Genomic DNA, 71849 nt, shown 5'->3' with positions numbered 1-71849 from the left:
AAATCTTGCGAACATGGACAGCTGTTCCATGTCGGTTCGGTCACAAGATGAGTCGATGGCTATATATGCCGGCTTCGGCTTTCCTTATATCGGTGGGTAGACTGAAAAAGCAATCCTCCGCTAAAACCTTCACTCTTCTGGTTGCTGTGCTTGCCGACAGCGGCACCTGCTTTAATAGCTCCACAACTTTTGTTTTGATATTTTCCTCTTGATTTAAGACTTTACCAGCCATGTGAATTGCACATTGTTTAATCAACTCTGCATCAGCAAAGGGCTTCTTAGCTTTAGCAAGCGTCCAGGAAACATGCAATGAAGCAGCTGCTGCGCTCTCTTGTGCCGATGCCATTTTGCATATGGTTGAAACTGACCGCTTGTATGATGTCAATAATCCAATGTGGCAATCCAGTGTTTCCCACAGAAATTTTGGAGACTATGGGGGGGGGGTATGAAGCGATTGTTGACGGGGGGGGGGTGGTATGGAGCGATTGTTGACGGGGGGGGGTGTATGTAGCGTTTTGTTTTTTTTTGGCTCTAGGGGGCCCCCTAGTGGCCCGGGGCCCCAAGCAATTGCGGGGCCCTAGGCAATTGCCTGGTATGCCTAATGGGATGCAGCGCCTCTGCTCTCATGCAATCCCAATGAGAGCGACACGAACTTCGTCTGAGCAAAAAAAAAAATATATATATATATATATATGTATATATATATAATAATAATAATTCATGTGCACGCAGAGACTATGGCGGCCGAAATTAGACTATGGCGGGGCGCCATAGTCTCGTCAATGTGTGGGAAACACTGCAATCTTTTGTTTGCGTTGCTCAGATGTTTCTGGGAAACTTCCATTAAAGCTGACAGCATGCAAACAGTTAAAGTGCTGCTTCAGGTTGTCCGATTTAATGACAGCCACGATCTTCATGCATATTAAGCATGTCGGCTTTGCGTTGGCATGGTCCGATAAAATAAAATACTTATCAGTCCATTCAGTTTTAAAATGGCGGTGCTCCTGGTCGAACTTCCTTTTCTTGGCAAATTACATGTTGTTTCTTTCATTAATTTTCAAGTTGTAAGTCCCTGGGATGACAGACGGATAGCGGGAAAGTGACAGCAGCGGTGGCTACTCTCTGGTGGTGACGCTAGTGAAGTTGAAAACGCACAAAGCACGTCATTACGTATGCACGCAGTAACGTCAACGGTCAAGTGGACAGTGTGGACTGAGGGAAAAGTATAGCAGACCGCGCAAATAATTCTTTGTTTTATATATTTTTTTTTTTATAACATGTGAATGCGATTTCCTCCCCAAAACGCTCGTCTAAACGCGGAATAAAAAGTGAAGACGCGACGCCACTTTTGCGTCTTCTGTTCAGACCGTCGTCATGTAAACGTAGCCTTAGTGAGGGAAGTTCTCATATTCTGTTACGGTTTATATCGATTGGCAAGGAAGTGTTCGGTGCACCAGTTCAAATAGCCCATAATAATATGATTATAATTGTCAATAATTCACCACACATTTTACTTAAAGATTGTTTTAATACCATCATGTTATTAACAGAGTGAATAGGATTTGTTTTCCTTGCTGTTTTTTGTAGACATTGAGAGATTTGATGGAAAATACTTCCACAGTTGGGAATATTCGATGCAATGCTGACGGTCTGCAAGGGAAAAGAGTAGTCGTGATATGGATTGGGAATTATGGCGGCGATATTGTAGTCGACATAAGTAGAGTTGCAGAAAAGTTAAATAAATGAAAAATGTATTTCTTAAAATTGGTATAAAATCACAACAATGTAGCAGCAGAAATAGAGGAGTTAAATGAAAGTTTATCAAGGGAATGCATATAAAGTATTGAATAGAGGAAATGTGTTTTTTCGGATTAACAGGTGTACCTCGGCTCCAGAAATGGGGCATGGCTGGTCGGGCGTTTGAGACCAAACTGATCCGGGCGTTTAACCAGAGCCTTTATGGCCTCAAGCCTCGACACGGTTAAACAGACGCTAACAGCTTCCACAGGTCCATCTCTAACTTCATTCCCTAGGCATTCTGATCTCAAGAGGGAATGCCTGGAACTTCAAATGTTGGTTATTTGTTTGAGAGAGAGAGGGGGCAGGTCTTTTTAGCATGCTTCGGAAGGAGTCATTTCTGTTTCAGTTACAAGGGTTTAGCTGCACAAGGCGAGAAAGTGACAGAGGGATAGTCTTTTCCATCGCATGTTTCTTATTTCTTTGTCAAAGGTTGTTTTTTTCCATATTTATTCCCTCCTCTCTTTATTCTATTCTTGTTGCGGTTCTTCTTGTCATGTTCATAAAATTCTCACTCAGAGAACCGTTATCGGGCTTACACAGCTCGGGGGGAGATGGAGAAAGCACATTATGTTGCAGTACTCTGGGATAACGCTACAATTCTTGATCCTCTCTAAGCCCAGCTTGTACCTTCCCAATCATTAATTGTAATAGTTAAATTGTTCAGTTGTGAGCCCAATTCTCTTGAGAGAGCTGTGGTCAGGGATCTCTTTGCATACATTAGTTGATGATCTACTAGATATTGTTGTTGATTAACTGTACTCCAAATAACGCTTGACTTGAGATTATACACATGAACAGAGGTGTTTTTTCAATTGTTAATTATTATTACTATCCAATGAAAGCATCCACTGTTCTGTTGGCATGTTTTTTGCACAGATCCTGCTAGTGAGTGATGAGCACCCAGGTCGGCTCATCTCAGGTCAGGTTCAGATGAGGCCAAAGATGAAGGAGTTCTGTGGTTCCAGTGTGGTCTTTGTGGATGGAAGCATTCTAGACAAGGTGTGCTTTAATTATCTTATAAGATGTTTGTAGCTAGGTATTTTTGTTTTGTTTTGTCTTGCACCGTGAAGGTGGCTCCAGAAATGGCTGCCATTTCTCCTTTTCCATACCAAACTTTGTTAAAGCACATGTTACATCCCGGTAGATGTTGTTGTGTTCGCCAAGGGTTACCACTGCAGCTTCCCCTTCCTGCCCCCAGACCTGCTGGCTACGAGCGGCCATAGGCTCCTTCTCTACCGCCACGTCTTCCCTCGTGCGCTGACCAAGACCAGCCATGGTGGGCTTCATCCACGCTCTGGGAGCCATCAACCCCCTGGCTGAGATGCAGGCTCCCTGGGCCACACGTGTATTGAAACTTAAACATAGGAAAATCACGTATATTTTGGATGAGTTAAGGTAACACTTCTGGCAAGCGTTTCTATATAGATAGATACACCTCCTGCCATGACTCTTATTAATTATTAATATCTGAGCATGTCTTTGAGAAAAAAAATAAAAAATGGCGGCTACCGAAGGACACTTGACACATCCTGTGTGGAATAAGAATATCGTTGCGTTTGAGTGGTTTCCACTGTAGGTGGAGAACAGGGCGACTTGAGACGCTGAGACGAATAGAGCGTGTGTCCCCTTTGAAGACACGGGTGGCCCACCGAGCCTGGATCTCAGAGATGGGCATGATGGCTCCCAGCGGCTGCCCGAGTCCAATGACGGCCAGCGTGTTCCTCTCCAAATCCGGAGGGAACACGTACTTATAAAGTGAGGCCTTGTTCCCAGAGACTGGCAGCACATTGGAGGCGAGAAAAGGAAATGAAAAGCTGTACCCAGTGGCAATTCCTGCGACACAATGGGATCACACTGAAAATATGATCAAGAATACGGAATTGGGAAATAGCACTGTGCGTGTGTGTGAGGGACTGTGTGTGATTGTAATTACACCTACCACAAGGTCAATATTCTCTACTACACTGCCATCATCAAACTCCTCACTGGATCCTTGGAATCTGCGGATGTTGTGTTTGACCTTTACTGTTCCGGACAGGATGCGGTTGGGAAGATCATCACTTACGGTGGGATGTTGACTAAACTATGCCGATGACACTGTTCTTTAGACTTTGGCTTCGTGGGTGAGGACAGCTGTAGATGATCTACAGAATGCCTTCAGTTTATTACTACCTTCCTTAGTTAAAAATACAAAAAAGACAAAATACATGATTTTTACGTGTTACCGCTCATCACTAGCTAATATTGAAATCTCAACTGCTGATGGCACCCTGTTAGAAAGGGTACAAATGTTTCGGGATTTGGCTTGATGAGAAATTAAACTATCAAGCACACATCGATAATCTTCTAAAAAAGCTTAGACCAAAGTTAGGTTTCTACTTCAGACCAAAAAAGTGTTTCCTTATGCTGCCAGGTTAAGCCCAAAAGTACCTTTTTACCTATGTTAGACTATGGTGACATCTGATATGCAAGCTCCCATTTATTTTTTAAATAGTTGGATGTAGTGTATCATGCAGCATTAAGTTTTGTGATAGATACAAAAGCAAGAACACACCACTGCAAATTATATGAAATAGTCAAATGGACTTTACTGTCACTCAGGAGGAAAAGCCATGTTCTAATTTTTATTGCAAAAGCATTGGTTGGTAAACTTCCACCCTACATTTGTGGTCTCTAAACACGCTACACCAGTGCTAACAGCCCTAGGTCGGTAAACAAATTGGTCCTAAACATCCCAGCTATGCATGCAGAATTAGGTAAGACTTCCTTCAGCTCTTATGCGCCATACGCCTGAGATGATTTTCAGAACATAATAAATCTGAAGCCTTTGGCCTCCATAGATATTTTTTAAAATCTCTTAAAAACAACTTTAATAGAACAGTGTCACTGTTTCTAGCTTTTTCTCTGTCTCATTAACACTTTTAAATGTATTCTTGCTTGTGGTATATGTCTTCTCTGTGCCTAAACTGTACTTGTCTCCTTGTATTCTTGCTTGTTCTTTTTGTTTGCTTATGCTTTGCTTGTCGGTCTGTCTGTGGTCTATGTCATCTCCATACTGTAACTGTACTTGTCAGCTATCTTGGCCAGGACTCCTTGGAAGACGAGATATTATGTCTCAATGGGACCTTCCTGGATAAATAAAGGTCAAATAAAAAATGCCACATGCTCACAGACTTGGAGACTGAGGTGTGCAGGTCCCGGTTGTGTGAATGTATGTAGAGGCTTCCCAGTCCATGAGCATGCGCAGTGCGTGTAAATACCGGATCGAAACTTGAGGATTTGATCGTTTGTGGGGACAATTTGAGGAAATCTACCTAGCCAGGGCTGTTCATATGCGCTAAATTGTGTTGGACAAAACCAAGATCCAGCTATGGGAGATGCTAAACACACGTTGGAATAAAAAGGATTTCAATGGCTCACCAACTTCCCAATCTTGGAGCAATGCGTGGACTGCAAGAGAGGGTGGGTCATGGCTGATTCACCTGTCAACATAGACAATGTCAGCCATGAACCTGGGGTCTTAGCAAACCAGTCAAATCCTTCAAGTACGACCTCGGATACATGAAGCAAACAGTGGACACAAGACTGTTAAAACATGACTCGGGGCAGACGACATCATGTACTGACTACCTGTGTTTTGGTTTAAGATTGTACAGCCTGTGGTTGAACCGTTGATTGAGACTTCTCTCTATCATGCTGCAGACGAGATTAAATGGGAGGAGCGATCTAAAACATGTCAAGGCCTTACTGACAGTCATATCCCCGGGCCAGCCATTGTCTCCAACTCGGTTTCGGATCCAAGCAACCCTCCGTGTCCTCTGGACACGGAGGGTTGATGGTCAATCGGAAAAGTAAATTATTAAATCGAAACGGAAGGACGCATGGCTAACATTGCAAAGGTTAAGAGATGCATGAAACATTCAAATGGGTGACTATGAGGAAGAATAAAAGATTCCAATGTGATTCAGCGAAAATAGGTAACACATTTAGACATTCCATTCTAGTTTTTAGTTAGCATTTATGGGTCTATAAAAGAGTCATGAACCTGCTTGGTGACCCTGCTGAGTTCCACAGCGATGTCTCCTCCTGAGTTTCCTATTCCAATCACCACCATCTTCTTGTTCCTCCACTGCTTAGGGGTCTTTTAGTTGTGACTATGGAAGTACACTCCCTTAAGCGCGTCGATTCCTCTGAGAATAAGGTTTCATACTTGTCTTTGAAATCAAAGACAAAACTGACTTTGTTTTCCATAATCTAGGCCTACTCGTTGGCAACATTCCTAACCCCTCCATTACCTTATGCATGTGAAAAAACTAAATTCACTTTATTTGATACGCTTTGGATAAAGGTGTCTGCTGAATGACTATATATATTAAAGATTATACGTGCAATATCCTGGTCAAAATTCAATGCTCCAACTGCCTCACTGTTCCACCCATATGGCCTCCTCAAGCTTCCTGAAATCAACACCTATCACAATGCATGCACAATGTACCAGGTGGTAAATAATATTAACACCCGCCTATGTGAGCTTGTACCTATCTCTCGTCCACTGCACACACACTATACCAGGAAAAAACATTTGATTACTGGCAAAGTATGAAAACTGAAGAGCACTAGCCCGAGTATTGTTTCCAGGGGACCACAGATATGGAATAAGCTTGAAGGCTTCATAAAAATGTCCCAGTCCTTCTTGGCTTTCAAAATAAATCTAAAACAGAAGCTGTCATATGAAGCCGTCACCTACATATGACGGTGGTGGAATGTATTGTTATAACCTAGTGTTGTCAGTGTGTCTGCGAGATGTATGTGTCGTGTTCTCTGTGGAAGTGTGTGCCTGGGATGAGGATATGGATGTGAGTGTGTGTGTGTGTGTGTGTGTGTGGGAGTGTGTGTGTGTGTGTGTGTGTGAGTGTGTGTGTTTGTGTGGGGGGGGTGGGGTCACGGGTCCCCGCTACAAGCATTTCTTGCTTCTTAGGGATCGCCTTTTCATGCCGCCATCTTTGTTGTTGTTAATGCGTGTTGGATGTATGTATTATGTTTTTGCTCTTGTATTGTCCGGCACCTTAGCATGAATAAACTAAAAAGCATAATAGGTCCCCTTTAACACAAATGACGTTGATGGTTATTAGGCACTGTGCTGACTTTTTATCACTAAAAGTGTTTTGGTGATAAAGGGATTTTTAGACGGGTTCAGCTGCTGCTCAATGAGTCTCACATTTCTCTGCTTGCAATCATTGCGATTCACCATTGATTGATCCATTTATTCAAAAGATCCAAAGAAAAAGAACGGGTGCATTACGGTATCATTTTTATAATATTTTGAATAGCCTAATAAACATTTCAGTTGCGTTAGTATTTAATTTTTCATTTGCTTGTTTAGCTGTGTATGACAGTTAACAATGTTGTTGTATTACAATTATTTATGTGGGTAGGCTACTCCAACCTTGTTGCTGATCGATATGTAGGCATTTATTTGTATATAAATTATTGATTGCATTTTTCGTAAATAGTTGGAAGGAATCTGTTTCTTAAGCCATAACATTGCACTGTATTTTTTTCTAGGCCTACGTACATTTACTATGTTGTTAGTGTTATATGTTTTATGGAGCAGTCTTTCATATTTATGAAGTTAACTTGTACTTCCATGGTCGGTAAACAATGCGATTGCAATCGCTCCGGGGGGTATACCACGAACCTCGCTGAACATTCTCAGGCTTTCTTGGGAAAACCTGGCTCGACTGAGCCGCAACTCGCAATCAGAGTTAAATGGTACCACGAAGCTCACTTTAGATTCAATTAGTTGAACCAGGTTTTCCGCTTTAGGTTCAGTGCACGTTCACTTGAAAGGGGCGTTTTTTGCGTCATTTTTCTCACCTTTACGATAGATCAAGCAGTCAATGCGTATAAGTGAAAAGATTCTGCATATTGTCTATAAAATAATATGCCAAATGCAGAATTGTTCGCCATTAATCCAAATAGAATGATGATGATTTAAAAATGCATAAGCAACGTCCATCCTGCCTTATTCTATCATTTAGGGAATTCACTTTAAATACACCCTATGTAAGAAATGCATCGCATGTTATCAAGAGGTAGCGGCTGTAGCGTAGTGGATTAGACCCGAACGCCAGCGACCGGGGTTCGAATTCGCCGGTCTATCATCATGCATTTTAACCCCATAGATGTGGTGCCAGCACGGCCTTGAAAATATGGGTTCAAGATCGAAATAAGCACACCCGAGGGCCGAAAGGAGGGGCATGCCCTCGGGGTCTGACCGGGCAAAGTTTCGGGCAGGAAGGGCCCCCCCTTCCTGCCCTCGGGGTCCGACCGGGCCAAGTTCGGTGCGGGGGCCCCAGTTAGGCCCTAGAATAAGGTATTCAAATTTCAGGGCGGTAGGACCTTCCTTTCTCAAAAACTGTTTTTCCACCACATTCTGAACCATTAGGTCTTGCAGGCAACACTTCTGAGGGGCTTTGTCCAAATGACATTCCATTTGGGAAAACTTTTTTTCTCTAAGTGCTAGAACTCCAAATCTCGGATATGTCGTTCTCGGGGCCCTGGAAAATGTGTGTAAACATTTTAGCATCTTTAGCTAAAAGGGGCGTGACCTCCAACAGTACAGTAAATGTACATAAGACAGAGGTTAGTTTCTTGTCCCCATTTTTTGTGGGATGGAGGTGTAAATTTGCGGCTTAAGGTGTGTAGACACAGCTGGCCTGTGGCCACGTTTTTGAAGTCTGGGGTCAAAAGGTCATGGGTTTACATTTTGTCTGTGTAGCATGGAAAAATCGGAGAAACACTCCAATTCAGAATTCATTGGTTTACATTTCGTTCTTTGGAGCACGGTTATTTTTATTTATTTATTTATTTTCCGTTTTTGAGGAGGTGCTTCAAAGATGCAAATGTTTCTGCAAAAATCCAATGGCAAAACCCGTTGGCTTTTTGTCTAGGGAATCCAGGGCGACGCTCACTTCCGGGTTGGCCAACATACGTCATCCCTCCACCACTCTACTGTAAAAACATATGTTCAAGTTGAATGAGAATAATAATAATAATTATTATTCTGCCATAGTATTTATATAAGGGGGGGGGGGGGATACAAGTCTTTTGGCCATTCGTAGTGTTGATCAGCAGAGAAATAATTTGTCCGCAAAGACGGTGACGTCGCTTAGCAACGGAAGACGCTGGGGTAGACAAGTCACCGGACTACTACCCATGCAAGTGAACGGAGCGTTCCACGGCATTGAGAAGACTTGTGTAATAAAGGCCTATAATATTTCTGTTTATGGCATAGATTTCTCCTCAGATTAGGCCAATAAACCAATGATAAAATAAAAATAAAAAACGCTCGATCAAGGCCCGGCCCGAGTATAGTGGTGGGAAATATCGGCCCGACCCGGCCCACGTCGGGCTCGGGCAGAGAATCTAAACACTGACTGGAACTACTTAGCATGTGTCTGTAGGGCTATATCAGGTGTTAATGCACGCCCTGCAGCCAATCAGAATACGAGTATTCCCCCAGACCGTGGTCTAAACAATATTATTCACGAGTTATAATCAACCCCTACACATCAATATTAATGGTAACCCATTAAATACGGTATGATTTCTAGATGTCATGGCAACGTCCGCTCGCGACACTGGACTTGCGAGGCATCGACGCGGACGTTCATTCACATAGCCAAAAACAAGAGAATAGATGGCTAGATAAAATAAACATCAAGACATACAATTCTAAAAAGAACAGATGAAGCAGCTACCCTTTTTTCCTTCGCGGTTTGCCTACAGAGCAGCGCACCTGCATTTAATATATCTGTGTATTGTCACAATTTCTCAGTATCAAAGGTGAAAGTGGAAACGGGTGGCCAAAAGCTGTCATATTGTTAGTTATCACAGACAATTTTAGGTAGAAACGGGTGGCCAAAAGCTGTCATTTGTTAGTTATCACAGACCATTTTCAACAATGAATGATCTGTACGGAGCTCCATAAGGGACATTAGGGAGAACTTTCCCCGGACAGAACCTTAGTTTGGAAGTCGTGCTTAGTGACACGACAAATACTTCCACTTGAAATACAAAATTTAGAAAATACGTGTCCCTGATCACGTTTCAATAGATTAAATAACGTGACAGTGTCACGTTTTTTCGTGAGACCAGGTTCGAGCGTGTGCATGGGTTGAATTGCGTGTGTCTCCCGCAGAATGCATGAGACTTGAGAGCCCTGTACTTACGTGACACAAACCAGCCCCGCAAACGTTCTCTCCCGCTTGAGATGACGTCTTTCTTTATAGGTTCATGGGTCTGATGCGCCGATTTCCCATGCTGATATTTCCGGAGATTCTCTGGCATCTTCGACAATTTGGCTATGGATTGTCTCATTACACGCTAAATAATATAATTATAGCCTGATTATACATAGCCTATATATATATATCTATATATATATAGATATATATAGGCAATATATATAATTAGGCAATATATATATATATATATATAGCATTTGTGGTTTTGGCATAAACATAACTAGGGTGCACTGTACTATCTGAGAACACCCTTTCTGAAGCCTCTCTCTCGCTCTCTCTCTCTGTCCCTCCCTCTCTCTCTTTCTCTCTCTCTCGTACCGTTTTGCGGAGCACGTTAATTGTCTGAGAAGACTCCCATTCAGAATGCATTGGTTTACACTTCGTTCTGTGTGGCACGAAAAAAGTTGGACTACCGTGCTCTGGAACACGCTTCAATAGATTAACGTTCGTGCGCATGAGCACGAAATCGCGTGATACCGGGTTGTACTATCACCGTTGCTGTGGAAAAAAAAACGAGCTGTGCAAACCGAGCTCACGACACTATTTCAATAACCCCTGTCTGGGAATTCAGAAAGAGCCAATTGCCATAACCAAGTCTATTGGTGTTTTCATTGCTGCTGATCTACGGCCATTCTCCGTTGTTGACAAACAAGCAGTTCTTAAAAAATGTCAAACTATTAACCGTACCGTCCTGTACTACCGTGACTTCAAAACCAAGGTACGTACCAAACCGTGACTTTTGTGTACCGTTACATCCCTAATTTCTACCCATCCTATTACAAAGCTTTATGCTGTTTGTAATGGCTCTCTGATTCAAAATGTGTGACTTACTCCACAGAATCTTCAAAACACTGCGGACAAAAAGGACCAGCAACATTTGACTCACACTGGTTTGATATTATTCCCGGTGAATCCTCCGCTTTTGAAGTTTCAATTTCTGTATGAATCCTATTGCCACTCAAGGCATTCACCTGCACTTCCAATGTCCACTTCCTGTTTCCTGTAGGGTAAACACAGTGGTAGCACTTTTTTTTCACTATTTAGGGGTCTGTTGCTTTGAGTATGAAAGTAAGCCTTTACAGACACAACTAGTGAAGATACCACACATATATGAATGTTGTTACTGTTAGGTGAGTATTCCATTTGATGTATCTGAATAGGCTTGGTTGGCAGAACTTTTGAACATTACAACGTGCAATTGATGTCACTTTATTGTATTTAGGATTTGAAAAAATTATTGAAAAAAAAAATATATATATTGACTGCTGGTATAATGCTATTTATTATCTAGTAATTGTTTAGATTAGTAAATTAAACTGAATTGCAGGTATATACCACAGTTTGGAGTGTGTGTGGAGGATGGTTGGTTTCAGCAGCCTCACGTTGCTCAAGGGGCAGGGTAAGGCTGCACACCGGTCAACCAGCCAAACCAACCATCACAAAACGCACGCAGAGAGATCACAGTCCCTCTGTGTATCCTACTCAACCTCGCTAATAAACCGGTTCCAACATCAAATCACCACCCTGCGTTGATTTGGACGAGCCCAGTAAAAGCCACCTAGGTGGGATCTAGTTGTCACAATTAAATGGATTCACATCAAAACGTCACACATTGTCCAGCTTGTCACTATTTCTAATGGTTCATCAAACATATTCACTGTCTGCTGCGTCACACCAGACGGCTGAGGCAGGCTGGGTGGTGGGAGATCCAGAGTGGGCCTGTGATATGGGCCTGGAGCTTGGCCAGCTGTGACCCGAGCAGTCCATGAAGGGGCTGATGGGAACTCCCAGAGTGGGCTCCTCGTCTCCCTGCCAAGACGCCAAAACACCGGTCATTTGGAAGACATCATCTCAACCCGTCTCAGCTGGACGGATTCCGGTCAGATGTATCACATTTATTTTAGGATTCGGTTCGGGTTTTATACCCTGACACCCTCAGCGACCATTTTCTAGAGCCCATCTCGCTCTTAAGTGCAACATTTATAGCACAGCCTTCCCCTGAGTTGTGTCCTATCGTCGACATGCAGCCAATACTCCAGCATTAGCATACAGCAGCTAATGGTTCAGCGCTACCGCTGGGCCAAAGGCTGACAGGGATGTCAGCCATACCGTGAGGTCCAGCAGCCGGGGTCTGCAGACTGGCCCTGCCATCCGCCGCGTCTGATAGGAATGTAAATAGGTAGGGTCTAGCGCCAGGTTTGACTGTTGCTGTGGCAACAGGCCCTGTTACCGCCCTGCTAAAACCGCCCTGCTAAAAGAAAAACGACCACCCCTATGTCTCCCTCTAACTCAAAGCATTGAGATGATCAGTGGATGGATCACTGACTTGATCGGCTTTAGTCACGAACGTGATGGGGACTGAATAGGCCAGTCCCACTGCAGGAAGGAGGGGCCGTCACTGACAACATGCTGAACAGAAGACTGCCCCCAAATACATCCGAGGGATGTATTTGGGGGCCCTCTCACATATATAGTACAGAACCATTTTACTCTTACCTGTAAACATTTAGGGACAACACACAACACATGTTAGAACTGGTTATATTCAAACTGCAATTGTAAATTGTTGATGCTGTAAATGCTGCTTGGTGCACAGACACACACACACACATACGCACGCACCCACACACGCACTCACGTGCGCGCATGATTGTTGATATGGCTGATCAGTCCTGGCACTGCCTGTCTGGGGAGGTGCCCTAGCACGTCTGTGGCATGGATTCTGTTATGATCCATCTCATAATTCATATGAGAGAAGAGAGAAACACTCTTCAGAATATATCATATCGTCCACTAGAGGACACTGTTGCATTGTGTGTTGTTGTATTCAGGTTAATTTACGTCAGTGTGGGACACACAAGCGTTTCATTCACTTTTGTGAATGAAGCACTCGGTAGTACCACCCTCTAGTGGTCGTCCATCGACATTACATCTGCAGTGAATATCTTACTGCCACAAGGCCTGTCGTACCAGTTACTCAAGTGCGCATGTGCCAAGCGCGAACGCATACACCACAAGCCAGCACATGCGCACGAACATACACGGAAACACACACACACATGCACACACACACTACACACACACACACAAGCAAGCGCACACACCGCACGTCAACACAAAGGCAGCGACACAGACGCCCATATGGTCGTAAAGTAGTCTGCCCCATGGTCATATTCTAGGACTGTTGTTGTTTAAAATCGAATTGCTCCGCCTGTATCTTTCGGCATTGAAGCCTATTTATTTATTTATTTCAGCAGGTATTAAAATTGTATACCTGATTTCATACCTGATTGAAACAGCTGTTATTGAGAAATACCTGGCCGGGCCAAGTTCCAAATCGAAGGTCTGCTTGATTGATGATTTGTATTTCTACTTTTCATGTATTTGCATTTCACTCACTAAGCCTGCTGTTAAATTGTTGTTAAATTGTTAAAATAAAATATGGAAGAAATAACTTCCCTATAATGTCGAATTTGTCCTTTGAAATAATTGACTTTGCAGAGTTGGTGTTTCCATTGCACATAGGCTATTCTAATTAGCCCGACATCATATGACGAGTGTTGCGGATGGCACTTCAAAAGCGTGAAGTAACATTAGGCTAGGCCTAAAAAAATATATTGTTTGGTTCCGGTTTCCGACCAACCATGTCAATTTATGCGCGACCCAAATTATTTTATGAGCTTTTAAAAAAATAAAAAATAAAATGTTGCAGACTATAATTACGTTTTGGTACAGCACCTCTTCATTCTATACAAGGATGAGCGAATTTTCTCGCTTTTAAATGAAAACAACCTACCTATCATTCGCTGAAAAAATAAAATAAAAAAATAAAATAAATTCCCTACCTACCCATGACCTCAACTGACAACAAACAGGAACCAAACTTTATTTTTTTTGTAGGCCCTATTAGTTTATTTTTAATTCTTACTCACAATTAGTTTAGTTAACATGTTTTAATGTTGCTCAAAATGTACATGTTCAAAATATATATGAATTGTGGGTGTGGTCATACGCCAGTAGTTTAGCCCCACCGGAATGAAGGGGCACCACACGCTACTGGTAGGTGATGGGCATCAAGGCAATAAAGGTATGCAAACTTGAAACTGATCCTACTAAGTTCTTTTTAAGTCTGACTGTTTTTTATCGGATAAAAAAACCCTGCTGTGAAGAACTGTTAGATTCCCAACCGGCTGTTTCCCAAGTGCACATGAACGGTCGCTGTCGGGAACACGCGTAAGCGTGAACGTCATCACTGGCAAGCCGGCTCGTCATCACCAGGAGAGTGAACGGCTGTTTGTGATGTCAAAATGAGGAGAGCGTCTCTAAGGACCTCGACTGGTCACCGGTTTATTAGGACGCGCCAGTGTGACTTTATTAGGGAAGCGTAATGCATTCACTTAAGAAAATAAATTCTGCTCTGCTTATCTGAATTAACGAGTTAAGTATCTCAGAATTCTGGGATAACAAGTTACGGTCAAGGGACCGCATAGCATGGGCTATACGCTGTCTTTACCGAAATTTAGCCTACTTGACGACTAATTGTTTCTGTACAAAAAACATTATCCCATGTGTGAATTAGGCCTATTATTTGGCCGTAAAAAGAGCCATCTTAGGTTTGGAATTCATGTGGTCATGCATCTATCTCAGCAGAGACTGCCATCACGCTGTGAAAATATAAACTCAAGTTCAAATGCGCTGACACTTAAAGGAAATGGAAGATGGCACTCTCACTGTTTAATTGCATTTTATTTCATTGGTTTATCCAAAACACACCTATTGGTAATGAAGACCAATAGGTTTGCGTCGGGGGCAAAAGCCATTTATCCGCCGGTATAATAGCAACAGCGGCAGAGAACCGCCCACAAGACTTGCGTTTTTCGAGTTTCACACTTGCCTTTCAGGCAGCTAAAATAGGGCCCTTACGCCTCATGCCCACTGCACCTTCAGTCAACGGACGTGGGAAGGCGTGGCTGACGGATGGGGGAGTAGTCTTTGCAGAGGCATCCGTCAGCCAATCAAATCGCTTCGCCGGGTTCTTCCCGCTTCTTCCTGCTTGTTGCGTTGTCATTGCAAGATTTCCCGCTTTCCAGTATCGTCAGAGCCCGAGTCGCGTCAATGTGCTTAAATTTGCATACGCAATCTGATTGGATGACGGATCCGTCGCTGCTGAAAAAGTTGAACATTTTTCAACTTTTTGACGGAGCCGAAGGCTCCAACGGAACGGACGGATCCACAATGCATTGCGCGTCCGTCCCCATTCAAAGTCAATGGGATCAGTCAACGGACGGAGGTAGTGGGCACGAGGCGTTAAAGTTACTTATCACTTAAAGTTTACGTTTAGGATGAACTGAAGGGTGAAAACAAAGCAACCTACAAGTGAAACACATTTGTGGGAACATCTCCAACAGTGTTGGGAAGAGCATCCCAAGCAATATTTGATTTCCATTGTAGGAAGTTTGTTCGGCTGTTATGTCTGCAAAAGGTGGCTACTTTGATGATTCAAAAATTATGATACAAATCGTTCAACAAAAGGATTCCAGGATTTGTGTTTTTTGTCTACAAATGTTGATTTATTTTTTCATTTATCTTTAGCTGGAATAAACTCCCAGAGGATTTAAGACTTGCCCCAACTCTGAGCACCTTTAAAACAAGAGTGAAGACTTTTATGTTTGCTATAGCTTTCTGCTAAATCTTAAATACATTGCACTTTCTAAAAAAGCTTTTTTTATTTTCTATTTTAATACTAAAATGCCTTTTAACTTCTATTTTTTGCATATGTTCTTTCACTTACCTATTATTTTATTTAATTGTATGACAATGTTTATATGTGAAGCACTTTGAGTCTGCCTTGTGTATGAAAAGTGCTATATAAATAAAGTTGCCTTGCCTTGCCTTTGTTAATACTGTAATGATTATATGACAATATTGAAGATATCACTTGACTTACAGGTTACACAAAACGTACCCCCAAGTGGACAAATATTAAAGTAGAACTTATTGCGAATATTCAATATTAAGATCTCCCCTTCCTCTTGAACACTTGCTGAGAACTCTTTCCGTGTATTGGGGACAGAGGTCACCTTAGGTTAGGGAACCAACATGTTTTGTCCTATGAAGGTGTGCCTTCGGCTGTATTGCTGTTTTTCTGTTGGCAATGTACTGTATCTTTGGAACAATTGTGTAATGAATTATCTTAGGCACAAGCGATTTAGCATAAACCTCAACTTTTAAAGCAATTAGCATCTTACTGGAAGTGTGCAGAAACATATTATCTTTCCAGGCTGTTGGACTGGAAAACTAAATTATTAACAGCAAAATATTTGAATTGAAATGACCACTTACTAAACTGAAAAGTTAAATAATGGGATCAGCTAGATAGACTCATTTTTATATTGTTTTACAAGCTCTATGGATGAACATGGAAACACAAGTAGGTTTATGATTATGATTTATTTATCTGCGACAGTCACTCTACATTAGCAATCAAACCAATGTTATGCAATCAATATAAAAACTGTGCACAGTAAGATGTTGATGCATCTTATTCTCCATCGTTCAAATAATCAGACTCAGTGGTTTTTACATCCACTGCAGTGAAAGCCACTGCATTGTAGTTGCCGGTGGATTTGAACTGCAGCTCGCTGCCATTCAGGCATGTGATCTTCACTGTGGCCGAGAAGGGGAGGTTGATGACTGCTCGTCCAATTGAAAACTCAACGCTCACAGTCTTTCTTGCCGGGACCGTCACATTGACCTCCTCTGATTTGGTTATGGTCTCTTCTTTGGTCATTGAGGAGGTCTGCTCCACTCCCAAGGTCATGCCAAACCCACTAGACGTCTCAAACACGTCCGGGATCCGTGCAGTAACAGACATGCTGAAGGTGGTCTCAATCTTAGTGGTGGTGCTCCAGGTGGTAGACTTGGTCAGAGATCTGCTGTACGTAGATTTCTGCTCTAGATCCGTAGCAGTGCCGTTGTGATAAAAATGTGATTTGATATATTCTTTGTTTACCTACATTAAACAACACAGACAGAAAAATACATATTGTTCAGGCAACACACAAAATAATACTTAATAACCAGTACAGGAAATATCAACTCATTTATTTTGTCATTTATGTCATAACATTTACACTTTAACACTTTATTAATCCCCCAGGGGAGAAATTCAAAAGATTTAAGTGCTGACACTATTTTATTGACCTAATGTAATTAAACAAAATACATAACTGTCAACCCCTTATCAAATTATAATGTTTATACGGTGGACAACACTCAGACATAACACAGTTTTCCTTTATGGAACGCAAAGTGGGCCAACAAGCACTTGATCAGACCAATCTTTCCTCATTCTTCTTAAAGAAGCACCTTGTGACAGTTGCTGACATAAAAAGGTCTTTATAAAATACATTTGATTAATATATTAGAGTAATCTGCCCAATGGAAGATAGGTCTAAGACATGCTTTGTTAATGATGGGAAAGAGTAAAAATACGAGCCAATTTCGGTCCTGGACACAACCTACTACAAAAAGAGTTAATAAAGAAACACTTGTTAATTGAAATGTATTGGCCCACTTAGCCTGCCATATTCAGACTCAGGTCTTCCACACATGGCAGCACTCACCTGGGGTGTGTACTTGGCCAGGCTGGGATAGGTTATGTCGGTTAGCACAGACGACTTGATGGCATTGATGAAGACGAATCCCATGTTGTCGATGTCTGAGCCAGATCTCCCCTCCAACCCCAGGCAGACTCCAGACCCCACATCGATGGAGTACTCGGTCTTCAGAACCTGGCCATTCATGTGCGCGAAGAACTTGTTTCCAGAACTCGTCCAGAACTTGATGCCACCCAGACGGGTTCCGGCATCGTTCCCCCACAGGGACAGCTTGGTGATGCTCTCGCCAGGTTCAAACGTAAACTCACTGAAACTGTGACCCTTTCCAAAGGTCTGCACACGCCCGTCGGTCAGTTCTGCCCGCACAGCTTTGATCTGCCAGCCGCCCACTGCCACTCCGATCTTCTTCAGGGTGGCACCATTGTGGAGGCCAGTGAAACTAAATGGATCGCCTCCCTGTCCACCGATGACTTTCAGTGTAGTCGCCATGATTAATAACCTGAAACAGAAATGTACATCAATATATTCATGAATCCTCCAAATGCTCGACAAAAGATTCAGACATTTGGAGCTGTAAAAGGAAATCAAAGGACAAGATCCAAGGGCGAAAATTTATGGACAACCAAATCTGGCGGTATTTATACATAAAATAATACAAAAGTTAAAAGGGTTGGCGTTAGCACTATGCCATTTCCTATGCTAACACATAGTATAACGCGCACACACACTGTGTGTGTGTGTGTGTGTGTGTGTGTGTGTGTGTGTGTGTGTGTGTGTGTGTGTGTGTGTGTGTGTGTGTGTGTGTGTGTGTGTGTGTGTGTGTGTTTTGGGGTATATAAGGACAGTTTTCAAGACATTTCAAAGAGTTACGAGGACCCTCCGGTATATGAGGACAGTTTGCTGTCCTCATAAAAATAAACCTTTTTAAACCTTTTCTCAGCATGTTTTAATACCCAAAAAGTGTTTTTCTCAAAAGTCCTTATGTACCAAAAACCTGACAGATTTTGTATATTTGTGTGTCCGCCACTGCCCCTATCGGTGGTCGTGGTCCCTGCATGCTGCGACACACAAGCGCGGGAAATTATACACAACGCGGGAGATTATACACAACGCGCGAAATTAGACGCTAACTCAACACTGCGCATGCTCATTTTGATTGGCTGGATAGAAGAGAGCTACTACGTCTGTGATCCCCAGATTCATTTGCTGGGAGTTCTGGAAATGCACGTTGTGGAGAGCAGGTAAGAAATGGTAAATGGAAATGGTTTGGTAAGATTAACACTATTGTATTTAGGACATTGTTAGATTGCTAGCAGCTAGCTGAAAACGTATTTTGTTTTTGTTTGCTTTTCATCAGAGGCGTCAGACTTTTACTAACGTCAATTACGCTAGCAAACTACATTAAAACGTTATTATTTAGTCTTAGCATTAGCTTGGTAGAACGCTTAGCCTAAACCACGAACGGCACAGTGGTATTGAGGGAGGGGGAGAGGGGGTTACAATGGTGACCATCAATGTTGTTCAACTTTATTTGAAGTTGGACGCGCCCATCTAGAAAACTAATGGACTAAATATTAAGTAGCCCAACATTAACTCCCACGTGAGAAAAGTATAGCCAGAGGTTATGGCTTGTCAAGCTTAATGTCCAGCGCTAGGGTTGTGCCGATGGACAATGTCATCGTCCATCGTGATGGCTGACCGACATCACGATGGAAGGCCACCATCGTGATGCCCCCCCGCCATCAGACACACACTCATCCTCCTAGTCCAGGGCTATTCAACCTCCTTAACAAGTGGGCCGAAAAAGAAAACCACTGGGGGTTCATGGGCCACACAGAGTAAAACTACGTGAATAAATCGCTACAAATAAATCGTACATAAAGTAGTGTTATCTTAATATATATAATACTACTACATGGAATAAACTTGTCAGACGCATTCCTTCCTTCTTCACTTTTAATCGTATCATTATAAAAGATTTTGTTCTCACGTATTTTGGCCACGTATTTAGAATTCAACAATGTTGTTTGAATCATCACAAAACAGAACTACTGTACATATGAGACATTTTGAGCCAGTGAGTCAGTGAGAAAGATTGCACTGCCTTGTTTGCCTAGTTTGGCTCATCCTGAGACACTCATGCAGCTTCTCATAGGTCATGGAGCAACGTGCCCTTGTTCTGATGGCATTCATATGAGAAAACCTAGACTCACACGTATCGGTTGTGCCAAACATTGTCAGAATAAGTGATGCCAGCTCCTGATTGTGGGGTAATGATACTGGCTAGTATCACCGGCTACACACATAAACCTGATTTGCATGCAACTATGTTTCTCCTTTATTTTATTTATTTTTTGCATGCAACCTCTTGCGGGCCAGAAAAAAAGTAAGAGGGGCCGCATTTGGCCCACGGGCCGCTAGTTGAATAGGCCTGTCTAGTCTTTTCTATAGTTAAGCTAAAAACGTTGCAGAGATTGCTCTGTAAATTAAATTAAGAATATAGCTAATGCATATGCATGCTATTTTAAATACGGTAGCCTATGCCAGCGACGGGACTTCCGCGATCTGATCGCATTTCTCGAGGCAGATTACAGTGCCATGTCGCCAAACTATGACTGTGCGGCTGGAGAAGATGTACAGCGAAGCAGCAGCCTCGCTCCGTGAGATCCTGTCCTTAACGGAGAAAGTTGCCATCACCACCGATGCTTGGACAGCGTTGACTACGGAGGCGTATGCCTACGGGACCGAGACCGTTCACTTTTTTACTGACTGGGTTGTGCAGAGTGCGATCCTGTAGACCCGCTCAATGCCAGAGAGGCACACGGCGGAAAACATGTTCGGATAACATTTTTCGTTTCCAAAAAATTATTTAAAAACGAAAATATTTGTTTTAGTGCTTGTGTGTTAAATTAAATGTTTTTATATCTTAAACAAATTCCGTTGCAAATAGGAGGCGCGCAGCTATCGCTTGTTAGTGCCAACAATCATAACCAAAAAACAGAAGTCACTGCTTGGTGAGAAGTCACATCTTGGTGGTCTTCAATCTGGTTTTTAGTCAATCGTGTCTCTCTCCCAGATGATGACAGCAAGCTTAGCAAGCTGAATGTTTTGTAGATTCCCCCTACTGTTACAAGCACTGCTGCCCAAGAGTCTATCAAAGACTGTTTCCAAGCCCAAATCATGCCATCCACAGTCTGTATTGAAGGTCAGTGACTGTTTGACTAAATGTTTTATCTAGTTGTCAATGGTGTGCTATAGATGATTGAGAAACATTTATGCCACATATGGCCATGTTTACTGAGATGGTTTTTACATTACTTATGGTGGCCGTATAAACATATTGTGTCTATAAAGAATGTGAACCAGCGACAGTGTGGTTGCTTCTAGAGTGTCTCGCCGGCTCTCAAGGTCGCTGTCATCCGTCCCCTTCTCAAGAAGCCCACCCTGGACCCGGAGGTCCTAGCCAACTACCGGCCTATCTCCAACCTTGCCTTCCTGTCCAAAGTGCTAGAGAAGGTAGTTGCTTCTCAACTTCAGGACCACCTCAAACACAACAACCTGTTTGAAAAATTCCAGTCAGGATTCCGTTTAGCCCACAGCACTGAAACCGCCTTGCTCAGGGTGACGAATGACCTGCTGATGACAGCCGATGCAGGATCACCCTCACTCCTCATCCTCCTGGATCTGACTGCTGCATTCGACACAGTGGATCACACAATCCTCCTAGAGCGCCTCCACACCACCATTGGACTGTCAGGCTCTGCACTCAAGTGGTTCCAGTCATATCTATCTGGCAGAACTGAGTGTCTCACTGGGAAGATGCAATTCCAGACAGCTCCCTGTCTCCTGTGGTGTTCCACAAGGGTCTGTCCTCGGCCCCATCCTCTTCATTATCTACATGCTCCCCCTCGGCTGTGTTGTCAGCAGACATGGGATGTCCTTTCACTGCTATGCCGATGACACACAGCTGTACATCAAAACTGCCCCAAACCCCTCTGCTGCCATGTCATGTCTCACTGCCTGTCTTGGGGAGATAAAGGCATGGATGAGAAACAACTTTCTCCAGCTAAACAGCAGCAAAACCGAGGCCCTTCTTGTTGGCACTCCACACCAAGTTCAGTCATCCTCCATAACTCATCTCACTTTCGACAGTCAGGTCATACCCCTCTCCACCACAGTAACAAATCTAGGAGTTAGGTTTGACCCTCACCTCACCTTCAACGATCATATAAAACATCTGTGCAAAATCTCCTTCTACCATCTCAAAAACATCGCCAAGCTCCGCCCCACTTTAACCCTGCCAGATGCTGAGAAGCTCGTCCACGCCTTCATCTCCTCAAGACTGGACTACTGCAATTCACTGTTCACTGGGATCACTGGCAGGAACATCCAAAAGCTGCAGTACATCCAGAACAGCGCTGCAAGGATCCTGATGAGATTCAGGAAATACAACCATATAACCCCCATTTTACACTCACTGCACTGGCTCCCTGTCTCATCCCGCGTCAACTACAAAGTCCTCCTACTCACCTACCAATGCATAAACGGTCATGCCCCCCCTTACCTGCAAGAACTCATCACTCCCCAAAAATCAACCCGCCCCCTCAGATCCAATAACATTCTGTCCCTGCAGATCCCAAACACCAGGCTACGCACCATGGGCGACCGGGCCTTCGCCGCTGCAGCCCCTCGACTGTGGAACAGCCTCCCGGACCACTTAAGGGCAACACAAACACTAGCCTGTTTTAAGACTGGCCAAAAAACCTTTTTATTCATAAAGGCATTTCCTACTTTTTAAAAATTGTATACTAGCACTCTGAGATTCTGCTAGAATGAAGAGTGCTCAACAAATAAAATGAATTATTATTATTATTATTATAGAGTGATGCACAACCCCACCCTCCCTGGCCTTCTTCATATTCTTTCCTGTATTCTACAGAGACCAGAGAAAGACCAGAAGTCCAGTCCTGCAATATGACATCAGGCAGCTCTGCTTGTGAGGTAAGGTTGAATACGCCTGTCCCATTGTTTTACAATGGCTAAGGAAAGAAGTAGGTCACAACACAAAGCATCACCATGTACACCTGGCATAGTTTTATTGACTGAGGGCACAGGAAAATGTAGTGAACTATTCGTAAATAACAATTATTCCGCAAAATATATTTTCTCTAGCTGAATTGTTGGCAAGTAATTCACAAATGCAGACAGCGTAACTTTTCTAAGGTGTACTAACATAGAACAAAATGCAGAGATGTGATGGGAATTTCACAACAGGATCAAATGTGATCCAGCCGATCATATTCAAGGGTCATTTTAAATTGTTACTCTGTTTTAGTTCAACTGTACAATAACACAATTGTGTAATTGATGTCCAAGTTCACATGTGCATTTTTCTGTTTAACTTGTTTAGACACAACTCAGTGGTGCAAGCTTCCCTTCTGGCCAACACTCCGTTGCAGAGCTTAGTGACCACGCCCATGACTTGGAACCTGATGTTTTCTCTACAGACTTAGGCCACGTTTATACGTAGCAGGGTATTTATAGAAACGAATATTTCCCCCCCTCCGTTTTCAAAAATAACATTGTGCACACAACATCGTTTTCAAAAAAGTTGTCGTTTACATCAAAACGGATAAATACGCCGTTGGGACATTATAACTATGCCAAACCTATGGGCGGCAGTGTAGGGAGAAGGATAAAGCCATGCAAGCCAATCAAAACCTCAGAATCAACAACAACGAATAACATGAGCGTCTTTCTGTAACAAACAAACTGTAAACATAGGGCGCTCATATGACGTTAAGCATTTCCTGGCGCATAATGTGACGTTTCAGAACCTAAAACCCCGTTTCTACCCATTGACACGACAACACGTAACCGGCGTTTTCAGAAATCTCCACTTTGGCCGGAGTTTTTAGAAATGATCGTTTTCTGTGACAAAAACAGCGTTTTCATGTAAATGAGAGGCCAAACCGTGTGAAAATATCTGCGTTTTCCCTTCGTGTAAACGGGGCCTTATTAAGAGGTGAGTCCCTGCTTGAAGAAACAATGCCTGGTAAATACTAGAGTCTTGCAAGGCACTGTGCATTCATGTCCTGTGTTCTCTTCAACAGACACCGAATGGAGAGCAGAGTGTCAGTCATCCAGTCCCACACCAGTCCAGCGCATGAGGTTAGTTTGAATTTAGCTGTTTATTTTGGGATGTATGAATGTTTAGAAATGATGTAGTTTCGTAAGGGACATATTTATCAATGAATTACAATTATACTGCAGGTACAGTCTGAAAATCTTTGTTGGTACAGATAGTCATCACTTAACACTTTGTTCCCCTGTCTAAATCATTTTGAGTGTCATACACTTAAGGGTTTGAGTGAAATGGACACTGTACCAGTTGATGCCTGTTCAACTTTGCATATTGCTGTTCATTTTTTAGGTGCACTGTGTCAGAGGTCAAAGTGGCACTTCTTCTGCGAAAGAGGGGATTGGAGAAGTTGGTGTCCAGCACCTTGCTGTGTTCTCAGCAGACCTTGGCAGTGGTCAGTTACAGTTTTGAGTAAATGTTGTTAATTTCTGGCAATGCATGTCATGCCTGCCAAGGGGTTGCAGCATGAAAAATGTGGCGATATCAGGCCATTTTTCTATGTCTTGATGGACATTTTGAATAGAATATCATCTGTCAGGGATGTGAGTTGAGTATGTTATGCCTATATGTGGTTTTATGACTTGAGGAAAGTCGAGCACTGAATCTCCCTGTGTTCTCTTGTACAGAGACCGAATCAAGATCAGGGTGTCAATCATCCAGAGCTGCGCCAAATGACTGCTTGTGAGGTGAGTTTGAATTTACCTGTGTTTTGAAATTGACCAATGGTTAGAAGTACTGTGATGTTCCATGGAACACAATTTTCAGTGTTTTAGTAAACATCTTGCAGCTACAGTGGAAATGTCCTCTATTCAGTATGGATGGTTTTACTTACCATGGTGTCCCCCCAACACTGTTTTTTGTCTGAGTGCGCCATACACTGGGAGTTCAATAATGGAAATGTCTTCTATTCAGTATGGATGGTTTTACTAACCATGGTGTCCTCTCAACACAGTTTTTTTTCTGAGTGTGCCATACACTGGGAGTTCAATAATGCAAGACTCAGAGTTTGATCAAGGATGTCATTAAAAGTCGAAAGGACAGTGTCCTTGCATACCATGAGGTTGTCTGTGTTACAAACTGTCCTCACATAACATGAATATTCCCCTGTCTCACATACAGATGTAGAAACTACAGCACTTGCTTGTAAAGTGGCTAGTTAAGGAATAGCGTTTTTTCTCTTTAATACACATTCTTACTTGTGGCATCAATGTGTACCTATATGGTGCATTGTCAGCCGTTTCCTGCTGCTTGATGCTGAAATTTGTTATGCAGTGACATGCCTCCCTTATCCAAAATGATTGCTAAATCTTGTTAAATATTCTGTCTTTGCACATACTGTATGGAGTATTCCCATCTGTACCAGTTGATGCCTGTTCATCTATGCATATTGCTGTTCATTTTTTTAGGTGCACTGTGTCAGAGGTCAAAGTGGCACTTCTTCTGCAAAAGAGGGGATTGGAGAAGTTGGTATCCAGCACCAGGAGGTGTCATCCCCTGTGTTCTCAGCAGACCTTGCCAGTGGTCAGTTACAGTTTTGAGAAAATGTTGTTAACTTCTGGCAATGCATGTCATGCCTGCTAAGGGTTGCAGCATGAAAAATGTGGCGATATCAGGCCATTTTTCTATGTCTTGATGGACATTTTGAACAGAATATCATCTGTCAGGGATGTGAGTTGAGTATGTTATGCCTATATGTGGTTTTATGACTTGAGGAAAGTCGAGCACTGAATCTCCCTGTGTTCTCTTGTACAGAGACCGAATCAAGATCAGGGTGTCAATCATCCAGAGCTGCGCCAAATTACTCTGCTTGTGAGGTGAGTTGGAATTTACCTGTGTTTTGAAATTGACCAATGGTTAGAAGTACTTTGATGTTCCATGGAACACAATTTTCAGTGTTTTAGTAAACATCTTGCAGCTACAGTGGAAATGTCCTCTATTCCGTATGGATGGTTTTACTAACCATGGTGTCCCCCAACACAGTTTTTTTTCTGAGTGCGCCATACACTGGGAGTTCAATAATGGAAATGTCTTCTATTCAGTATGGATGGTTTTACTAACCATGGTGTCCCCCCAACACTGTTTTTTGTCTGAGTGCGCCATACACTGGGAGTTCAATAATGGAAATGTCATCTATTCAGTATGGATGGTTTTACTAACCATGGTGTCCTCTCAACACTGTTTTTTTTCTGAGTGTGCCATACACTGGGAGTTCAATAATGCAAGACTCAGAGTTTGATCAAGGATATCATTAAAAGTCCAAAGGACAGTGTCCTTGCATACCATGAGGTTGTCTGTGTTACAAACTGTCCTCACATAACATGTAATGTCATGGTAATGAAAACAATCCAACTTCCTTTTTAGCAGATCTAGTCAATTTATTACCACACATATTTTGTCTACACAGTTTGTTTGCCAATTTTGAACAGCAACATCCCTACATGCAAGTACATCCTTGCAAGTACATCTTTTTTTATCTTCTAATCTTTTTTTTAATTGTTCAGGTTTCCGTGTTTCATCAAGGCGGTGTACGAAGAGACCATGGTCTGTTGAGGAGATACAAGCCGTGATGAAACATCTGAGGCCTTTTGTTGAAAACGGTGTCACTGCCACCAGTGGGCAGTGCCTGCAGTGCAAGGAAAAGGAACACCCTATCTTGGAGACAAGATCCATTCAAAACATTCGGGATTTTGTACGCAACAGAGGCTTGGGCTTTAAAAGGCATTCAAATGCTAAACGCTAAATGCACTTTTGGATAGCTTGAGCCTTTCTAGGCATGTTTTACAAGTTGGTGTCCTGTGTTCAGAAATGGGTTAGGTCACTTCATTTATTTTGCTCACAGGCAGTTCTTTGTTTGTTTGTTTTGCTTTGTGGTTAGCCTGGGGCCTGTACCACGAAGCTCGCTTAGAGGGTTAGCGAGGTATGTTGAGCTCAAAGCCTGGGTTAGTTGTACCACGAAAGTCGATCTCTTTTAGCGTCGCTTTATCGCCATGGTGACTTATGCTCGCAACCAAACCTGGTCTGGAGCAGTTTTTCGGCTTAGTCTAGCCGGAGATCGGCTACTTAAATCGGCGTGCGCAGCTTCCTAGCCCCTCCTCTGACAATGGCGTCACCATTTGTGTGTGTTCCCGTGGACCTCGGCGCACTTCTCGTACAGGCGCCTCTCCGGAGACAGAGGGTTTTACGGGACATAACCGATCCCTTGGCATTGTCTGACGATATTCAGATTTCAGACTTTATTGTCATTGTGCAAACAACGAAATTGGGGTTCTTCATGAGAGATACAGATTCTCATCAGAGGGTGTTCGTTATTTGATCGTCCTTTTGGACCTTATGTAGACAATGCTTACTGTTGCGCATTGTGTCGGCGTGACAGAGTGCTAGAGTGGAGGTAGCGCGTCAGTCTTGAATTTCTGCGAGGGGGGTTCGACTCCCAAGTGACGCGAATTTATGTGAAGCTTAAAAAGTCCCAATTCTCATGCATATGGAATACTTATTCACTAAAGCTTATGGAATTATATTTTTGTGCTTATTTCGAACTTGAACCCATATTTTCAAGGCCGTGCTGGCACCACATCTATGGGGGTAAAATGCATGATGATAGACCGGCGAATCTGAACCCCGGTCACTGGCGTTCGGGTCTTACGCTAATCCACTACGCTACAGCCGCTACCTCTCAGCGGTTGAAAACATGCGATACATTTCTTGCATAGGGTGTTTTTAAAGTGAATTCCCTAAATGATAGAATAAGGCAGGATGGACGGTGCTTATGCATTTTTAAATCATCATCATTCTATTTGGATTAATGGCGAACAATTCTGCATTTGGAATAGTTATTTTATAGACAATATGCAGAATCTTTTCACTTATACGCATATAGGCTGCTTGATCTATCGTAAAGGTGAGAAAAATGACGCAAAAAACGCCCCTTTCAAGTGAACGCGCACTGAACCTAAAGAGGAAAACCTGGTTCAACTAATTTAATCTAAAGTGAGCTTCGTGGTACCATTTAACTCTGATTGCGAGTTGCGGCTCTGTCGAGCCAGGTTTTCCCAAGAAAGCCTGGGTATGTTCAGCGAGGTTCGTGGTATACCCCCCTGGGCCTTTTAATGTCAGGATTCACTTTTATTTTCCTTTATTCATTTTTACAATGCTGTCCTTTGTTAAGGAAGAGATTCTTGAGGTGACCAAATCAAATATAGGTCAGTGATTCAACAAATGTTGTGTTGTGTGTTAATAATGACAAACATATGATAATTATTATATAATAAATAATTATTTTCAAAATTGTTGGCTTAAATGTAGATGAGTTAAGTTAATATTAGTATGGTGTACCTAATAATCCTTTAGGTGAGTATACCCTCACTTTGTAATTAGTGATAATATCCCAAAGTAGATAAACATGTTTATGAAGAGTGGGTTGGTAAGGAGCAAGTGTAGTTAGTTATATTTGGAGAAATTAGATTCCTTTATAAAAATTTCGGAAAATTTCGCCATTAGGGGGCGCCATAAACGAGGAAATTGTATATCTTCTACAAAATTTAGCCACGAAAACGCTACACTGACTTCTCGCTACTCCTACCACAGTCAAATCCTTTGTATCCACAGGTTCAGGGTAGCGTTTTGAACACATGCTTCGCGTTGTGCCGGCGAAACGCACATTTCTTGTCGCGTTGTGCCGGCGAAATGCACACTTCTTGGACCCCTGCATAACTGCTTGCAGTTCTAGTTCATGTTGATGTTAAAAGTCCAGGTCACTTCGAAAGGTCGATTTTAGGGGCTATGTTATCGTGTTTGATCAGAAAGTGAGAGAAACATGATTGCAGGTTAGCAGTTGGTTCAGGACATAATACTAGGGAGCAAGGATGCAATGATATGTGCTGGTGGGGTTGAGTTCGTCCTAGTGGATGCAAGCACTGTTTTTGTGTTATGCTCCTAGTTGATTTAATGACACTTGGCCCACCGGTAGGTAGACCCCATCAGATAAGAGCCGTGGTGTTATCTGTAAACTTTTGTAACTTGACAGAATTTGATTGGATGTACTGATGTTTTCTAGAGGAAGAAGTGTAGAATGGAAAAGTTTCGCGTTAACGCCGATAACGGCCCACCACTAATATATATATATATATCTATATATCTATATATATATATATATATCTATATATATATATATATATATATATATATATCTCTATATATATATATCTCTATATATATCTCTATATATATATATATATATATATATATATATATATATATATATATATATATATATATATATATATATATATGTGTATATATATATATATATGTATATATACACACAGTACATTGCAGCATTATGCCACACCTAGTATTCTTTTCACCAGCTGCCACTGCACATATTTATGTAAAGGTATACTATTAAGAGCAGTACAACAGACAGCGCAGAATCAACACTGACCGCCAGAAGTTTAGATTTTTTTCCCCAACGCACATCTATCTATGTGGTTGTTTGTTCCCCCTCGCTCGTTCACACACTAAAAACATGCATTACCTTCGGATTGACCCTGGTCTGCCCCTCCTCTCCACGCATAGACTTCACTAGACTAGTCCCGTCTCAGGCTCAAACACTCAAACGTCTAGGGGAAATAACATGGAATTTGCAAATGCAACTGCACCATGTGTGATCAATTTAAATGTTAAAATGTAAAACTTCATGAACTTCAGGTTCAAATCATGACTGCGTCGAGGCGTCTGCGTGGTCACAGAGTTTAGATTCATGGAAGAGTATAACTTTACTGTTGTGTCCCCTCACAAGCCCACAATGCAGCCCTTCATCAGGTGGTCTGCCGAGGCCCATTGGCTATCCCGCACCCAGGACCCCCCCCTTCAAACTGCGGCACAATTACACACTTCTATACACTTTCCACAATCCTAATAAAACATAATAAATAAACCTAATTAAATAAACGTTAAAGTCATGGATAAGTCTTTCAACGGCATATCAACTACTTACCAATCAGTGTGTTCCTGTCCTTGCCAAGTGAGCAGTAAAAGGTTAGAGAAGAGTTTTTATAGATAATGTGGATGGTATTTGGAAACGCCCACGCCCAGGGCGTGCTATTTATTGTCTTTATATAATCATGACTGAGAACTGCAAACTGAATTTTCCACTTCTGGGATAAATAAAGTTATCGGAATCTGAATCTTTATTGAGAAGATGCCTGACTCATGCCAAACCAGGAATGATTAACTTTGCAGAGGCTTGTGCAAAGAAGAATTTGAAGAGTTGCTGACAGTTCTGTCGCACATTTCTTTTCAGAAATGATTGAAATAGTAATAGCCTATAACATGGCAGTATTAGACATTTGAGGGGTGTGATGTCCGCATTTATTCCAGCCCAGGCTGGTTTAGGTTGTATCGTGGCCTTTTATAAAATGTTTAACAAGAACCAATGACAGCATTTCTCCCGGACATAAAAACACACCTAATGGGCTTACAGACGTAATAATTAATTACGTAAAAGAATAAAGGACGCCTGGACGATTAAGTGCATATGTGTATATTGTCCGTTCGGCAACTGGGGCCAGATTTTGATAACAGAGTTGCCCAGTTGGTGACGTATATTTTACTAGTGACACGCATGAACATGGCGGAACATGGAAGTTTGACTCAATATAAAATCATCAACCATCATATTGCATACTTTACTATTGATTGACGTTGTAACCGTCTGTTGGCATTCACTTTGCTCCATTTTAAACATTGTGTACTGGTAAACCAGCTCTAGATAAGGGCAAGTGTAGCCTTCCAATTCAGTTGCAATACAATGTGCTTCTCATAAATAAAAGCAAAAGAATAGTAGGTGATAGGCTACAAGGAAATAAAGGCGTTCAAACTTGAAACTGATCCTACTAAGTTCTGTTGAGCTCTGACTGGTTTTTGTTGGTTAAAAGAAACCTGCAGTGAGGAACTTTTAGATTCCGAACGCAGTGCACATGAACAGTCGCTGTCGGGAACATGCGTAAGCATGAGCTTCAACACTGACGAGGCGTCTCGTTATTACCAGGACCATGAACGCACCTTGAGTATATTGCTAATTCCCAGCGTGACTCGCTGAACAAATTCAAATTGTGAAATTTGAATTTCACAACACACACAGCAGGTCTATATATATAGGCCATTTATAACACACAGGTATGAGATATGTGAAAGATAACTCCTCGCCTTACACAAGACAAAGTGAATGGATGAATATCTTGTCAACTTGTGGGGCAGGCAGTGATCTGACCGAATGATCTGTGAACTTGAGAGGCATTTTTCTGGTGTGAATGAGGAGTAAAGTTTTTTTTCAATAGACATCATTTTTGTTTTTGTGTGGAAAAAAAGCATGGGTGGTGGCAGTGGGGCTCATTGGGTGCTCAGCACCCCTAAAGGTCTGACCCTAGTATCGCCCCTGCCCACGACAATAATTTTAAACAATGGCGGCAAGCGGTTCACGAGTGGCTTTTCGTTGGTGCGATAGTGAAGTCGAGTGTTTACTTGAAATTTGGGCAGACGACAACATTCAGTCGCAGCTGGACGCCACGCTTGGTGATGACGTATTTATCGTATTACGACGTGATGACGTATGTATGAAGGAGCAATCGTGCCCAGGCCAAGGCCTTTGGGAGCAGTGTGACCACAGGCCAGCGGGGGGAGTGGGGAGGGGGAGAATCGTGCTGAATCTTCCTGCAGCACGGAACAGGCAAACTTGCCTAGTGTTACATTTTATAGGCGACCCACAACGTAAGATGTCACATTCACGATAATGAACTACGAGGGCACTGGAATACAAAATAGTTTACAAGTCATACATGTACTGTATGCACGATGTGAACACTGCTATAAACTATAAACCATCTTTTTGTCAAAAGAAGAACTCAGAACTCAATGAACTCAAGGAGGGGTGCAATTTCTGACGGGGGAGCCATTTTCGGCAACTCAAAGAACTGAATGAGGGGGTGCGATTTCTGATTTCATTTTCAGCACAACACCGGCACGGGTCACACAAACCAGAGTGGCCTCTTATTAGGTGGTGAGCAGCGTTCTCCTTTGTTATAGATGTGCTATGTGATCGTAGTGGTGGTTTCAATGATTCGTTTCCGTGACCCAGTTCGCGTGATTCAGTTCGCCACGAGGAGTCGTTCGCGATTCGTTCGTTCGTTCGTTCGTTCGTTCAGTCGAGTTTCCGGTAGCACTAACTCCATTGAGTCTGACTGACTCATCTGAGAACCGTGCAATGGGGTCCATTCCATGATGCGATTTACCGCTACCGGAAACCAGGCTGAACGAACATACGATTCGTGAACGACTCCTCCCAGTTCAGTTTCCCGTGAATCGATTCACCGGATCTCGACTGAAAGTGGAGGAGTCGTTCACGATTCAGCCTAGTTTCCGGTAACGGTGAATCGCATCATGGAATGCACGCCATTGCACGGTTCTCAGTTGAGTCAGTCAGACTCAGTGGAGTAAGAGCTACCGGAAACTCGTTCGTTCGTTCAGTCGAGTTTCCGGTGAATCGAATTGTGAACGAGACGACCGAACGAACGAGAGAGACGAACCGGTTCAGTTCGTTCGTCCTAAAGACTCGGTCATTCGAACCGGTTCGCGAACGAACGAGCCAACACTATGTGATCGGTGCCTACCCAATCCCAAACGCTAAGCAATGAGTATGGTCTCTCAAAAAAAGATCTGTTGTAAAAGTAGAAAGAGAGAGAGAAAGGGATCAATGCTGTGTATGCACTAACAAAAAATGCTCTGTGGATGCTAACCGGCTGGTACCCCTCAGATATTGTTGAGGGGTGTACATGACAATTTTTTTTTACTAAAGATATTGCTGAATGCAAAGGATATCTAACCTCTTTTTGCAGGCATCGATGGATGTTGTGCAGGCCTAAATAACGCTCTGTGGGTACTAACCGGCTGGTAACCTTTTTTCTTACAGGTATTGTTGCTTTGTTTTTGTATGTGTGCTAACTATAACGCTCTGTATGGTACTAGGTTGCGGATAACACTTTTTCCCCTGTGAATGAAGAGTTAGGGCTGACAACTGTAAAGTGTTATTTAGGACCAAACGTGCTCAGTCAGAAGACAGTTGTGGTTGCGGCCAAACGGTCATCTCACAGTAAACCTAGTAAAGCACAGCAGCGCTCCGGGCCTCGTGTTTCTTTGTTTTGATTTAAGGCCACGTGCCATCTTTGTTAGGTTTAAGACCACCATGTTCTTACAATCTCTTTGTTTTAGTTTAATGCCACGTGCCCCGGGGGTCTACGGTGTGTTGTTTTGTCCTCACCAGTTATAATCTCGCCATCTTTGTTCGGTTTAAGGTCGCGTACGTTCAGCTTGTCTGAGGCGTTTGTACAATCCCTTTGTTTGGTCTAAGGCCACGTGCCCAGATGGGATGAGGTGTTGATATATCTTTGACTTTATATATAACAGTTATAGTCTTATTTTGTATGGAGTTTTGAATATATATATTATTATTATTAACGTTTTCCTTGGATATCGTTTAGTGTGGTACTTTTCAGTATTTTTTATTTTCAATGGTTTGAGAAGCTTGTTTCCTTTGTTTGTTCCTGAGACACAACCTCTGACAACAGGGCCGACGTTGCCAGGAGTCTGTGTTTGTCATTGTAAAAAGTCAAGTTTTTTTTATGGTTCATTGTTGTTTGCTGAGAATACCGCCTCCAACCCACAGGGCGGTGTAGTCAGATTAGATTAGATTAGATTAGATAAACTTTAATGTCTAATGTCTGTTTAAACAGAAATTTGTCTTGCATTACACATCTCTTCAATCCTCATATCAAGTTTCTTGAGAATACCGCCTCTTAGCCACAGGGCGGTGTAGTCAGAGGGTTGATTGTTTCCTGAGAATACCGCTTCTTATCTAGAGGGCGGTGTAGTCAAATGCTTTATTGATTCATGAGAATATAATGTGGGGGGAGAATAAAATAGTAACTAAATAACATAAAATAGAGTTATACATAGTTGTAAGCCGGGAAACCAGCCTAGGTAGGAAACCGAGCCATGCCATCAACAGCAGGAGAGATATTGGGTAACAAACACGTGTTAAGTAGGGCCGAGATTAGGGATGCAAACAATTAATCGATTATCGATTAATTGTCGATAAGAGATTACTCGATTAAAATAAATTACTTGCAATTAATCGCATTTTTAACCCGTAATTCCCCAACCGTCCACGTGAGGGCGCGCTTGACGCCAGACGTACTTGACGCACACGCGAACACAAGCACAAGCGAAGAAGCAGGACAAGACAAACGAAAAGCGGGACACTAGAGCTGTGTTCGAAATCGTTCCCTGTCATGGATGTAGTGCACTAAATAGGGTGCACGGCATTTTGTAGGGTGTTCGAATTCTCAGTGGTCCACTATATAGGGCACTATATAGTGGACTTAAAATAGGGTACATACGATGTTCCCTACATGTTACCTCCGTATACCACAATGCAATTGTGGTTGTATTTTTCCAGGGGAGAAGAAGAAGCTGAATAACCGCGAAAACTCGTTCCCTATTCCCTATATAGTGTACACGATATAGTGCACTATATAGGGAATAGGGAACGAGAATTCGGACACTACGCTGAACATTTCTAAACGTCATTTGCCTCAGTAAATGCGCCGGGTATTTGTGTGAATTGATGCACCGACAGGGCTTGGGTGTCATGACGTAATTACTTTGCGTGGCCGCCATGTTGATGGCCTCCTTTACCGCTACCTGCCGCCCGAACTTCATATGGATCCAAATTATTAATAATGCTGATTTTGTCACCATACCGGTCCCTGGCATCTCTATTTAATGTGTCCCGGTAAATTCCAGATCCTTTTCGGGATTTTAACATATTTTTTCTAGCTATTCTTTCTCAACTCTACTGCTACTTCTCTTTGTTCAACAACGTTATGTCAGAGTTATGTTAACGTTCGCGTAGCCATCAAAATGGCCGCCACGTCCCACAATGCAACGCGGATCCCGCGCCCATAATTTTGAATGTTAAATATTCTATGTTAAATCCCAAATAAATTGTTGACATTTCTAAACACAAGCCGGAGACTCCATCATTAAATGTATTTGTTTTCGCGGTTATTCAGCTTCTTCTCCCCTGGAAAAATACAACCGCATTGCATTGTGGTATACGGGAGTAACATGTAGGGAACATCGTATGTACCCTATTTTAAGACCACTATATAGTGCCCTATATAGTGCCCTATAGTGCCCTATATAGTGGACCACTGAGAATTCGAACACCCTACAAAATGGCGTGCACCCTATTTAGTGCACTACATCCATGATAGGGAACGATTTTGAACACAGCTACTGACACGATGAAGAGGGCAAAACGGAGTGCAGTATGGAGCCACTTTAAGTTGGTTAATGACGCCAAAGACGCCAAATGCACAATATGTGGAAGTATTTTAAAGTACAACTAAACGACTTTGTTAAATTACCACCTAAATGTGTCACATTCAGAAGGAAATTCAGCTTCTCAGACGAATTGCCGCTTAACAATTAATCGATCATCGATCGTTAAGATGAAACAACTATCGATTAATGAATTACTCGATAATTTGCATCCCTAGCCGAGATAAATTGGATCTTGGAAAGGTGCGGGAAGAGGACAGCTAGATCAGGCACTAAATGGCCAAAGGAGGGAACTTTCTAAGTATTATGTGGAGAAATGGAGGTAATGATTAAAAATGTGTTACGGCCACTGTTTGTTTGTTGCTGCCTTCTTGCTTCTTGTTATGATGATCTGAAACACTTCTTCTGGCCTAGACTAAAGACCTCTGTGGCACAGTATTGCCAAACTTGTCAGTCCTGCCAGGTTACTGGGAAACCGAACCAGGTCATGCCTCCTGCCCCTCTCTGTCCGATACCTGTCAAGGGTGAACCATATTCCCATGTGACTGTAGACTGCGTGGGCCCACTTCCCAAGTCAAAGGCTGGCAACCAATTTGTACTCACCATCATGTGTGTGGCCACTAGGTTCCCTGAGGCGATTCCCTTGCGAACGATAACCTCATAGTCTGTGATCAGAGCTCTGACTAAATTCTGCTCTACCTTTGGGTTCCCCAAAAGTTTGCAGACGGACCAAGGCAAAATTTTCTTTCTCGAATATTTAAGCAAGTGTTGCAGTCACTGTCTATAACCCACAAGGTCTCAAGTGCTTACCACCCAGAGTCACAAGGCGTCCTTGAGTGCTGGCGCCAGACCTTTAAGTCAGTCCTGAGGAAGTATTGTTTAGAAACCGTCCAGGAGTCACTTGGTTTCAGCCCTGCAGAGTTGGTTTAGGGCATACTGTGAGAGGTCCCCTGAAGGTGGTCAAGGAGCAGTTTTTGGCTGAGGTTCTTCCTCCGAGGTAAAAGTGCGGGACTACGTTAGCCAGTTTCAAGAGCGCTTACAACAAGCTGGCTCTCTTGCTAAGGAAGCTTTTGCCTCAACCCAGAAGACTATGAAGAAGCGTTATGACCAGAAAGCTGTCGTTCGCTCTTTTGAGCCAGGAGATCAAGTTTTGAATGTCAAAAAAATGTTGAAACTGTAACATGTCAGGGAAACAGACATTAAGTTCCCAAAGAGAAAAGTCTTCCTGTTTCTACTGTGGGGTTGTTCTCGGTTGTTTCAAGTACTGGTGATGAAGATGGCCTAGACTAGAGCTTAGGAATGCCCCACAACATTGCGCTCGGGTTTTCTAATTCAGAAACCATGTCAAACCTGCCTTCCCTTCTTGAATCACACTGGGTCAGGGTTTAAAACCGTTCGCGGCGTTTATTGCACCAGACAGACACTGTTCAAATTGAATACAATCATTTAGTCCTACAGGGTCTCCGTGAGCCTCCATCTCCTCGTCGCTGCCGTGCTTCCCTCCTGTCTGTCCTCAACCTCCTTTTAATAGGCTCCTCTGCCTCCGGCCAGGTGTCCCCCAATCTCGCTGATTGGGGAGGCGAAAGGGCTGCTCTCTGTCGCCGTCTGGAGGGTGACGGCGGTACACGCCGTCTACCACTGTGCCTCGTTTAAGGGGCGGGATGCCACACATAAGAACTGCATCAATATATCGCTGTTGGTACAGAAAGGATGTTCATAAAACCTCCTCCGAAACATCGCTTGCCACCGCCCCAACCTGTCAACTACCGCTGCTGCGACACTCATCCACGCTTTCATTTCATCCAGGCTTGACTACTGCAATGGTCTTCTCTATGGCACCACCAACCGTGTCCTCAAAAAACTTCAATATGTCCAGAACTCAGCTGCACACCTCCTCACTGGTAGCCGCTCCAGAAAACACATCACACCTGTCCTCTGTGAACTCCATTGGCTTCCAATTAAACGAATCAACTTCAAAATCGTACTCTTCACCTACAAGGCCCTCAACAGCCTAGCCCCCCCCTACCTTGCCGCCATCCTCCATCACCACGCCCCCTCCCGATTCCTCAGGTCCATCTCTGCCAACCTGCAACAAGTTCCACGGACTGAGCGCCGGACTTGGGGTGATCGGGCCTTCTCAGTTGCTGCCCCCACCCTTTGGAATTCATTCCCCTCCCACATCAAAGTCTCTCCAACCCTCTCTTCTTTCAAATCTGCACTCAAAACATACCTTTTTACACTAGCCTTCCCCACCTAACTCCCACCTTATTCTTCATGTTTAACCTCTGTTTTTCTTTTCTGTCTTACATAGTTTTGATAGGGCAATATGTAAAGCGTCTTAGAGTACCATATTAAGCGCTAGATAAATTTCATTTATTATTATTATTATTATATCCGTGAAGGGGAACGATTTCGAGCACAGTTTATGGCTGCTTTCGCTGCTTCCCCTGCTTCCCCTCCTTCTCCTCCTCTTCTTCTTTTCCTTCTCCTTCTTTAGGTTCTGGCAGGCTAGATGTAGCAAAGGCGCATTACTGCCTCCACAGACCACAAATAGAAGTTTGGATAGCTCACAAATCTCGCGAGACAGATTTTTAACGCGACGGGTAATATCGTCGAGTTTAATCTCGCGAGATCTCGTGGCGCGAGATCTCATCTCACCCCTACAATACAGGGTACAATGGTGGCCAGAAGGGGGAGGGTGGCTATGCATTGTCGAGGTGGATTCTGAACAGGTGAGTCTTGAATCTTTTTTGGAAGATAGTTAGCGACTCTGCGATCCTGAGAGCGGCAGGGAGCTCGTTCCACCATTGAGGTCCCAAAACCGAGAAAAGTTGTGACTTTGCTGAACGGCCTTTGCTAGCTCTTAGCGATGGCGGTACCAGACGTCCAGCTGAGGTATTTGAGCGGAGGGATCGAGCTGGGGTGTTTGGCTTTAGCAATGCTTGGAGGTAGGCAGGGGTAGTTCCATCGACTGCCTTGTATGCCAGTCCCATCGTCTTAAATTTGATGCGAGCTACTACAGGGAGCCAGTGGAGGTCCCGGAAGAGGGGGGTCACATGGGAGAACTTTGGTAGGTTGAACACGAGGCGCGCTGTCACATTCTGGATGCGCTGCAAAGGTTTAATCGCAGAGGCAGGAAGTCCAGCCAGGAGTGAGTTGCAGTAGTCGAGGAGGGAGATGACCAGTGATGTCTTTAGAACAGTTAAAGCAGTAACTGTTCCTGACGCCTACCCCCTGCCGAGGATGGAGGATTGTATTGACAGTCTGGGGTCAGCCACACATGTAACTAAACTTGATTTGTTGAAAGGCTACTGGCAGGTCCCGTTAACCCCACGTGCGTCAGATATTTCGGCTTTTGTGACACCAGATGATTGCTTACAATATAATGTCCTAGCCTATGGACTGTGGAATGCCCCTGCAACCTTTCAGAGGTTGGTTAATGTGGTGTTATCTGGCATCCCTAATTGCACCGCTTATCTGGATGATTTGGTGGTGTATTCTAGCACTTGGTCAGAGCATATGCAGAATCTGACGTTGGTGTTCAAGAGGTCGGCGAAGGCCTCTTTGACTCTCAATCTGGCCAAATGTGACTTCGGGAAAGCGACTTCCACCTACTTGGGTAAGCAGGTGGGTCATGGCCAGGTTCGTCCCATTGAAGCCAAAGTCATGGCCATCACAGGTTTCCCTGCACCCACTACCAAACGTGAGTTGCGCCGGTTTCTTGGCATGGCTGGCTACTACAGAAGCTTTTGCCGGAACTTTTCCACAGTGGTGGCCCCATTGACCAGTTTGCTCAGTGCTGCTAGACAGTTTGTTTGGTCGGTGGATTGCCAGCATGCCTTTGATTGCATTAAAGCTTTAATGTGCAGTGCGCCAGTGCTCGCCGCTCCTGACTTTGCAGTACCGTTTAAGTTAGAGGTAGATGCAAGCGCCCTGGGAGCTGGTGCTGTGGAGAGAACCAGCGGCTGGTCCTTGATTGCCCCGAACTACAGCCTGCAAATCAAACACAAGAAGGGTACGGATAATGTATTGGCCGATGCCTTGTCTGGTGCCAATAGCCCTGACGCTTAATTCCAGGGGGGTTCACAAATCTCGCGAGACAGATTTTTAACGCGACGGGTAATATCGTCGAGTTTAATCTCGCGAGATCTCGTGGCGCGAGATCTCATCTCACCCCTACAATACAGGGTACAATGGTGGCCAGAAGGGGGAGGGTGGCTATGCATTGTCGAGGTGGATTCTGAACAGGTGAGTCTTGAATCTTTTTCGGAAGATAGTTAGCGACTCTGCGATCCTGAGAGCGGCAGGGAGCTCGTTCCACCATTGAGGTCCCAAAACCGAGAAAAGTTGTGACTTTGCTGAACGGCCTTTGCTAGCTCTTAGCGATGGCGGTACCAGACGTCCAGCTGAGGTATTTGAGCGGAGGGATCGAGCTGGGGTGTTTGGCTTTAGCAATGCTTGGAGGTAGGCAGGGGTAGTTCCATCGACTGCCTTGTATGCCAGTCCCATCGTCTTAAATTTGATGCGAGCTACTACAGGGAGCCAGTGGAGGTCCCGGAAGAGGGGGGTCACATGGGAGAACTTTGGTAGGTTGAACACGAGGCGCGCTGTCACATTCTGGATGCGCTGCAAAGGTTTAATCGCAGAGGCAGGAAGTCCAGCCAGGAGTGAGTTGCAGTAGTCGAGGAGGGAGATGACCAGTGATGTCTTTAGAACAGTTAAAGCAGTAACTGTTCCTGACGCCTACCCCCTGCCGAGGATGGAGGATTGTATTGACAGTCTGGGGTCAGCCACACATGTAACTAAACTTGATTTGTTGAAAGGCTACTGGCAGGTCCCGTTAACCCCACGTGCGTCAGATATTTCGGCTTTTGTGACACCAGATGATTGCTTACAATATAATGTCCTAGCCTATGGACTGTGGAATGCCCCTGCAACCTTTCAGAGGTTGGTTAATGTGGTGTTATCTGGCATCCCTAATTGCACCGCTTATCTGGATGATTTGGTGGTGTATTCTAGCACTTGGTCAGAGCATATGCAGAATCTGACGTTGGTGTTCAAGAGGTCGGCGAAGGCCTCTTTGACTCTCAATCTGGCCAAATGTGACTTCGGGAAAGCGACTTCCACCTACTTGGGTAAGCAGGTGGGTCATGGCCAGGTTCGTCCCATTGAAGCCAAAGTCATGGCCATCACAGGTTTCCCTGCACCCACTACCAAACGTGAGTTGCGCCGGTTTCTTGGCATGGCTGGCTACTACAGAAGCTTTTGCCGGAACTTTTCCACAGTGGTGGCCCCATTGACCAGTTTGCTCAGTGCTGCTAGACAGTTTGTTTGGTCGGTGGATTGCCAGCATGCCTTTGATTGCATTAAAGCTTTAATGTGCAGTGCCCCAGTGCTCGCCGCTCCTGACTTTGCAGTACCGTTTAAGTTAGAGGTAGATGCAAGCGCCCTGGGAGCTGGTGCTGTGGAGAGAACCAGCGGCTGGTCCTTGATTGCCCCGAACTACAGCCTGCAAATCAAACACAAGAAGGGTACGGATAATGTATTGGCCGATGCCTTGTCTGGTGCCAATAGCCCTGACGCTTAATTCCAGGGGGGTTATAACAGTGTCGTTGAAATGTCGTTAACAAACTTCGCAAGTTTGTTCTTATGGTTGGGAGTGTTACGGCCAGTGTTGGGCAGGATACTTTTAAAATGTATACAGTTACAGAATACAGAATGCATGCCCAAAAATGTAATGTGTAACATATTCCGTTTCATCACCAATATGTTTATTGTTTGATTCGATTTGATTTGATTTGATTCAATTGTATTGTCACTAGCAGAGTATAGATACAAAAATAATGAAATGCAGTTGACATCCAACCAGAAGTGCAAAAGAAGCATTTAAATACCAAAAAGTTAGCCGTTTAAAAAGTGCAGTGCTAGACAGTGCAGTTCAGTGCAGTAATGAGTGTAAACAGTTGCTAGGCAGTAAAATGTAAGCAGGTTGAACATTGCATAAAGTGAGATGCAACAGCTATGCAGGTAACCATTTAAAAGTCCAGTGCTATACGGGGGTGGGGGTTTGTTCAGCAGTGTTACAGCCTCTGGAAAGAAACTATTCTTGTGCCTGCTGGTGCGGGAGCGCAGGCTCCTGTATCGCTTGCCAGATGGGAGAAGGGTGAAAAGTCCATGGTTTGGGTGGGTGTTATCCTTGACAATGGATTTGGCTTTGTTTAAGCAGCGGTCATGGTATATGTTGTGAATGGGGGGGAGTGGACAGCCAATAGTCCTCTGGGCAGAGTTGACTACTCTGTGTAGTGACTTGCGGTCGGCAGCGTTGCAGTTGCAGTACCATACAGAGAGGCAATTTGTAAGTACGCTCTCAGTGGTACAGCGGAAGAAGTCTGATAGAATCCTAGGGCAAAGCTTTGCTTTCTTGAGGGTCCGTAGGAAGTGAAGGCGCTGATGCGCCTTCTTCACCAGACCTATGTTCAACCTTATCCGTTGCTGTTGTCATTCCTTTATTGTTTCACTCACCTATTGTTTCTTCATCTACACCCATAACCCGGACAATTTTAACATCCGTTACCTCCCCCGCTACCCCTAGAGTTGTAAAAATATGCCTAACGATAAAGGGAAGAAGGCCCTAGCAAAATGGAAAAGAGTATAGTTTTGGCAATGTTTGAAAAGGAAGGAGAGCTATTTAGGCAGAGAGAAAATAAAGCATGGGACATAGTTAGTTTGGATAAGGAGATGGAAGTGAGTAATACTCAACCACCACCCTACAACACAGGTTTATACCAACTAGTAACAGGCACAGTAGACATCAGGGTGAGGTTAAAATAGACAGGAGCAGCAAAGATCCAGAAGGGAAGAAAGGGACAGCAGCATCCATACATATGGATTGCTATATAGTGATTAGAAAATGGGAACGGGAGTGGTATAACACAAGTAGCAGTGAGCAGTGGGGTGATAAGGGGGAAAGCGATAGTGATTATCCTAGCAGAGAGAGCGCAGTAAGGAGGGGGGAAAGACAGAGGGTAAGAGATAAAAGAGGGAAAAGGACAGGAAAAAGTGAGAGAAGAAGCAGAGGAAGGCAGTCATGGCAAGGACAGCAGCAGAGAGAGTGGGAGAAGGTTAGTCTGGGAGAAGAGGGCAGTAAAGCCCTCTTTCACTAGAGCTGCAGGAGAAACTTCAATTAAGGCGATCTAAGCGAAGGAGAAGGACCCAAAGAAGTTGCTCCGGAGCTTTTCTCATATTGATTTAAGGTAACCAAGGGTAACTTTGGGTGCACTCAGAACTGAGACTGTCAAATATCACAATATCAAAATGTCATTTATCCACCGGTATTATAGCAACAGCGGCAGAGAACCGCTCAGAAAGCTATTTGCGTTTTCGAGTTTCACACTTGTGTTTCAGAACGCCAATATAGGGCTCTTAAAGTTATTATCACTTCAAGTTTAAGTTTGGGATGAACTGGGCAGAAGGGTGAAAACAAAGCAATCTACAATAACAACACATTTGTGGGAACATCTTCAGCAGTGTTGAGAAGAGCTTCCCAAACAATATTTAATTTCCATTTTCGGAAGTGTGTTCAGCTGTTATGTCTGCAAAAGGTGGCTACTTTGATGGGTCAAAGATGATGATACAAATCGTTTTACAAAGGATTCCAGGATTTGTGTTTTTTGTCCACAAATGTTGATTTATTTTTTCATTTATCTTTGTTAATACTGTAATGATTATATGACAATATTGAAGATATCCCTATAATTACAGGTTACACAAAACGTACCCCAAAATAGACAAATATTAAAGTAGAACTTATTGCGAATATTCAATATTAAGATCTCCCCTTCCTCTTGAACACTTGCTGTGAACTCTTTCCATGTATTGGGGACTGAGGTCACCCTAGGTTAGGGAACCAACATGTTTTGTCCTATGAAGGTGTGCCTTCGGCTGTATTGCTGTTTTTCTGTTGGCAATTTACTGTATCTTTGGAACAATTGTGTAATGAATTATCTTTGGCACTATTTCGATTATTACCTGTCCCACATTTACTGAAGCGATTTAGCATAAACCTCAACTTTTAAAGCAATTAGCATCTTACTGGAAGTGTGCAGAAACATATTATCTTTCCAGGCTGTTGGACTGGAAAACTAAATTATTAACAGCATATAGAATATTTGAATTGAAATGATCACTTATTAAACTGAAACGTTAAATAATGGGATCAGCTACACAGACTCATTTTCATATTTTGTTTTACAAGCTCTAAGGATGAACATGGAAACACAAGCAGGTTTATGATTATGATTTATTTATCTGCGACAGTCACTCTACATTAGCAATCAAACCAATGTTATGCAATCAATATTAAAACTGTATACAGTAAGATGTTGATGCATCTTATTCGATTTTCTTCACATATGTAGACTCAGTGGACTCTACAGTCACTGCAGTGTAAGCCACACCATTGTAGTTGCCGGTGGTTTGGAACTGCAGCTCGCTGCCATTCAGGCATGTGATCTTCAATGTGGCCGAGTAGGGGAGCTCGATGACTGCTCGTCCAACTGACGCCTCAACTTTCACGGTCTTTCCTGGTTTGACCGTCACAGTGACCTCATCTGATTCGGTTATGGTCTCTTCTTTGGTCATTGAGGAGGTCTGCTCCGCTCCCTCGGTCAGGCTAAACCCAGCAGACACCTCCGCCACGTTCGGGATCCCTGCTGTAACAGTCAGGCTGAAGGTGGTCTCAAACTTATTGGTGGTGCTCCAGGTGGTAGACTTGGTCACAGATCTGCTGTACGTAAATTTATCCTCTTCTTCTGCAGTAGTGCCGTTTTTATATTCCAGCGACTTTATATATTCTTTGTTTACCTACATACCCCACACACAGACACAGAAAAACACAAAAAATATGGATATTGTTCAGGAAGCACACAAAATAATTCTTAATAACCAGTACAGAAAATATCAACTCATTTATTTTGTCTAAGATTTAGACTTTAACACTTTATTAATCCCCCGTGGAGAAATTCAAAAGAAGTGGTGACACTATTTTATTGACCTAATGTAATTAAACAAAATACATAACTGTCAACCCCATTTCAAATAAAATGTTTATACAGTGGACAGGACTCATGAAGTTGTATTTTATGGAACGCAAAGTGGGCCAACACGCATTTGATCAGAACAAATCTTTACTTTCTAACTGCTGATATAAAAGGGGCTTTATAAAATACATTTGATTGATTATATATAGGAAAAATCGGACCTATGAACGATAGGTATAACACATGCTTTTGTTAGTGATAGGAAAGAGGGAGAATACGTGCCAATTTCTGTCCTGGACACAAGCCTACTAAAAAAACAGGTGCTATTCATGCATGAAAATGATCCCACTTCAATTGCTTTTCGGAGTTAATAAATAAACACTTGTTAATTGAAATGTATTGGCCCACTTATCCTGCCATATTCAGACTCAGGTTCTCCACAAATAGCAGCACTCACCAGGGGAGTGTAGTTGACCAGGCTGGGATAGGTTATATCGGTTAGCACAGACGACTTGATGGCATTGATGAAGAGGAATCCCATACGGTCGATGTCACCACCACAACTCCCCTCCAACCCCAGGCAGACTCCAGACCCCACATCGATGGAGTACTCGGTCTTCAGGCCCCAGTCATTCATGTACTTGAAGAACTCGCGTTCAGAACTCGTCCAGAACTTGATGCCACCCAGACGGGTTCCGTTACCGTTCCCCCACAGGGACAGCTTGGTGATGCTCTCGCCAGGTTCGAACGTAAACTCACTGAAATTGTGACCCTGTCCAAAGGTCTGCACACGCCCGTCGGTCAGTTCTGCCCGCACAGCTTTGATCTGCCAGCCGCCCACTGCCACTCCAATCTTCTTGAGGGTGGCGCCATTTTCGAGGCCATTGAAAGTAAATTCAGTGCCTCCCCCTCCACCGATGATTTCCAGTGTAGTCGCCATGTTTAATAACCTGAAACAGAAATGTACATCAATATATTCATGCATCCTCCAAATGCTCGACAAAAGATGCAATATTTGTCACAACATTACCTTTCACAATAATGCAATGTTATTTATTTACTAACCAATTGCCTTGATAATTATTTCTTAATGGTGATTGTCGGGTGCATTTCTGAATTATCCAGGATATTCGATTATTATAAAATGGGGGTCATGGGAAAGGGAATAAAATGCCTGAAGCATCAGATAAAATTAAGGAAAAGGACATTCTGTAATTTATACTGTCTATAGTATAGAATATATATATATATATATATACTGTATTTAGTATATACAGAATATGGTAGCATTATTGTGTTATTAAAGGAATGTAGACACGTCTTTCAAAGTTTAGTTATACTACTCTGTGAATCGATATGTCGAGGCGACACACAACGCACATCTTCACAAGGTTCATGACTGCGTCGAAGCGTCTGTTTGGTCAGAGTTTAGATTCATGGAAGAGTATAACTTTACTGTTGTGTCCCCTCACAAGCCCACAATGCAGCCCTTCATCAGGTGGTCTGCCGAGGCCCATTGGCAATCCCGCACCCAGGACCCCCCCCCCCCCCCCCCTAAATATCTCTGTATTATTTGTAATTTATTTAAACTGCAGCACACTTACACACTTCTATACACTTTCCACAATCCTAATAAAAAACAATAAATAAACCTAATTAAAAAAAAGTTTAAGTCAAGGATAAGTCTTCACGGCATATCAACTACTTACCAATCAGTGTGTTCCTGTCCTTGCCAAGTGACCAGTAAAAGGTAAGAGAAGTGTCTTATAGATAATGTCGACGGTATTCGGAAACACCCACAACCTTTTGCCCATGCCTTTCGCCCTTTTGCCCATCCGCACCAAACGGTGGAGACATGCCAATGTAGCCTAATGTTTTTCAGTAGGACCTGTTTGTCTGGCGGTTTCGCCATCTAGTGGACAAAACACGTTATTTTGAGGTGTTCTTGCTCTCGGCACTGACGGCACTAAGTTGGAGTTTCTTAGTTTTTCCCTGTGGAAGCGAAGCGCTGTTGTTCAGTTCCAAATCAGCTGTCCCTGCCGTCTCAGCCCTTACGGGAGCTTTTCGATTCATCCTGGAACGTGCATCTTTTCAGGGACTTTTTACAATAAATCCATAACAAATACCGAATATGGATTGTCTTATGTGTCCATATTATCCATTATATTGACCGGGTATTCCCAAGACGCTCACGCTCTGCAGCAAGCCAGTCACAGCTGATTGGCGCGGCGCTGTACAGTGAACGTAAACAAACAACTAAGCTAAGGTTAGCATTTCACTAAGCATTACTTTTCCTCCCGAGATCCCGCTGATGTTGTGTTATAAAGTAAAGGGAAACATATCTATTCTTCCTCCACCTCTCTCGCTTCTCTGCTTGGTGTCGCTTATAGTTTGCCTCCCTCGCTCTGGTAACGTCACGTACGTGGAAAAAAAAAAAAAAAAAGCTCAGAATACTGATTTAAGCTTTGAATACTAATTTTCCGAACGAGTATTCGAATAATTCGGGCCAGCCCTATTGGTATTTGCCCTTAGTTTACACAGTATTCTAAATGCGCCAAAATCATAAATCCGAGGCAGCATCCAAAAATATTCGCGATATCCATCTCACATACCAGGCATGCTGCTGCTGACTGTAGCTATTCTATGATAAACATCTCTGCATAAGTGGGCTAGAAACTCCTTACCTGGTTGTAAGTTGTATACATATATATTCCATGGAGATCCTCAGACATAGAGGGTCGCTCAATCATTTCTAACCCCGCCATAAGCGAATGTTGTATTTTCTATGTTGCTGACAAATACCCAAGTCTCTCCAACAACTTCCAATATAACTCTACATTTCATTGTGCAAACATTTAAAATCCCGACTTTGAAACGACATGAGGCCTGGGCAGGCACAATATATTATCTTCACAGGCCTACATTACAAACATAATTTCAAAATCAATTTCACTGTGCGAGTAAGGCCTATTTAAGATCGCAACTGAAATGGCATACGGCCTCTCGCCAGGGTTGTGGTGGGAATTTGTGACAACTGAGCTTAGCGTGCGGCGAAGTGAACGCGGCAACCGGAAATCTATATATTTTTTCATGAAATAGGCTATGCTTTTGTGAAATTGTATAGGCTATATAAAGAACAAAAAAAGAACGTTATTAACCGGTTTTGGGTATTTCAGAATAACGTTTCTGTTCCGGAACAGTTGAAGACCATTTGGTTTTCGTTTCCATTTCCGTTTATCGTAAAAATCCATTCGTTTTTCGGTTTTCGTTTTCGTTCCTTGAACCAGTTCGGAGCCCTGCTGCTTACTAAGCCCTGGCGTCATCCCACCATTGACAGAGCCCCGTCAGTAACAACCGACACAACTTTACTGACATCTAAGCCGTTATTTTCGAAGAACAGTGTCAGTTCGTTAAAGATGATTTCCCCGGTAGTGCGCCTGGGCAGAGGGAGCAAACAGAGCAACTCTTCACGGTAGATCTTTCCATCAAAAAATCTTGCGAACATGGACAGCTGTTCCATGTCGGTTCGGTCACAAGATGAGTCGATGGCTATATATGCCGGCTTCGGCTTTCTTCATATCGGTGGGTAGACTGAAAAAGCAATCCTCCGCTAAAACCTTCACTCTTCTGGTTGCTGTGCTTGCCGACAGCGGCACCTGCTTTAATAGCTCCACAACTTTTGTTTTGATATTTTCCTCTTGATTTAAGACTTTACCAGCCATGTGAATTGCACATTGTTTAATCAACTCTGCATCAGCAAAGGGCTTCTTAGCTTTAGCAAGCGTCCAGGAAACATGCAATGAAGCAGCTGCTGCGCTCCCTTGTGCCGATGCCATTTTGCATATGGTTGAAACTGACCGCTTGTATGATGTCAATAATCCAATGTGGCAATCCAGTGTTTCCCACGGAAATTTTGGAGACTATGGGGGGGGGGTATGAAGCGATTGTTGACGGGGGGGGGGGGGGGGGGGGTGGGGGGTGGTATGGAGCGATTGTTGACGGGGGGGGGGTGTATGTAGCGTTTTTCTTTTTTTTTTTTTTTTGGCTCTAGGGGGCCCCCTAGTGGCCCGGGGCCCCAAGCAATTGCGGGGCCCTAGGCAATTGCCTGGTATGCCTAATGGGATGCAGCGCCTCTGCTCTCATGCAATCCCAATGAGAGCGACACGAACTTCGTCTGAGCAAAAAATATATATATATATATATATATATATATATATATATATATATATATATATATATATATATATATATATATATATATATATATATATATATATATATATATATATATATATATATAATAATTCGTGTGCACGCAGAGACTATGGCGGCCGAAATTAGACTATGGCGGGGCGCCATAGTCTCGTCAATGTGTGGGAAACACTGCAATCTTTTGTTTGCGTTGCTCAGATGTTTCTGGGAAACTTCCATTAAAGCTGACAGCATGCAAACAGTTAAAGTGCTGCTTCAGGTTGTCCGATTTAATGACAGCCACGATCTTCATGCATATTAAGCATGTCGGCTTTGCGTTGGCATGGTCCGATAAAATAAAATACTTATCAGTCCATTCAGTTTTAAAATGGCGGTGCTCCTGGTCGAACTTCCTTTTCTTGGCAAATTACATGTTGTTTCTTTCATTAATTTTCAAGTTGTAAGTCCCTGGGATGACAGACGGATAGCGGGAAAGTGACAGCAGCGGTGGCTACTCTCTGGTGGTGACGCTAGTGAAGTTGAAAATGCACAAAGCACGTCATTACGTATGCACGCAGTAACGTCAACGGTCAAGTGGACAGTGTGGACTGAGGGAAAAGTATAGCAGACCGCGCAAATAATTCTTTGTTTTATATATTTTTTTTTTTATAACATGTGAATGCGATTTCCTCCCCAAAACGCTCGTCTAAACGCGGAATAAAAAGTGAAGACGCGACGCCACTTTTGCGTCTTCTGTTCAGACCGTCGTCATGTAAACGTAGCCTTAGTGAGGGAAGTTCTCATATTCTGTTACGGTTTATATCGATTGGCAAGGAAGTGTTCGGTGCACCAGTTCAAATAGCCCATAATAATATGATTATAATTGTCAATAATTCACCACACATTTTACTTAAAGATTGTTTTAATACCATCATGTTATTAACAGAGTGAATAGGATTTGTTTTCCTTGCTGTTTTTTGTAGACATTGAGAGATTTGATGGAAAATACTTCCACAGTTGGGAATATTGGATGCAATGCTGACGGTCTGCAAGGGAAAAGAGTAGTCGTGATATGGATTGGGAATTATGGCGGCGATATTGTAGTCGACATAAGTAGAGTTGCAGAAAAGTTAAATAAATGAAAAATGTATTTCTTAAAATTGGTATAAAATCACAACAATGTAGCAGCAGAAATAGAGGAGTTAAATGACAGTTTATCAAGGGAATGCATATAAAGTATTGAATAGAGGAAATGTGTTTTTTCGGATTAACAGGTGTACCTCGGCTCCAGAAATGGGGCATGGCTGGTCGGGCGTTTGAGACCAAACTGATCCGGGCGTTTAACCAGAGCCTTTATGGCCTCAAGCCTCGACACGGTTAAACAGACGCTAACAGCTTCCACAGGTCCATCTCTAACTTCATTCCCTAGGCATTCTGATCTCAAGAGGGAATGCCTGGAACTTCAAATGTTGGTTATTTGTTTGAGAGAGAGAGGGGGCAGGTCTTTTTAGCATGCTTCGGAAGGAGTCATTTCTGTTTCAGTTACAAGGGTTTAGCTGCACAAGGCGAGAAAGTGACAGAGGGATAGTCTTTTCCATCGCATGTTTCTTATTTCTTTGTCAAAGGTTGTTTTTTTCCATATTTATTCCCTCCTCTCTTTATTCTATTCTTGTTGCGGTTCTTCTTGTCATGTTCATAAAATTCTCACTCAGAGAACCGTTATCGGGCTTACACAGCTCAGGGGGAGATGGAGAAAGCACATTATGTTGCAGTACTCTGGGATAACGCTACAATTCTTGATCCTCTCTAAGCCCAGCTTGTACCTTCCCAATCATTAATTGTAATAGTTAAATTTTTCAGTTGTGAGCCCAATTCTCTTGAGAGAGCTGTGGTCAGGGATCTCTTTGCATACATTAGTTGATGATCTACTAGATATTGTTGTTGATTAACTGTACTCCAAATAACGCTTGACTTGAGATTATACACATGAACAGAGGTGTTTTTTCAATTGTTAATTATTATTACTATCCAATGAAAGCATCCACTGTTCTGTTGGCATGTTTTTTGCACAGATCCTGCTAGTGAGTGATGAGCACCCAGGTCGGCTCATCTCAGTTCAGGTTCAGATGAGGCCAAAGATGAAGGAGTTCTGTGGTTCCAGTGTGGTCTTTGTGGATGGAAGCATTCTAGACAAGGTGTGCTTTAATTATCATATAAGATGTTTGTAGCTAGGTATTTTTGTTTTGTTTTGTCTTGCACCGTGAAGGTGGCCCCAGAAATGGCTGCCATTTCTCCTTTTCCATACCAAACTTTGTTAAAGCCCATGTTACATCCCGGTAGATGTTGTTGTGTTCGCCAAGGGTTACCACTGCAGCTTCCCCTTCCTGCCCCCAGACCTGCTGGCTACGAGCGGCCATAGGCTCCTTCTCTACCGCCACGTCTTCCCTCGTGCGCTGACCAAGACCAGCCATGGTGGGCTTCATCCACGCTCTGGGAGCCATCAACCCCCTGGCTGAGATGCAGGCTCCATGGGCCACACGTGTATTTAAACTTAAACATAGGAAAATCACGTATATTTTGGATGAGTTAAGGTAACACTTCTGGCAAGCGTTTCTATATAGATAGATACACCTCCTGCCATGACTCTTATTAATTATTAATATCTGAGCATGTCTTTGAGAAAAAAAATAAAAAATGGCGGCTACCGAAGGACACTTGACACATCCTGTGTGGAATAAGAATATCGTTGCGTTTGAGTGGTTTCCACTGTAGGTGGAGAACAGGGCGACTTGAGACGCTGAGACGAATAGAGCGTGTGTCCCCTTTGAAGACACGGGTGGCCCACTGAGCCTGGATCTCAGAGATGGGCATGATGGCTCCCAGCGGCTGCCCGAGTCCAATGACGGCCAGCGTGTTCCTCTCCAAATCCGGAGGGAACACGTACTTATAAAGTGAGGCCTTGTTCCCAGAGACTGGCAGCACATTGGAGGCGAGAAAAGGAAATGAAAAGCTGTACCCAGTGGCAATTCCTGCGACACAATGGGATCACACTGAAAATATGATCAAGAATACGGAATTGGGAAATAGCACTGTGCGTGTGTGTGAGGGACTGTGTGTGATTGTAATTACACCTACCACAAGGTCAATATTCTCTACTACACTGCCATCATCAAACTCCTCACTGGATCCTTGGAATCTGCGGATGTTGTGTTTGACCTTTACTGTTCCGGACAGGATGCGGTTGGGAAGATCATCACTTACGGTGGGATGTTGACTAAACTATGCCGATGACACTGTTCTTTAGACTTTGGCTTCGTGGGTGAGGACAGCTGTAGATGATCTACAGAATGCCTTCAGTTTATTACTACCTTCCTTAGTTAAAAATACAAAAAAGACAAAATACATGATTTTTACGTGTTCCCGCTCATCACTAGCTAATATTGAAATCTCAACTGCTGATGGCACCCTGTTAGAAAGGGTAAAAACGTACAAATGTTTCGGGATTTGGCTTGATGAGAAATTAAACTATGAAGCACACATCGATAATCTTCTAAAAAAAGCTTAGACCAAAGTTAGGTTTCTACTTCAGACCAAAAAAGTGTTTCCTTATGCTGCCAGGTTAAGCCCAAAAGTACCTTTTTACCTATGTTAGACTATGGTGACATATGATATGCATGCTCCCATGTATTTTTTAAATAGTTGGATGTAGTGTATCATGCAGCATTAAGTTTTGTGATAGATACAAAAGCAAGAACACACCACTGCAAATTATATGAAATAGTCAAATGGACTTTCACTCAGGAGGAAAAGCCATGTTCTAATTTTTATTGCAAAAGCATTGGTTGGTAAACTTCCACCCTACATTTGTGGTCTCTAAACACGCTACACCAGTGCTAACAGCCCTAGGTCGGTAAACAAATTGGTCCTAAACATCCCAGCTATGCATGCAGAATTAGGTAAGACTTCCTTCAGCTCTTATGCGCAATACGCCTGAGATGATTTTCAGAACATAATAAATCTGAAGCCTTTGGCCTCCATAGATATTTTTAAAATCTCTTAAAAACAACTTTAATAGAACAGTGTCACTGTTTCTAGCTTTTTCTCTGTCTCATTAACACTTTTAAATGTATTCTTGCTTGTGGTATATGTCTTCTCTGTGCCTAAACTGTACTTGTCTCCTTGTATTCTTGCTTGTTCTTTTTGTTTGCTTATGCTTTGCTTGTCGGTCTGTCTGTGGTCTATGTCATCTCCATACTGTAACTGTACTTGTCAGCTATCTTGGCCAGGACTCCTTGGAAGACGAGATATTATGTCTCAATGGGACCTTCCTGGATAAATAAAGGTCAAATAAAAAATGCCACATGCTCACAGACTTGGAGACTGAGGTGTGCAGGTCCCGGTTGTGTGAATGTATGTAGAGGCTTCCCAGTCCATGAGCATGCGCAGTGCGTGTAAATACCGGATCGAAACTTGAGGATTTGATCGTTTGTGGGGACAATTTGAGGAAATCTACCTAGCCAGGGCTGTTCATATGCGCTAAATTGTGTTGGACAAAACCAAGATCCAGCTATGGGAGATGCTAAACACACGTTGGAATAAAAAGGATTTCAATGGCTCACCAACTTCCCAATCTTGGAGCAATGCGTGGACTGCAAGAGAGGGTGGGTCATGGCTGATTCAACTGTCAACATAGACAATGTCAGCCATGAACCTGGGGTCTTAGCAAACCAGTCAAATCCTTCAAGTACGACCTTGGATACATGAAGCAAACAGTGGACACAAGACTGTCAAAACATGACTCGGGGCAGACGACATCATGTACTGACTACCTGTGTTCTGGTTTAAGATTGTACAGCCTGTGGTTGAACCGTTGATTGAGATTTCTCTCTATCATGCTGCAGACGAGATTAAATGGGAGGAGCGATCTAAAACATGTCAAGGCCTTACTGACAGTCATATCCCCGGGCCAGCCATTGTCTCCAACTCGGTTTCGGATCCAAGCAACCCTCCGTGTCCTCAGGTAAACCTGAAGAGACTGGTCAATCGGAAAAGTAAATTATTAAATCGAAACGGAAGGACGCATGGCTAACATTGCAAAGGTTACAAGATGCATGAAACATTCAAATGGGTGACTATGAGGAAGAATAAAGATTCCAATGTGATTCAGCGAAAATAGGTAACACATTTAGACATTCCATTCTAGTTTTTAGTTAGCATTTATGGGTCTATAAAATAGTCATGAACCTGCTTGGTGACCCTGCTGAGTTCCACAGTGATGTCTCCTCCTGAGTTCCCTATTCCAATCACTACCACCTTCTTGTTCCTCCACTAATCAGGGGTCTTGTAGTTGTGACTTGGAAGTAGGCCTACACTCCCTTAAACGCGTCGATTCCTAGGAGAATAATGTTTCATACTTGTCTAATTCTTACTCACAATTAGTTTAGTTAACATGTTTTAATGTAGCTCAAAATGTACATGTTCAAAATATATATAAATTGTGGGTGTGGTCCATACGCCAGTAGTTTAGCCCCACCGGAATGAAGGGGCACCGCACGCTACTGGTAGGTGCATCAAGGCAATAAAGGCATGCAAACTTGAAACTGATCCTACTAAGTTATTTTTAAGTCTGACTGTTTTTTATCGGATAAAAAACCCCTGCTGTGAAGAACTGTTAGACTCCCAACCGGCTGTTTCCCAAGTGCACATGAACGGTCGCTGTCGGGAACACGCGTAAGCGTGAGCGTCATCACTGGCAAGCCGGCTCGTCATCACCAGGAGAGTGAACGGCTGTTTGTGATTTCATAATGAGGAGAGCGTCTCTAAGGACCTCGACTGGTCACCGGTTTATTAGGACGCGCCAGTGTGACTTTATTATGGAAGCGTAATGCATTCACTTGAGAAAATAAATTCTGCTCTGCTTTAACAAGTTAAGTATCTCAGAATTCTGGGATAACAAATTACGGTCAAGGGACCGCATTGCATGGGCTATACGCTGTCTTTGCCGAAATTTAGCCTCCATGACGACTAATTGTTTCTGAAGTTGTACAAGAAAACATTATCCCATTTGTGATAATATTATTTGGCCGTAAAAAGAGCCATCTGAAGTTTGAAATTCATGTGGTCATGTATGTCTCAGCGGAGACTGCAACCGCCCTGTCAAAATATAAACTCCTCAAGTTCAAATGTGCATGGCACTTAAAGGAAATGGAAGATGGCACTGTCATTGGTTAATTGCATTTGATTTATTGGTTTATCCAAAACACACCTATGGGTAATGAAGAACAACCCATTTTAGATTTGCGTCGGGGGCAAGAGCCATTATCCGCCAGTATAATGGCAACAGCGGCAGAGAACCGCCCCGAAGACTTGCGTTTTCGGGTTCCACACTTGCCTTTCAGACAGCTAAAATAGGGCCCTTAAAGTTACTTATCACTTAAAGTTTACCTTTAGGATGAACTGGGTAGAAGGGTGAAAACAAAGCAACCTAAAAGTGAAACACATTCGTGGGAACATCTACAACAGTGTTGGGAAGAGCTTCCCAAGCAATATTTGATTTCCATTGTAGGAAGTTTGTTCGGCTGTTATGTCTGCAAAAGGTGGCTACTTTGATGATTCAAAAATTATGATACAAATCGTTTAACAAAAGGACTCCAGGATTTGTGTTTTTTTGTCTACATATGGTGATTTATTTTTTCATGTATCTTTGTTAATACTGTAATGATTATTTGACAATATTGAAGATATCACTTGACTTACAGGTTACACAAAACGTACCCCCAAGTGGACATATTCAATATTAAGATCTCCCCTTCCTCTTGAACACTTGCTGAGAACTCTTTCCGTGTATTGGGGACAGAGGTCACCTTAGGTTAGGGAACCAACATGTTTTGTCCTATGAAGGTGTGCCTTCGGCTGTATTGCTGTTTTTCTGTTGGCAATCTACTGTATCTTTGGAACAATTGTGTAATGAATTATCTTTGGCACTATTTAGAGCATTACCTGTCCCACATTTACTGAAGCGATTTAGCATAAACCTCAACTTTTAATGCAATAAGCATCTGACTGGATGTGTGCAGAAACGTATTATCTATCAAGGCTGTTGGACTGGAAAACTAAATTATTAACAGCATATAGAATATTTGAACTGAAATTATCACTTACTAAACTGAAACGTTAAATAATGGGATCAGCTAGACGGACTCATTTTCATATTGTTTTACAAGCTTTAAGGATGGACATGGAAACACAAGCAGGTTTATGATGATGATTTATTTATGTGCGACAGTCACTCTGCATTAGCAATCAAACCAATGTTATGCAATCAATATTAAAACTGTACACAGTAAGATGTTGATGCATCTTATTATACATTCACATAACATTATTGTAATTCAGCTATTCATGGTACACACTACATGCAGATGCAATATAGACCTCATTAGACTTTAATGTTTGCCCCCCCCCCCCCCCCCCCCCCCCCCGCCTTGTCCTGAATGTTTATTTTGGTGAATGTAATAAGTAACTTATTACTTATTACTCTACACAGAAGGTAATATTGTAAAGAAACGTATTACTTTCAAATGCAAGTAACTAGTAATATGAAATATATTACATTTTGGAAGTAACTTGCCCAACACTGTTCATAACTTTATCAGACTCAGTGGTTTTTACATCCACTGCAGTGTAAGCCACACCAATGTAGCGGCCGGTGGTTTGGAAGTGCAGCTCTCTGCCATTCAGGCATCTGATCTTCACTGTGGCCGAGTAGGGGAGGTCGACGACTGCTCGTCCCACTGACACCTCAACTTTCACGGTCTTTCCTGCCGGGACCGTTACTTTGATCTCATCTGATTCGGTTACGGTCGCTGAGTAGGTCATTGAGGAGGTCTGCTCCTCTCCCACGGTCACGCTAAACCCACCAGACACCTCCGCCACTCCCGGGATCCCTGCTTTAACAGACATGCTGACGGTGGACTCAATCTTAACCGTGTTGCTCCAGGTGGTAGACTTGGTCACAGATCTGCTGTATGCACATTTATGCTCTTGATCCGCAGTACTGCCATTGTGATAAGACACAGATTTTATGTATTCTTTGTTTGCCTACAAAACACAAAAAAAATGCTTATTGTTCAGGCAACACACAAATAATACTTAATAACCAGTACAGAAAATATAAACGTATTTATTTAGTCTAACGTTTAGACTTTAACACTTTATTAATCCCTGGGCGAGAAATTCCAAAGATTTACGTGCCGACACTATTTTATTGACCTTATGTAATTAAACAAAATACATAACTGTCAACCCCATATCAAATTATAATGTTTATACGGTGGACAGCACTCATCAAGTTGTCCTTTATGGAACGCAAAGTGGGCAAACAGGCATTTGATTAGAACAAATCTTTCTTTATTCACCTTAAAAAAAATACACCTTGTGACAACTTCTGATATAAATAGGGCTTTATAAAATACCTTTGATTGATTATATGCATGAAAAATCTTCCCTATGAAAGATAGGTATAACACATCCTTTTGTTAGTGATAGGAAAGAGGACTAAAAGGTGCCAATTTCTGTCCTGGACACAACCTTCTACAAAAAAAGGTGCTATTCATGCAGGAAAATAATCCCACTTCAATTGCTTTTCGGAGTTAATAAAGAAACACTTGTTAATATAAATGTAATGACCCACTTATCCTGCCATATTCAGACTCAGGTCTTCCACACATAGCAGCACTCACCTCGGGTGTGTACGTGGCCAGGCTGGGATAGGTCATGTCGGTTAGCACAGACGACTGGATGGCATTGATGAAGAGGAATCCCATACAGTCGATGGCATGACCACATCTCCCCTCCAGCCCCAGGCAGACTCCAGACCCCACATCGATGGAGTACTCGGTCTTCAGCGGCCAGCTAGTCATGATCGCTGAGAACTGGCGTCCAGAACTCGTCCAGAACCTGATGCCACCCAGACGTGTCCCGACACCGTTCCCCCACTGGGACAGCCTGGTGATGCGCTCGTTCGGGCTGAACGTAAACTCTTTGTGAAAAGTGTCTGACCGTCCAAAGGTCTCCACGCGCCTGTCGGTCAGTTCTGCCCGCACAGCTTTGATCTGCCAGTAGTCCAATGCCACTTCAATCTTCCTGAGGGTGGCACCATTGTGGAGGCCATGGAAAGCAAATGAATGGCCTCCATTTCCACCGATGAGGTGCTGTGTAGTCGGCATGTTTAATAACCTGAAACGGAAATGTACATCAATGTATTCATGCATCCTCCCAATGCTTGACAAAAGATGCTGACATTTCGAGCTGTAAAAGGAAATCAAAGGACAAGTATTTTCTTTAAAAGAAAGTAAGAATAAGTTGATCATTATTATGAAATATTTGTCACAACATTACCTTTCACAATGATGCAATGTTATTTATTTACTCACCAATTGCCTTAATAATCATTTCCTAATGGTGATGCATTTCTAAATTATCCAGGATTTTAGATTATTATAAAATGGGGGTCATGGGGAAGGAAATACAATGCCTGAAGCACCATATACAATTATGGAAAAGGACATTCTGCAACATATACTGTCTATAGTATGTCTAATATATTTACAGCATAAAGTATACAGTTTATGGCAGCATGTTATTAAAGGGACACTTCATCTATTTGCATTAAGCTTTGTATCGTTAGAAACCCAGTAGGGGTGCAACGGATCACAAAACTCACGGTTCGGATCATATCACGGTTTTTGAGACACGGGTAGGATCAATTTCAGCCACAAAAAAGATAACAATACAAATGTAAGTTTAAATATCTTCAAATGTGTAAAAACAAAATAAAGTGAAAAATTTGGTAATAATCCTTCCTTAAAGCATAGTACGGCCACGCTTCATACTGATGTCTTTTTGAATATTTATTTTCTTTTAAACTCTTTCTCTAAAACGGTAAACTTTAATAAACAGAAAAAACACTGTGACAACGTTAGCGCCATAAACCTAATACAGAGTCCATCTTCTTCTGAAACCCATGAGTCCGTGACTGGTTTTATATCTCTGATGGCGCGTTTTCCCATAATTCCCTGGGATAGATATTTAAACAAACTCTTAACACAAAGCAATGACACAATATATATTTTTAACAGTACAACTTAAATCATTTTTAACCAAAGAATAAAATCATGAATTCAACAAATAATAAAATCATGAATTAAACAATTAATGTAAATACATATTTAAATCTCTGTAATGTCCAGACTGTCTCTGAGACAGTTACAATGGGAAAAACTGATATATATGTATACACACTGTACAGAGAAGGCAGATAGAGAGTGTGTTCTACTGTAAGTGAGTGCTGGCCCTATGCCATAAATTACCTATTCCAGCAGTAGCCTACAGATAAGGGCTCTGTGGAGCTTTCAGGCTTTGATAAATGTGTAGTTTCCCCACCAATTCCTTCTCCACCATTACCAAGAATCAATACACAGGTCTTATTTCGCAACCCCACACCTGCAATTACATTCCGCACCCGACCAGACCCGCTATAAATTGATACCGACGCCGGACCCGCACCCGAAGGAAAATTAGACACATTAAATGGAATGCCGAGGAATTAATCTATCTGGTGTTTGGCGTGGTGCTTTAGATTGCTGTGCAAAAAAAGAACATCATCCACTGAGGACGGTTTAAGTTGACTCCTCCACTACTGTATAACATATCCAGCACCGGTGAAGGCTCACTCTCAATCGCAAAACACGTGACCGACCTGTTCTGTTCAGGCGTCCGAACGGACCCGCACCCGTGTCCGACACAGGCTCAGGCAAGGAAAACGGAGGGGAAACGAACAATCTTTTCCCCTCCGTTTTCCTGTGATGCGTAAAGGAATATCTCTGTTACGACGGACTCTTTGCTAAAACGCATTGTGGTGTAGAACCGCTGGATACATATTCAAGGCGCTGGTTCTCAGCCTGCGCGCATCCAGCCTGCTCGCTGTATACAAACATTCAATTGTGGAGGAGAAGAAGTTAATAAACCTTTTAGATTGAGCAGAAATATTTTTTAATGTACTCCTTGCAATGCATAAAGGTTATGTTGTGTCGCAAAATACAGCAAGACAATTTATCAAGTTGCTTGATCCTGAGGGTGTGGAGCAAAGGCGTGCCCGGCGTCTGAGGGGCAGGCAATATCACAGCAAAGGTCCGAATGCATACGATAAACTAAAGCCATACGGCATTGCCATCAGTGGTTGCATTGACGGTTTTAGTCGCTATAATGTTTGGATGGAGGCCTACGCCACAAACAATGACCCCAGGTTATTGCCGACTACCGATCGTGTCATCCACTGCACGCTTGGGAGGATGCCCGGTGCGTCTGCGTGCTGACAGAGGAACGGAAAATGGACGCGTCGAGATTAAAGTCGATATGATGTTTCAAATTTATTCTCGACATTTCGAGTTTAATCTCGACATGTCGAGATTAAAATCGACGTGAAATTTCAACTTTATTCTCGACATTTCGAGTTTAATGTCGACATGTTGACTTTAAAGTCGACGTGTCGTCTTTAATCTCGTCACGGCAAAAATATTTTTTTTCTTCACGTGTGGCCCTAATACTCCGTCGTATAATACTCGTTTTCATTAAACTACTTGAACTTTACCAAAAAGTTCAAGTAGTTTAATAATACATAGGATATAATAATTTAACAATATCCGACCGCATCTTTCCTATTTGACCGTTAAAATAAAACCTTCCAGGTCACATGACCGGCACCAATTTTTTCTAGCGGAGCCACCTCTATTTATAAGTGCCATTCAAAGCCAAGACATTTAAATAAGGCATAATTGCGTCATTGGACTATCAAATGAACTCAAAGGAACACCCTGACCAACTGAAACAAATTCAAGACAAGAAACAATACAAAGATATTCAATAGAAGAAGGGTCAAACATCTCAACAAATATCAGAAGGGAGATTGTACTCACCTTAAAATAATCTGGAACTAGGAAACTACTTGTGTGCTCACGTTTCGCTCCTCCTAAATGGTTCAGCAGAAGCTTGGCAACTCCATATAAACCATTTCTAACGCACGCATTGGCTCACTCAGTACATTCCCCATACACTTGCACGTGTGGAGAAGCTACAGCGCCGCCGTGAGTAACCCCTGACTGCAGCTCGCAGATCGAGGAGGAGCTAAATGTGGGCGGGCTTAAACGTTTAAGCCCGCCCACATTTAAGGAAAATTCCGCGCAGTATCATACGTTCTCCCGCTTTCGAGCGGAGGAGCTAAATGTGGGCGGGTCTAAACGTTTAACCCATGGTTTTATCCTCTCGGGCGCCATCTGGTGGCGGAGATCCGGCAGCACATTCTCAAACATCAATACAGCACAGCACAATGACTTACCGGTAATATGGAAAAGGGTTCATGCATTTGATAGACTTAGAAATTCCTACTTTTAACTTGTCTTTTCAAATGTCTTTTTTAGTACAGACACATATTATTTCGTACACTCGTACACAATTATATTAGCTAAGTCAAATAAACCAAAGACAGAAGCGGGAGAACGTATTTCCGTCTGGTCCATGATACTGCGCGGAATTTTCCTTAAATGTGGGCTGGCTTAAACGTTTAAGCCCGCCCACATTTAGCTCCTCCTCGATCTGCGGGCTGCAGTCAGGGGCACTTGCCCCCCCCCCCCCCCTACTACAAAAACAGGTGCTATTCATGCATACAAATTATTCCATTTCAATTGCTTTGAAATGGAGTTAATAAAGAAACACTTAATTGAAATGTATTGGCCCTCTTATCCTGCCATATTCGGACTCAGGTCTTCCACAAATAGCAGCACTCACCTGGGGTGTGTACTTGGCCAGGCTGGGATAGGTCATGTTGGTTAGCACAGACGACTTGATGGCATTGATGAAGAGGAATCCCATTGAGTCGATGTCTGAACCAGTCCCCCCCTGCAACCCCAGGCAGAATCCAGACCCCACATCGATGGAGTACTCGGTCTTCAGTCCCCAGCTAGTCATTTTCTCGGAGAACTCGCGTCCATAACTCGTCCAGAACCTGATGCCACCTAGACGTGCACCGTTCCCAAACAGAGACAGCTTGGTGATGCGCTTGCAAGGTTCGTAAACTCACTGAAAGTTACTGCATCTCCAAAGGTTTTCACACGCCCATCGGTCAGAAGAAGCTGGGGAACAATAGGCTCTTAAGGGGGGGGAAGAAGAGCCTAACGAAGGAAAGGGGGGAGAAGAAAAGGAAGGAAAAAGAGAGGAAAAAGGGAGAAAAAGGGGAAAGGGAAGGGAATGAGAGAAATTTAGGACATAAATCACAAAAAAACATTTCATTACATAAAAAACAATTAAAAACCTGAGAATGTGGAGTTTTGTTTGCAATTCTTCAGCCTTGGAACAGAAGGTCGGCGGTTCAAGTCCCAGTGGTCACAAACATTTTTTTTGGTTCATTCATGGATGTACTCAAGATCTCTTGCGCAAATATAATTACCCTTGCCCTCCATTGACACACATATGCACTTATTTTAATGGGAATATTCTAATTACTATGTTACTTTCTATTCCACTATTGTTGTAGCCATACAGCTATTCACAGCACACCTGTGCACTCTTTAGCAAGCTACTTGTTTAGTTATTATTTGCATTGTGACCTGTGGGCTCAATTTAGCCTCCATCTTCAACCTACAAGTATTTCAACTATAGATCATTTTGTGTGCATATTATATTGCAATAGTAGTATGGTGCTCCCTCTTGTGGAGTGGATCTGGCTAATGATTCGAATAAGATGACCAGCAAATAATTCTTAAAACATTTGTTAATATATAAACATGTATATTTTAACATATAACATAGATAGTATACAACACTGGTGATCTTATTTCCTCCTCTCCGCCAACCACTGCTCCTTGGTCAGGGACTCGGAGGAGGGGCATTAGATCGTCCCCTTGTACTGGCTGTGGCCAGTCGCTGCACTCCGGGGCTCCCCACACCTCCTGCATTTATTTGCCTCCCCAGTCCTGTTGTACGGCCTCTTCCGTCGTGGGGCTTGGGGAGGCACTGCTGAGGGGACAGCAAACATAATGGGGGGCTGGGCGTGGGGGTAGCGCAACAGGGGGTTGACCGGGAGGAATGATGTGCTAGGGAGGGATTGGGTGAGGGCAGGAGTGCCGGAGAGAGTAGGGGCCCGGGGGAGGGCAAAAACAAATGGACCAGGGGTGCTGCTGATGACAGGGGCAGGGGTGGGAGGACAGGGAAGCAGCCGCCTCTGGGCTGTCTTCATCCTGGGCCTCACAGCCGTTGCTGGTGCCGTTGCTGGTGCTGGTGCCGGTGCTGGTGCCGGTGCTACGGCTGCGGTGGCTGTGGCCCTCCGGTTCATTTTGGCCCGCCCCGCTGTGCTCTCCGGGAGGTGGTAGGAATGTTTCACCAGGCCCGGGGTTTGAGGAGCCACAGCGGGGCAGTCCATACCCGGAGGTAAGACCACGGGGGCAACAGGCACGGGGGCAGGCAGGTCCACACCCTGGCACAACACGGAGACACCCTGCCTGGCCACCCTCCTGTTGTGCCACTGGATGAGGGTGGTCTGGTTCACCTCAACCAGCTGCAGGCTGGTGGTGGACATCACGGCCCCGTTGGCCAGGATGAGCTGCCTGATCCTGCGGTAGTCTCTCAGGATCAGACTCCACCTTGAGAGGTACCCCTTCCCCTTCTTGGTAGGGGAAGGTTGGAGGGTGCAGAGCCTGACACAGATGGCATCAACCAGGCGGCAGCATGAAGGCCACTATGCAGGAGATGCACTCGATGTTATGGTGCATCTCCGCAAACTGTCCACACCCGACGTGAACTCTCCCTTCTTCTTAGGCGACCTGAAGCGCCCCGTCAGCAGCCTGTCCTGGTGCCGTGCATGATACACCGCCTTCTGCTGGTCGTAGGGCAGCAGGTCCTCCCACAGGCCGACGATGATGCCGTCGTCCCGGTTGCTGAGGGCCAGGCTGGTCTGGCTCCTCAGCCCCACCAGATACTCGGCTAGGCGGTCCACCCTGTCCAGGCCCGGGATATTGTTTTCATCCACTGCCTGAAAAATAAAACCATTTTAACATCGATGCTGGACAAATAGGAAAGAAATCTAAATGTTATGTTTCACTATTTCTCAAAGGTACTTACCAACTGCTCAACAGGAACCTGTGGGGTGGCACCCGGAGCGGTGACAGCAGCTGATGCAGGAGGAGGTGGTGGTTGAGAAGGAGGAGGAGGTGGAGCAGCGGACCAGGAACCACTGGTGGAGGGCTGAGCAGGTGGTGGTGGAGAAGGAGGACGTGGAGCAGCGGACCAGGAACCACTGGTGGAGGGCTGAGCAGGTGGTGGTGGAGAAGGAGGAGGTGGAGCAGCGGACCAGGAACCACTGGTGGAGGGCTGAGCAGGTGGTGGTGGAGAAGGAGGAGGTGGAGCAGCGGACCAGGAACCACTGGTGGAGGGCTGAGCAGGTGGTGGTGGTGGTGGAGGAGAAGGAGGAGGTGGAGCAGCGGACCAGGAACCACTGGTGGAGGGCTGAGCAGGTGGTGGTGGTGGTGGAGGAGAAGGAGGAGGTGGAGCAACGGACCAGGAACCACTGGTGGAGGGCTGAGCAGGTGGTGGTGGTGGTGGAGGAGAAGGAGGAGGTGGAGCAACGGACCAGGAACCACTGGTGGAGGGCTGAGCAGGTGGTGGTGGTGGTGGAGGAGAAGGAGGAGGTGGAGCAGCGGACCAGAAACCACTGGTGGAGGGCTGAGCAGGTGGTTATGAAAATATGTTAACATAAATATATGTTAACATATTTATGATGACAGATTGGACGACAGAATATGCAAATATGTGAATCTAATCTGTTTTGCATAATTAACAACATTTCATTATAAACGTATGCAAGCCTGGTCGTCATTTCATGTCCCAGTGTGAAGCATTCAGTATTCAGTGCAACTTACCAGTGTACTCGGTGGGGAGGCGGAAAGAGGGGACAAACATCTGTCCAAACACATTGGTGCCAAATGTGTTTACACAGTGTACCAGATCCCCCGAGTAGCTGAGGAGAGCGGACCTCTCCTCAGCCACAGCAGCAGCAGCCCGGCCTGGTTCCACCGGTTCAGCCCGTCCAGCAAGTAGAGCTGGAAGTTCAGGTCATTGGCCTGGGTCCCTGAAAGTAGAGAATATTGTATTGTAAAACATGTATTAACAATAAAAGTAAATGGTCGTCAGTGTGTTAGACGCTGGTGATGCCATTAAAACTCACCTGGAATAAAGCGGTTCAGGTGGCAGTGGAAGGTCTCCAGGGACGTTGAACCTCGCGCACACCTGTAGTTGGTGAGGACGACGCCGTCCTTGGTGGTGGTGGTGCCAGTCTTTGTGTACAGAGGCACACCTGGCAGGTCCTGGATGCACTTGACGTGCCTCTTCTGAACCCACCAGATGTGCTCCATCCTCACCCGGTCCAGGAGGGGAACACCCATCAGGTCCCTGCCTCTGTCCCCCATCAGCTCCTGCAGCAGGGCCTCCACCTGGCGGACGGGGGCCTCCTCTCCGCGGGTCCTCCGCCTGCAGTACAGCGCCAACTGGGCCTTGGTCAATCGGCTGTCCACCAGAGCCTCGGAGATGCCGGGCACACCCTCCCTCCGGAGCTCCTCCCTCTTGGCGTGGCGCAGAAGGGCCACATCTTCAGGGTCCCACTCAAAGACGGAGAGCGTGGCCATGAAGACGGGGTACAGGGCGTGGGCGTCGGTCGTGCATCCGGCCGCAAGCCGCCGAAGGAAGTGCCAGACGTCCAGCCGGATGACGAGGTCTGGCCAGCCGCCGAACCTGGCCTTCAGCTCGCTCTCCCCTCCCGTCTCCTCGCAGCAGCCACAGTCCACGTAGAGGAGTATAGGGGGAGCCACGCCCGCCTCGCTGTAGCGCCTGATGAGGCCTGACACCATCCGGTCCACGCCCGCCTCGCTGTAGCGCCTGATGAGGCCTGACACCATCCGGTCCACGCCCGCCTCGCTGTAGCGCCTGATGAGGCCTGACACCATCCGGTCCACGCCCGCCTCGCTGTAGCGCCTGATGAGGCCTGACACCATCCGGTCCACGCCCGCCTCGCTGTAGCGCCTGATGAGGCCTGACACCATCCGGTCCACGCCCGCCTGGCTGTAGCGCCTGATGAGGCCTGACACCATCCGGTCCACGCCCGCCTCGCTGTAGCGCCTGATGAGGCCTGACACCATCCGGTCCAGTCCAGGTCCCTCCTGGGCTGTCAGGACGCTGATCAGGACCTGCCCCACCTCGTTGCTGACCGAGGACACCCAGAGCGCCGTCCCCTTGGCGGCTCCAGCCAGCTTTTTGGTCATCTGGAATTAATCAGAATAAACTAATTCAGAGTGCTTTGAAAACAGTAATAGAAATTAGAATAAGAACAAAACAGAAGCAAAATATATATCTAGGAATAAACATATAAAAGAGGCATTTACACACGCAAAAATGCACATCAAATAAACATTGACACATTTGTGACTATAACTTAAATGGCTTCCAAGCTGGGATATGGTGTTATGAGAAAACCCATTTCATATATTTTTGAAGCATTGTTGTTGATGTCCTTTTTACCTTCTTTGTGGAATCCATTTTTAAAATGGAGCCAAAGATGGAGGGAATGCTGGCCTTGATGTGACCCATACGGCTCATCAAGTCCTTCCCGTACACCGTCAGGAGCCACCTGTTGGTCGGGACAGGCTACAGGGGGGGACAAACGGGTACGTTGTCCCGGGCCCTGGACTGGCCCTGGAATGGGGGGGGCCCATAACTGGACCCCCATGAAGTTGGGATTAATTATTGTATGTATACTTCAAAATGTGTTGATTTAGAGAAGAAAAGTGCTTTATTTGCATTCAATTAATGACTCCTAGATTGTTTGCCTTCATTGCCCTTGAAAAAACGGCCAATAACCCCCTATCACCCCTATGCCAAAATGGTTTGGTCTTTGGAGAAGAAAAAAGACGACATCATTCCATTAGTGGTCAGTGCGCGAGTTGATTCAACATGCACAAGTCAGGAGCCCTGGAAAAAAAAAGAAAGGCGAAAAAGAGAGGAAGAAGCCGAAAGCCTGAGGGGATCTCTTTATAAATATTTCAGAAAAGACTCAGGTGATGCTGCAGGTACCAGTAAAGGCAGCTGTGCAGCACAGCCAGGTAAGACACGGCCAACTTTTTCCAGCCCCGTTGTCAAGTAACACAGGCACAGGCGGCGTGTCAAACATATTAGCGCAGCACCACATGAGCAAGTCACACGGAGATCAATATCAGACAGACAGGGGGCATTGAATAATCTGATAACCACAACGGCTTTATTACACTGTGTTTCATACACCTATATCTAATTGAATCTTAGAATATGCACATTTACCCCGCAAATAGGCCCATGTCCAAATCAAATGTTTCAGGCAGGCACGCGCTGCGCACTCCAATCAGGCTGAATTGATTTGAGAATCATTCCCAGTCAGCTGAATTACAGCCAGTGTAACGCGGCTCATGGTTTAAAATAAGCCAGTGGCATGGCAACATGTGAAATCGCCATTTAGATAGAGTTGGATGTAACGAATGGGTTATAAACGTGACGTTTTGGGGTAGCCTGTAACTTAGTTTCTGATTGCCGTTAACTTGAAACTCGCCAGATGAATGGGCTCCGCCTTGTTCCCCAAACATTCTCTGGAAGTTCAGCGGACATAAACGCGGGTCTGGCGATAAATAAAAGTACCCTTGACATGATTCCCCTTGGTCAAGTGAAAAATGGTCGATGAAATGTGCAGTTAATGAGCTCTAAGTGAATACAATAGCGTGAGTTTTATTGTGGTATGATTCTGAAAGCCATAACTTCACTCAGTCCATATCCATAGCCTATCCAATTAAAGTTGTAAATAATCCTTTTGGTTTATCCGTAATAAATGGGCTTGTCATCCCGACGTCATGTGTTTGGGAGCTGCACAAGGGAATTCTGTGGTTGTGTTTCAGCGTTTGACAATTTTGGGAACAAAAAAAAAAAACTTAGATTTTTTAACTTTTGTAGTCTTTGGGATAGAGTTAGCCAAGTTGATCAGTCTATTCTTTTCTGTGTTAAATCGTCAAATTAAGGGGTTTTCAATTTGTTCTTTTTTAAATGGTTCATTTTGACCCCTGTTAAATTAGATATAGCCCTTTTTATCGAAATATGTTCACCTTTATAGGAGAGGCTAGAGAGGATGAGAGAGAAGAAGAACAGGCTACCAAACAGGATGAGAGAGAGGAAGAACAGGCTACCAAAGAGGATGAGAGAGAGGAATAACAGGCTACCAGTGAGATAGAGGAAGAACAGGCGACCAGTGAGAGAGAAGGGGAGGAGAGTGAAGGGAGAGAGAGAGAAAGACACAGTGATTCAGGAGGAGTGGATCCATCCCCCAGAGTAGAGGCTCAACGGGCCTGCTTTCCATAGAGCACAAGCTTGCAAAGAAGCTGGACTTCAATGACCTCATTGATGACTTTGCCACCACAAAAGTCCGGCGCATGGCATTTCGCACCTAAATAGTTGCACACAAAGTTAATGTTAAAATGTTCAAATAAATTGTTTGTTGAGTAATGAGTATTTTTTTGAATTTCCGTCATTTAAGGGTAGGGTAGGGACTGAGAAAGTAGAGGTGTGTGTGTTTTTTTTTGGGGGGGGGGGGGCCCATTGAGAGAATTTTGTCCCGGGCCCAGCCAAACCTGTCAGCGGCCCTGGGGACAGCGATAGGCTCGGGGGGCCTCTGACAGACCACAGGGAAGAGACCGGGCCTGCGGGCTATGGCGAGTGGCGGGCAAAGTCATTGGCCAGCTCCATGTAGCGGGCCAACCGCTGCAGCCACTCCTCGCCGTGGTTCTCCCGCAGCTGTTTGGCCAGGCGTGTGGAGCTGTTGCCGAGGGTCCTCTCCCGTAGCATCCGGATGACACGGATGTCACACGCATACCTTTGTGGACAGGTATAATTGTATCAAATTATTTAGTTTGGCTGGACAAAGAGTTTTCTATGGGCAAAATGTTATAAATATTTTTGATCTAATATTGATGGGGTTTAGTGTGATCAAATATTGCTATTTGCTGGATTACTGATTACTGAAAAAAGATATTTGCTTTCATGATCTGAACTCACTTGCGGGTCAGGATGAGGCGGAACTCCCCGCGGAGAGCCAAGCTCAGCTGGTCCAGGACGGTCTGGCTCGTGGACAGGTAATTTGATACTTTACTTCATGAGGCCCGTCAAGAATGACCGTTACAACGTTGACGTGCTGACGTCATCAGTACATGACAGCGCCAGTGTGACTTTATTAGGGAAGCGTAATGCATTCACTTGAGAAAATAAATTCTGCTCTGCTTATCTGAATTAACGAGTTAAGTATCTCAGAATTCTGGGATAACAAGTTACGGTCAAGGGACCGCATTGCATGGGCTATACGCTGTCTTTGCCGAAATTTAGCCTACATGACGACTAATTGTTTCTGAAGTTGTACAAGAAAATATTATCCCATGTGTGAATTAGGCCTATTATTTGGTCGTAAAAAGAGCCATCTGAAGTTTGAAATTCATGTGGTCATGCATCTGTCTCAGCGGAGACCGCCCTGTCAAAATATAAACTCAAAGAGCCATTTATCTGCTGGTATATTAGCAACAGTGGCAGAGAACCGCCCCGAAGACTTGCGTTTTCGAGTTTCACACTTGCCTTTCAGGCAGCTAAAATAGGGCCCTTAAAGTCACTTATCACTTAAAGTTTACGTTTAGGATGAACTGGGTAGAAGGGTGAAAACAAAGCAACCTAAAAGTGAAACACATTCGTGGGAACATCTACAACAGTGTTGGGAAGAGCTTCCTAAGCAATATTTGATTTCCATTGTAGGAAGTTTGTTCTGCTGTTATGTCTGCAAAAGGTGGCTACTTTGATGATTCAAAAATTATGATACAAATCGTTTAACAAAAGGATTCCAGGATTTGGGTTTTTTGTCTACAAATGTTGATTTATTTTTTCATTTATCTTTGTTAATACTGTAATGATTATGTGACAATATTGAAGATATCACTTGACTTACAGGTTACACAAAACGTACCCCCAAGTGGACAAATATTAAAGTAGAACTTATTGCGAATATTCAATATTAAGATCTCCCCTTCCTCTTGAACACTTGCTGTGAACTCTTTTCGTGTATTGGGGACTGAGGTCACCCTAGGTTAGGGAACCAACATGTTTTGTCCTATGAAGGTGTGCCTTCTAGCGTATTGCTGTTTTTCTGTTGGCAATGTACTGTATCTTTGGAACAATTGTGTAATGAATTATCTTTGGCACTATTTAGAGCATTACCTGTCCCACATTTACTGCGATTTAGCATAAACCTCAACTTTTAATGCAATTAGTGTGGTAGAAATTAACCTTACATTCTATGTTAAATGATTATTATTAGGCCTACATATCATATATATACTTTAATAGTGGAAAAGAGCTGATCACCTTTGGCCTAGATGTTATGTGACACCAGTGAGTGGGTCCAGGACATTCTCACCTGATGGGCCATGTGGCACATCAGTCAGAGAGTCCAGTCTACTCCCATTTTGATGTACTCTCTGAAGACAATGCTTACATTCACACGTGTGCATCATCTCTGTTTGTATAAGGATAATATATGTTCTAAGGTCACATTGGTAGCCAGAAGACATGAGAATATACTGACATCCACACAGTGTGACCCAGAAAAACATTCTATGCACATCAATATTTGATGAAAGTCCAACTTTGTATTGTGTAAAGGATTGGGGATATAAGGAGCTGAACGGGGTTCATTCAGGAGTGTGTATTCGCGAATACCATTCGGCTTTGTTGTCTCTCGTTTGCGGGTGGCAATAAACTCTCCATCTATACTTGACCTGGACTCTCCGATTCCTCTTTGCTTATAGCTAGTTGAAGTGAATTAGATAAGTTGTTATTATTAATGCTACCACATTAGCATCTGACTGAAAGTGTGCAGAAACGTATTATCTATCAAGGCTGTTGGACTGGAAAACTAAATTATTAACAGCATATAGAATATTTGAACTGAAATGATCCTTTACCAAACTGAAACGTTAAATAATGGGATCAGCTAGACAGACTAATTTTCATATTTTGTTTTACAAGCTCTAAGGATGGACATGGAAACCCAAGCAGGTTTATGATGAGGATTTATTTATCTGTGACAGTCACTCTACATTAGCAATCAAACCAATGTTAAGCAATTAATATTAAAACTGTGCACAGTAAGATGTTGATGCATCTTATTTGACATCCTTCACATATTTGGACTCAGTGACTTTTGCTACCACTGCAGTGTAAGCCACACCATTGTAGCGGCCGGTGGTTTGGAACTGCAGCTCGCAGCCATTCAGGCATGTGATCTTCACTGTGGCCGAGTAGGGGAGGTCGATGACTGCTCGTCCCACTGACACCTCAACTGTCAAGGTCTTTCGTGCCGGGACCGTCACAGTGAACTCATCTGATTCGGTTATGGTCTCAGAGGCGGTCATTGAGGAGGTCTGCTCCGCTCCCCTGGTCACGCTAAACCCACCAGACACCTGCACCATTCCCAGGATGTCTGATTTAACAGACATGCTGACGGCGGACTCAATCTTAGTGGTGGTGCTCCAGGTGGTAGACTTGGTCACAGATCTGCTGTACGCACATTTATGCTCTTGAGCCACAGTACTGCCATTGTGATATGACACCGTTTTTATGCATTCTTTGTTTGCCTAACACAAAAGAAATACATTTTGTTCAGGCAACACACAAATAATACTTAATAACCAGTACAGAAAATAGAAACTTATTTATTTAGTCTAACGTTTAGACTTTAACACTTTATTAAACTCCCGGGGGAGAAATTCGAAAGATTTACGTGCTGACACAATTTTATTGACCTTATGTAATTAAACAAAAGACATAACCGTCAACCCCATATCAAATGATAATGTTTATACGCTGGACAGCACTCATCAAGTTGTCCTTTATTGAACGCAAAGTGGGCCAACAAGCATTTGATCAAAACAAATCTTTCTTCATTCTCCTTAAAAGAAAAACACCTTATTACAACTGCTGATTTAGATAGGGCTTTATAAAATACATTTGATTGATTATATGCAAGAAAAATCTGCCCTATGAAAGATAGGTATAACACATCCTTTTGTTAGTGATAGGAAAGAGGACTAAAAGGTGCCAATTTCTGTCCTGGACACAACCTTCTACAAAAACAGTTGCTATTCATGCAGGAAAATAATCCCATTTCAATTGCTTTTCGGAGTTAATAAAGAAACACTAG

The 71849-nt window shown here is 43.6% G+C and overlaps 5 protein-coding genes across 5 annotated transcripts in view; all 5 read right to left on the bottom strand.

Moving 5' to 3' along the window:
• Window positions 1–2495: 2495 nt before the first annotated feature.
• Window positions 2496–12260, bottom strand: LOC115550746 (dimethylaniline monooxygenase [N-oxide-forming] 5-like). Its single transcript, XM_030366032.1, has 6 exons — window positions 12219–12260; window positions 11790–11918; window positions 5846–5929; window positions 5431–5618; window positions 3736–3878; window positions 2496–3633 (listed from the first exon to the last, which is right to left on the bottom strand). Exons 1-6 carry the CDS (start codon window positions 12258–12260, stop codon window positions 3254–3256), a joined length of 966 nt encoding a protein of 321 aa, XP_030221892.1. The 3' UTR covers window positions 2496–3253.
• A 4281-nt stretch (window positions 12261–16541) lies between these two features.
• Window positions 16542–29886, bottom strand: LOC115550931 (aerolysin-like protein). Its single transcript, XM_030366334.1, has 3 exons — window positions 29866–29886; window positions 17735–18227; window positions 16542–17121 (listed from the first exon to the last, which is right to left on the bottom strand). Exons 2-3 carry the CDS (start codon window positions 18215–18217, stop codon window positions 16651–16653), a joined length of 954 nt encoding a protein of 317 aa, XP_030222194.1. The 5' UTR covers window positions 18218–18227; window positions 29866–29886; the 3' UTR covers window positions 16542–16650.
• Window positions 29887–43548: 13662 nt separating this feature from the next.
• LOC115550928 (aerolysin-like protein) lies at window positions 43549–46157 on the bottom strand. The gene is made up of 3 exons (XM_030366331.1): window positions 46015–46157; window positions 44763–45255; window positions 43549–44129 (listed from the first exon to the last, which is right to left on the bottom strand). The coding sequence occupies exons 2-3, from the start codon at window positions 45243–45245 to the stop codon at window positions 43659–43661; spliced, it is 954 nt and encodes a 317-aa protein (XP_030222191.1). The 5' UTR covers window positions 45246–45255; window positions 46015–46157; the 3' UTR covers window positions 43549–43658.
• Window positions 46158–56060: 9903 nt separating this feature from the next.
• Window positions 56061–60620, bottom strand: LOC115550930 (aerolysin-like protein). The gene is made up of 3 exons (XM_030366333.1): window positions 60472–60620; window positions 57238–57733; window positions 56061–56596 (listed from the first exon to the last, which is right to left on the bottom strand). The coding sequence occupies exons 2-3, from the start codon at window positions 57721–57723 to the stop codon at window positions 56105–56107; spliced, it is 978 nt and encodes a 325-aa protein (XP_030222193.1). The 5' UTR covers window positions 57724–57733; window positions 60472–60620; the 3' UTR covers window positions 56061–56104.
• A 10082-nt stretch (window positions 60621–70702) lies between these two features.
• The window catches only part of LOC115550929 (aerolysin-like protein), a 2671-nt gene continuing 1524 nt past the window's right edge, over window positions 70703–71849 (bottom strand). Inside the window, exon 4 of the mRNA XM_030366332.1 lies at window positions 70703–71283. Coding sequence (XP_030222192.1) covers window positions 70813–71283 — 471 coding nt within the window. The 3' untranslated portion in view covers window positions 70703–70812. The remainder of the gene's footprint in view (window positions 71284–71849) is intronic.

Source organism: Gadus morhua, chromosome 9 (assembly GCF_902167405.1).
Source record: "Gadus morhua chromosome 9, gadMor3.0, whole genome shotgun sequence".
Classification (NCBI taxonomy): domain Eukaryota; kingdom Metazoa; phylum Chordata; class Actinopteri; order Gadiformes; family Gadidae; genus Gadus; species Gadus morhua.
This window is presented reverse-complemented; position numbering and strand designations above follow the sequence as displayed.

Bases quoted from the DNA above. Each gene is read 5' to 3' on its own strand.
- LOC115550930 (XM_030366333.1), bottom strand. From the start codon at position 57,723: ATGCCGACTACACAGCACCTCATCGGTGGAAATGGAGGCCATTCATTT. The intron at 56,597-57,237 runs GTGAGTGCTGCT...TGTGTTTTGTAG, and splicing joins TGGCCACGTACACACCCGAG to GCAAACAAAGAATACATAAA.
- LOC115550931 (XM_030366334.1), bottom strand. From the start codon at position 18,217: ATGGCGACTACACTGAAAGTCATCGGTGGACAGGGAGGCGATCCATTT. The intron at 17,122-17,734 runs GTGAGTGCTGCC...TGTTTAATGTAG, and splicing joins TGGCCAAGTACACACCCCAG to GTAAACAAAGAATATATCAA.
- LOC115550928 (XM_030366331.1), bottom strand. From the start codon at position 45,245: ATGGCGACTACACTGGAAATCATCGGTGGAGGGGGAGGCACTGAATTT. The intron at 44,130-44,762 runs GTGAGTGCTGCT...TGGGGTATGTAG, and splicing joins TGGTCAACTACACTCCCCTG to GTAAACAAAGAATATATAAA.
- LOC115550746 (XM_030366032.1), bottom strand. From the start codon at position 12,260: ATGGCAGGGCCAGTCTGCAGACCCCGGCTGCTGGACCTCACG. The intron at 5,619-5,845 runs GTTCATGACTCT...CTCCGTGTCCAG, and splicing joins TCAGCAGGGTCACCAAGCAG to AGGACACGGAGGGTTGCTTG. The intron at 3,879-5,430 runs GTAGTCAGTACA...GGCATAGTTTAG, and splicing joins AATCTTAAACCAAAACACAG to TCAACATCCCACCGTAAGTG.